General features: G+C 37.3%; 2 protein-coding genes across 2 annotated transcripts; both read right to left on the bottom strand.

The window, feature by feature from the left end:
• Window positions 1–1,871: 1,871 nt before the first annotated feature.
• LOC140243586 (melatonin receptor type 1A-like) lies at window positions 1,872–28,187 on the bottom strand. Its single transcript, XM_072323253.1, has 4 exons — window positions 27,986–28,187; window positions 14,112–14,265; window positions 2,990–3,182; window positions 1,872–2,429 (listed from the first exon to the last, which is right to left on the bottom strand). Exons 1-4 carry the CDS (start codon window positions 28,185–28,187, stop codon window positions 1,872–1,874), a joined length of 1,107 nt encoding a protein of 368 aa, XP_072179354.1.
• Window positions 28,188–42,695: 14,508 nt separating this feature from the next.
• Window positions 42,696–43,715, bottom strand: LOC140243587 (alpha-1A adrenergic receptor-like). The gene has a single exon (XM_072323254.1). The coding sequence runs from the start codon at window positions 43,713–43,715 to the stop codon at window positions 42,696–42,698; it is 1,020 nt and encodes a 339-aa protein (XP_072179355.1).
• Between the last annotated feature and the right edge of the window lie 8,154 nt (window positions 43,716–51,869).

Consider the following 51,869-nt stretch of genomic DNA (forward strand, 5'->3'; position numbering starts at 1 on the left):
AGGAAAGGACATGGAATTCAGTGACATGGTATAGTCATCACCATCATTGCATTTAATGTGTGGGTCGCATGGAAGTTAATTGTGATGCACAAATGTATAATCCTTGACATTCTTACCTTTTACATTTTTACCTGTGTATTTCTTTTAATTTAACCTCTGACATCTTTACATTAAACCAGTTAACATAATTATTTTTTGGAAAAAGCTTCCAGATCATGTAGGTCATGATCATCTATACAGGTATTAGCTGATATGTGGTGGAATATAACATTCTTTGGACGGCCAGGGAGTTACATTATCCCAAAGGGAAAACAATCACAACCAGGGAGAATATGACATTTACGATTCTCGTAAACAGTAGCCTGTGACGATCTGTTGACAAATCACATCCTAGTAATTGTAAAAGCCATCGAATATACTCTTTTGTGGCTATGAACATATTATTTCTGCTTTGATTTATGGTTGAAATTGACTGATTTTAAGTCAGACACTGAGATTATTTGACTTAAAGTATAACATCTCCTATATTGTTCACATGACAATTTTTGCATATTAGTGCCTTATCAAAATGTTATTGTGTATAAATTTCCTAGCATAGTTTCCATGCCATAGTAGCTCATAGTAAACTGAGTTAACATTTTTTTTCAGAAACAGACTTTGTTTCTAACTCAAGCTTGTAAGTTCTTAATGTGTACAGATACCCTTGCATCCACATAATTTGCACAAGTTTATAATCAGTTCAATGTAAAAAGCCTCTTATTCGCTTGGTTGCCTACAAAATAAAATGAAAATCAGAATTCACACTTTCACTATGGTAGTGTTAGTAATGATTTTCTAACCATGACCTCATAGTTGTGTACTGTTCGCGAAGGAAAAACAGTCCTTTTGTAAGCAAAATTGTTCCGATTTGCATCTGTTCATATCAGTATGCCCTACTGTTAGATTTGCATAATCATATTTAAAGAGTGTCACTATCGATTGCTATTTTTCCCACCCTGCAAAGCATTTATGCAATGAGGGAAAATTGATAGCAAAAATTATTTCAAAGATCAATATGTCTCGAAATTTCACGTCTGGTGTACTTATTTACATGATTTATGCATAAAATGCATACGTGTAAGTTAATTAAATAATATGGAAACAATTTAAGCAACTGAAAAGTGTTGTTGTGAGAATATTGACTTATTCTATTGGCTTTTTGGGTATTAAGTTCAAAGCGATTTAAGACATTGTCACATTAAGGCTTTTTGTTTGTTCTGATTATCTATAGATGCGTAGGTATTGATATGCATATTATGCAAATAACAGGTTGTTTGCATAGAGACAGATTGTCTCTTCAGATGAATCATTTACTTTTGACCCAAGGAATATCCATCCCAAGTTCAAACTTTGTACTACAAGATCCAGTGCTTAATAGTTTAGAAATTCTTTCAAAAATGCAGATTTTTGCACAATAACTTGTGTAATTATGCAAATTTTATGTTCATTTACATAGGTATGAAATCAATTTTTGCAGGAATTGTTTCCACTTACTCTGTAGAATACTTCTACCAAATTAGGTATTTCTGCTGGATGCACATATATTTTCTTTATAATTTTTATATGTATTTTTGCATAAATTATGCAAATTAAGGGTTATTTGCATAGATACAGATTGTCTCTTTAGATGAAAATTTTTCAATTGCCCCAGGGAACATCTGTGCCAAGTAGGACATTTGTACTAAAAAATGCAGCGTTTACCCCCTTAGCAAGTCTACTATATACCCTTGCAGTAAGAATACCCTTTTTCCAGAGGAATAGCAGGTTGAGATATCGTAGGACAGTGCAGAGATTGCAGTTGAGTTTCACATAACTCTGATGGTATCTACCTTTCAGTACACAACGCTTGGCACGGTCTGTTCCGCTTGCATCGGATGCACGCGGTTGTTATGCGCTAAACCCGTCGCGGTAGCCGTGGCCGTCACGGTGTCACCGAGACCGTCCAGCGCTTTCATCCGACAAAACAACAGCCGAATGAATCGCAAGTATCCGTGGCGGAACTGCTGGTTGGTCAGTCCGTAAATGACGCAGTTGATGCTGCTGTTCGTATGCGCCAATGTGAAAGCAAAGATGTAGAGCTTGCGATCGGCTACCACGCGGTGATCGATGAGCACGGTTAGGGAGTAAGGAGACCACATCGCCACGTAGATGAGTACGATGGCCAGCACAGAGCGAGCGAGGCGCAGGTCCGCCGGACGTACGCGCTTCGGAGCGCGGTTGGTACCGTTTTCGCTCTGCATGCGCTTAATGGCAGCGGCTGCTTTCCAAGCGAAGTTGAAGATTCCGACGTAACTGCAGCCGATGATGATCAAGGGACCAGCGAAAGCCGTTAGGGCAAAGAAGATAGCGTAAGAGTGCACGAAAGACATCCCGCCTGTACATGACATCACCTAAAATACAAAAAAATAAAAAATAAATAAAATAACAAACCACAATGTAAACCAGCCTTATAAACCATTTTGAGTCAACTTTCACATACAAAGCATCGCTTCGTTGAAATGTTACATTTAAGACGGGAAAAGGGACTAATTCTTTACACTTTGACGGGGAAAAATTCTTTCAGAAAACTCTGTTAAGTTGTAATAAAAGTAGTAATTTTATAAAGCGAAAACTGAGCAGAATAGAAGATACTTGAACATTCGTCACTAGAATGTATTTTAGACATTCAAGAAACGAGTTAAAAATAATGACTCGGTTGTTTTTTGTTTGTTTGTTTGTTTGTTTGTTTTGTTGTTGTTGTTGTTGTTTTTTTTTGTTTTTTTTTTTTTGGAATCGTGAGAAAAGTGGCTGTCGTAGAGAAATGCTGGTGTCCTGGATTTCCCAAGAGTTTTGTTTAGTTCGGATTCATTTCTGTGTTTTACTTTTGTCTTTTTTTTTTAAGTTAAAGAGTACGACATAATACTTATGCATGCATTGACTATATAGAGATACGACCACGACAACTGCTTACCTTCCAGTCGAACGCGTGCGTGCCCCATCCCAGAATGTTGGGTAGATCGATGAGAAATGATATACACCACAGAGCGACAATCATAAAGGGAACAGTCCGGCGGTTGTACACCTTGTGGTACTTGTGCCAGTGACAAATCCAGACATACCGGTTGAAGGCAATCGCTGCAATACTCCACAATGAACACGAGCACCTATAGAAACGATCATTTCAGAATTTCGTGTTCAAACAGATTCAAAATTAATGAAAAACTTGCGTGTTATTGAATCATTTTTTTCTCTCATTTGTGCTTTGTATTTGTGTTACAATTCATCTTATCTTTGTTAATGCTGAATCAAATGTGTTTTGTGTTTACCCATGTACACTCAGCAAAAAAAAAAGAAAGTAAACACTTTTTCCAATTAATATTTTTCATAGAAGATTTTTATGAAAATCATTGTGTTATATATCATATTAAAGATTATCTAATTGGCTATCAAGCTAGTAGGTCTATACAAAGGGAAACTTTACGCATGAGTAAACACTTTCATTTTTGTCCTCCAAGGCAGAAAAGTAAAAATTGCAAAAACTGACATATTGAAATTCATTTGCAAATGCCCTCCAAGATAGGAATAATAACAAAATACCAATTTCACGCAATGAGAGACATGAATGAAATAGCAGAAATTAGTTTCCATTCCCTCGTTTCTCTTTATATTCTAAAACGAAAGCATACTGGGGAAACTGAAGGTGGAACAAAAGAATTTTCTATCAATTCAAACTTTAAATGATATAGGGAGTAAGCCGCAAAGGTGATAAAATCGACGGAATTTCTTCTTTTCACCTCTTACTTAAGGAATCTAAGAATGCATGAAACAAATTTAGGAACCAAATATTATTTCAAATTTTCTTAATTTGGAATAACTCTTCAAATTTAACCTTTGTTGCCATTACTTTTTCTCTTATGTCTTTTGATTATGGATTTGACAGAAGATTCTTCAATTTCTTCCATCATTTTTTGTCTTTCTTTATCATTGGAGGGTTACAGAGACATTATAGAGATCATCGGTTGAGTTTTGCAAATTGATTTGCATTCTTATTGTGTTGAATTTGTCTTTTGTTTTCATTGTTATATGGAACAGCATACACGTTTGAATAACAACTTGTCCATTTTTACAATTTTTACTTTTGTGACTTGGAAGAGAAAAACGGATGTGTTCATTCATGCGTAAAGTTTCCCTTTTTATTGACCTACTGGGTTTATAGCCAATTAAATTACCTTTAATATGATGTATAAAACACCATTATTAGCCACAATCCATGAGAAAGATGAACTTGAAAAAGTGTTTACTTCTTTTTTTTTGCTGAGTGTACATATGTCTGAAATGCCGAATAAATAACAATGATAATAATAGTAATGAATAATGATGATTATAATAATAATAATAATAATAATAATAATAATAATAATAATAATAATAATTTCAAATAATAACTTCAGATTCGAGACGGGGACATGAATTAGGAAGCCAGATAGTCTCATCACAAATAGCAATAAGGAGAATCTTAGGCTTGACTGCACTAAGGATTAGATTACGTGAACAAATTTTACCATTTGTAAAATGTCATTGAATGGGCAATGACATTAGGTGTAATGTAGAATTTGAAAATCACCAGCCATTAATCCATCTGTTCGCCATTGGATTTGAAGGCTTTATAACTATAAGATAGATATGCACTGTGGATCTTGCCTCAATGGTATGGTTAGGTATTATTTGTTTTAGAGATGTTATTACTTCATAGTTGCCATCGAATGATGCGACAAATTTGAGAGATGGAACTTTCACGCTTTTACACGAGAGCCAATCTCTATGAAAATAAAATCCTTTTAATTAATTTCATCAATTGTTATGTTTCGCCTTTTCTTGGTAAATTGCAGACGCATAGATAAAATGATTTATTTAATCATTATTTTTTTTTCAGCAGGGTACAAGCTTCAGTCATGGATTTTCTTCATCATGTCCATGCGCAGATGAAAACAAAAATAAAAACAAACAAAAGCAACAAAGCTACAATTTTATCATAAATGATATAGATGAACAAACGAAATTATAAAAAAAAGAAAATAAAAGAAAAACGAGAAACACACAGAATACACCAACAACACAAAATTATGATTACACGTTAATATGTATTAGGTAAAAATTATTCTTTTAATCAATATAAGCAGTGTAATAGTTAGGTCTGCAAGTATTCGGCATGAACGCAGTTTCCATTTAAAGTCTCCCTCTACGTTCGCCAAGCGAAGAGCCATTTGGCTGATATTATGCTGTGGCTGAAGAAGGGGGTGGCTGACTGGGGGGGGGGGGAGGGGGATATCCGTTTTTCTAAATGAAATGAAATGAAATTGAATGCTCAAAGAATTAAAATGAACCGTAAGAGTAGAGTAGTGACCAAAATCGCTTGAATTTGAACGCCTTTCCATTTATTCGAATATACAAATCTGATGAAATTGGGCGGGGAAACCCTTATCAAATCACGTCTACGCTTACTGTGGTTGACAAAATGTATTTAATGTACTATCTGTATTATTGTGTATGTATGTATGTAAGTACGCGTATGTATCGTGTCATGTACTGATCACGAAATCTACTAGTATTCACTTTCTCAATCAACTGTTAGGTCTCAGCTCCAGAGATCCACGATGTTCATTTCCAGTACAGCGCGAATTTGCCCTATTTTGACGTAAAATGCAGTCGCTACAAAAATCCCACGAGGCCAGCGTCCCTAGTTTATTTGACCTCAGTTTATTTATAGGTTCTGTTCACAATGTCAACGGCACTCTCTCTGAAAGCCATGCAGGCTCTGAAATGAATTGTACTGCGATGCAACTTACGCCACGATTCAATCGGCTTTCATTCATTAGGAATCACTGTATTCACTCGTTTATTTTTAAGGGAAATAAGAGGACTCCTCAAGATGGACTTCTCTGCACGAATTGTCAGTGACGAAACCGGAGCGGAATTAGAAGCAATCTTGTCAAAACTATGGGTGTTTTTTGCTTTGTTTTGTTTCTTTTTCTTCTTTATCCATAGCACCGGATGAACCTTTGGATCGTAATAGTAAAAGCAGTCATATTGTCCTGATTCAATACGCTTCTGTTCATCAGATATCGCTTTTAATTTTCTCGTTCATTTAGGAAAATAACAGGCTACTGAAATAGACTTGTCTGCATAAAGTGTCAGTCACGAAACCAGAGTGAAATTAGAGGCAGTCTCGTCAAAACTACCTTTTTTGTTTTGTTTTGTTTTGTTTTGTTATTGCTTTTTTGGGGGGTGTTCTTCTTCTTTATAACCCATAGTATCGGATGAACCTTTGGATCTTTACAGCAAAAGCAGTCATATTGTCAAATGATTCAACAAACTTTTGTTCATTCGGAATCACTTTTATTTTTCTCATTGATATTTTGTTTAGGAATAATTATAACAGGCTACTGAAATAGATTTCTCTGCAGCAGTCTTGTGGAAACTACCGTGTTTGTGTTTGTGTGTGTGTGTGTGTGTGTGTGTGTGTGTTTTGTTTTTTTGTTTTGTTTTGTTTTGGTTTTGTTTGTTTGTTTTTTTTTTGGGGGGGGGGTTCTTCTTCTTCTTTATCCATAACATCAGATGAACCTTTAGTAAGAGCAGTCACATTGCCATGATTGACTTTGTTCATCAGGAATCACTTTTATTTTTTTCATTTGTTTAGGAAAATAACAGGCTTCTGAAATAGATTTCTCTGTACGAATATATAATATAGTCAGTTACAAAACCACAGCGAAATTAAAAGCAGTCTCGTCAAAACGATGGGTGGTGTTTTTGTTGTTGTTGCTGCTGTTTCTTCTTCTTTATCCATAACAACGGGTCTTCACAGTAAAGGCTGTCATATTGCCATATATGATTCAATAGGCTTTTGAGTCATCAGGAATCACCTTTAATTTTCTCGTCTATTTAGGAAAATAAGAGGCTACTGAAATCGACGTCTCTGCGCAAAATGTCAGTTACGAAACCAGACTGAAATTAGAAGCAGCCTTGTCAAAACTGCCTGCTTTTTTTCTTTTTTTTTTTTAGGGGGGGGGCGTCTTCTTCTTCTTTATAATCCACAGTATCGGTTGAACCTTTGGATCTTTATAGTTATATTGTCATATGATTCAATAGCTTTCGGTCATTAGGAATCACTTCAAATTTTCTCATTATTTTTGTTTAGGAAAATAACAGGCTACTGAAATAGAGTTCTCTGTACGAATATAGTCAGTTACAAAACCACCGTGAAATTAAAAGCAGTCTCGTCCAAACGACGGGTGTTTGTTTGTTTTTTGTTTTTTTGCTTGTTTTGTTTTGTTTCTTTTTCTCCTTTGTCAATAACACCAGATGACCCTTTGGATCTTCACAATAAAAACAGTCATATTGTCATGATTCAATATGCTTCTGTTCATTAGGAATCACTTTTAATTTTCTAGTTCATTTAGGAAAATAAAATGCTATTGAAATAGACGTGTCTGCACGAAGTGTCAGTCAAACAAACCAGAGTGAAATTAGAAGCAGTCTAATTGTCAAAACCTACTGGTGATGTAATGGGGTTTTTTTTTTTCTCTCTTTTTTTCTTGGGGGGTGGGGGTGGGGGTCCTCTCCTTTATCCATAACATCGGGTGAACCTTTGGATCTTTACAGTAAAAGCGTTCATTATTATATTCCTAAAAATCGGTCATGGCATCCACTCTTGTGAAATGTGTATATGACAGAAGGGGAGAAAAAGATCTTTGCGAACGATCAAATCCTGTCCTTACACCATACTCACTCATTTCTTTGTTTGCTTTTTTATGTGTGTATGTGTGTGTGTGTTTTTTTTTTTCTTGTCTGTTTCTTGTACACATAATCGAAGCTTGGTTCGATGATATTAAATCTCTTGAGAAAATTTAAAAAAAAAACATCTGCAACCATCCTCCTTGTCTGATTCTGTTTTACTGATTGAAACAAACTTGAACATCATGGTGTGGTGTATTCTTGATATGCTGACCTAGTTTTAAAGACGCAAATTGTCAGAATAATAAAGCAAAAATGCAAAGGCATCATTTTTCCATAATTCTGAGTTACGAAGTGCCGTCATTGAACTGGAACACCTGACTTCCATTGCATATTTATCTTATATTGGATATAGATTAGAGGGGAAATAGGTGAATTCATTTGTCCACTCATAATCAGACAGAAATTCACTTTCGAAGTTGTATATGAACGACACAGCTGTCAAACGAAAGATAGTCCTTCTTTTCCCTGTACCTTACAAAACATTCAGCATTAGATAGTAAAAACTACTAATAAAAAGGTCCTTATCATTATCAATATTGTTGTTATATGATTATCTTTATTATGGTCATTATTGTTGTTGATATCATTATCATAACAATCAGTGTAATTATAACAATATCATTATTGTTCGCAGCAGTTTTGCTATTTTGATCTTTGAATAAGAAAGAAAATGCGACGTCTCTTAGTCGTCTCGCATAGTGTACTTAGTCTACTCGGTATAGCAAGAAATGAATTAGGAGAATATGCATGTAAAATGTTATAATCTGTTAATAAGCTCATTGAAGTGATATTTCTGAATGTCAGGGAGTGAAAAATAAAGTGGACGTTACAGCAAAGTCAGCGAATGGTGTCGTGTTTTCTCTGCTATACATATCCCGACTATAGTATAAGATGATAGTTTGACGGCTACTTGGGAAGAAAGGTTCCTCTTGCAGGCGTCAGGTGGAGCATATAACATAATTGTGGCAGACTGAGTAAAATCATCCATCTGCTGTGAAGATCATTAGCTCGACATTATACATAACATAGAATGAAATGAAGGAGGGATGACGAAGTGCTAACGAGGTGTCAAAACCGCGAAAATATCATGATCCTTAAAATATTCTGGGCTTGCCTGTACACGTGTGAGCGAAAAACAAAAAACATTTAATGTCGCTTCGGCGACTGGTATGCCTCCGCCATAATGCATGGTTCTCCTAATAGGCCTATAGTAGAATATCTTGACAATATGTGAGGACAGTTCTACATATTAAACTTACAGGTTTGTCACAAATGTGTTGAATGTTCATTTTCCTTGTACTAGGTCTGCTTATTGACTTTTGACCTTTTATGCATTGAGCAATTTTCAAGGTATGGAGAAAAAGTACAATTTCAGTATCAGATAAAATCTTGGCATTTTAACCTAGCCTATGACCCTAAAATTCCCAAGAAAATCACTGTCAAGTAGAACATACCACTAAGCTTCATGATTATACCTTGAGTCACTTTCGAGATATGGAGGAGGAAGTGAAATTTAACACTTTCACTTGACCTTTGACCTTTTGTCAAGAAACTCCTTAGAGAATCTCTTCTGGGTCATGCATATATATATATACATATATGTATATATATATATATATATATATATATATATATATATATATATATATATATATATACATACATATACATATATATATATATATATATATATACATTATTAAGTTTATTATAAGTTAAAAAAAATCATGCAGGCATTGCATAAATATGAGGGAAATAGTGAAACTTTGAGAAGTTGACCTTGACCTTTGTCCCATGATCTTTGACCCATGACCCAAAATTCCCTAGATAATCACTGCCACTCAGTACAAGTATATGTCCTGAGTTCAATGAAGATACCTTGAGCCATTTGCGAGGTATGGAGAAAAAGTGAAATTATCATCTGTCTGCAAAGGCAGACCGGCTAATGTTAGTTAATGTGATTTGTCATTAGTGTTTTCGGTGAAAACGTACACACATCGAATCAACTATGGTTGCATCTTGTTCACCGCTGATTTTTGTAATGTGACTCTATCGTGATGTGCCAGAAAATGTTTAAACTAAAATCGAAAAACTAAAGGTCGTGGAGAAGACGTGGGTTGGGAGTGGGCCTTTATCAGCTCACTTGACCTTTAATACGTGTTTATGACTGCCACTATTTTTTTTTTTGTTTTTTTTTTTCACAACTGTAGTATGTGACGTCTAAGATCTACGATTTTTTTCTCACTGGGATTTTTATTATTCTACATCACATTCACCTACACACATAATACATCAAAATATTTCAAACAAAGCACTTTGAAAAACAGGCAATGAAATATCCTGACTCAGACCATCATATCATACATATCAAGTAAACAGGTGTCTAAACAGACACGATTTTTCTGAAACACTTGCAGCTTATTATTATTTCTTACAATAAATTTTTCCTTATTTTAATATTTTCTTGTGCCATCTCTACATAAATTAAAACGAGGTATATTCCGTTTATTTTACGATCATACATTTCATATCTCACAAGCATTGTACATCAATGCCAAATTGTACTGACATTGGATATAGAGCAGAGTAGAGCTCTGAGAGGAGAAAATACAGAAATCTACGGACGAAAAACAAAAAAGACAAACGGTAAATTTGTTTAGCTTTTGACCAGGACAACATAACATGACAAGGGGGGAAAGAGGGTCTCAGTCCTGCTCGGTGAGACTGCTTGCCACTGAAGGAAAAGTTCACCTTGATATACATGTGGATTTTATAATGTATGGCATTATTAGTAAAACACATCAGTGGAAGTTTGTGGAACCTCCCCCCCCCCCCCCCACTTCTTCTGAAAGAGGAAAGTCAAGTGCTCTTCTATTATGCGAGATAAATGAAAATATGCTGCATTTTCTTTATGTTTTCATAAAATGGTTTTACGCGTGTGACATCACAAACTTTAGTAGCCTTCTCATCCAGCGGTGACTGCACATAAACTTTGGAAAAAAAAATAATAGCTTTTGAATGGATAGTTCGATTTCCCTCGAAATTTCACTGATGTGTTCTATTAATATTCCTTGCGCATTCAATCAATGCACAGTTATATTTGAAGGTGAACTCGTCCTTCAACCTGCCTCGAGCTCGTCACTCTACCAGCTCAATGTTAATCAAGCATTTTGATGTCGCTGATATCTATTTCCCAGGACGGATCATTGCGACGATGGTCCGTAGTTATTTTGACGCACCGGGTAGGCCCTACTTCTAATGATGAACACCCCAATCAGTCACACAAGCAACATGAGCAGTGAAAAGCACGTTTTTTTAATCCTTTTCCTCTCACGCAAATTGACGCGAATAATGAAAAACGAATTGAGATTAATCGATGAGGCTTAACAGAAGTGGGAAATACTTTTAGTGTAATTAAATGTAATGTGCTCCTATTCCTCTCATTATCATGATTATGTTTTGCTGTCGAAAGAAAAAAAAATATGTATATGAATTCGCAACATGAACAAAGTGCACTTATCGTAAGTTCATTTTTTTGTTTTGTTTATTTTGTGAACGGTTTTGATAACAACTGTTCGTACAAGGTCACCTGTGTCTGCGAATGTGCGGGGTTTTTTTTTCAGACCTGTAAGAAAAATGACCACAAGGATTAGAATGCACTAGATGTGTATGGAAAGAGATGGGTTCATATTCAGTGCTGTAGAATATAATATAAAAAAAGGATTTTAAGCTAACGATATACAGTCACTGCCTATCTGCTCTAATATTGAGTTTCATAGATACAATTAATGGAAATATCACAAAGCGTGCATACGCGAACAACGTCTCAATCTCAAATTATTGTTAATAATTTCTTAAAATATTATAACGAATTAAACTTAGGGGGTCGGAAGATTTAGCACTCCAGTATTCTCAGGATCTTCTAATGTTATCAAAAATTAAGCTTCTCTTTAATCGGAAGGATATTCTTTCATAGTGAAACACATCTTGATATTTCGATATTTGCAAGGAATACGAAATGATAGAAACAGAAATAGCCGCGCTCACACCAAATTTCGCTATACAGGACGATGACTGCATCAAACTTTTAATCACCGCATCACAACTGAGGCAGAGACCGACAAGTTCTCCGATCAGTATTTCAGTCTTTGTTCAATATTAACAACACTTCGCTCTTTTCTTCCATTATTTACCTTTCTAAGGTTCTTCCTCGCATAAACTTTTGTACGAATCACGAGAATCTAATAAAAAAAAGCAGAGGCTGGCATTCGATAAGACGGGGGGTTGGGGAGGGGACAATACCAGTTATAATTAAATAATGGCCATGTTCATTGATACCACTCCACATCCGTATCTTTTAGAGAGAGTGGTACTCAGTAATGCATGACTGTTTCACCCTTGTTACATTGTTAACGTGTCACGTGTCATAATCATAGATATGTTAATCATAGATATACGATTGCACTAGAAAGGATGTTCAGACAAAGGAAAATCAATGCCAAACAGCACAAACAGCAGAACCTTCACTACCCGTTACTTTGTCCCGACAAAAGATTGGGTTTACTCTTTACTCCGGCATGTATATTTTACATTAACACTTTTTGTGAAGCATGAAGGTAGTATGACACATGATGGGGAATGTGGCCATGTTTAAGATGGTCACTGAGAAGAAGCTAGCCTTGCTTTCTAGAGAATTTCACCATTAGATTCAAGATTCAACTTTATTTTCACTTCCATCAAATAAACAAAGAAATTATATACATTGCATATGTACAGGATATTTGTAATGCTTGCAGAACATAATTTGACAAGGTACATAAATATGAAAATGAGAGGTAGATGCGATTACATCTTTGTTATTATATACATAAAGCGTATAATACAAGTCAACTAAGGATGAGGATGGAAGTGGAGGGTCCCACTAAGAAGCAGAGCTTGTACGACATGGGACGCCAATGGGACATTGGCGTATACGCATGGACGGGTGGGGTGTGTTCACGTGTACACGCGTGTAGAACGTCCATGGCCAGGTATCGAGTGACTTTCATCTTCCAAACGGAAATAATGCTGGAGACCAACATTAATGATACCAAAATGCATGCTGCATGTCAGCTGTGCCATCTCGTTTTGTGCATTGCCACTGCTAGTGAATAATATGTCCAAATTCAATAAAACATGTGCAGTACGTGTGACGATCAAGAATTATTGTTTGTTTGTTTGCTTGCTTGCCTGCTTGTTTTTGTATTTTAGCCTCCAAGACGTTTACCCTTTGCAAAAGCTTATATACGAAAGCGGTGGTAGATGTCCGGACAGGTATCCCACGTTACAAGAAGGGCGGTGAGTTGGCTCAGTCGGTAGCGCGTCTGCAATATGCCTTACGATCCTAAGGACCCGGGTTCGAACCCGAGTCTCACTGAGCAATGTTGTGTGTAAGCATACCGTCCCCTCTAGTAGGAGGCAAAACACTCTGTCCCTCGGATAGGACATAATGGAGGCCCCGTGTATGACTATGAGAGAGTCACAGCTCATGAACGTAAAAGATCCCTCTTCATTCATTCATCGCAAAGAGCAGGGTGTTTAACCCGGTGAAGTGGTCCCACCAACTGGACCCCATGGAAGACCAGCCTAGCATAGCTGAATACGGGCTATCCAGCCATCTTCTCAGATGGAAATGAACAAACAAACAAACAAACAAGCTCAGAAGGTACCGATTTAGCGACGTTCGCAGCAGCAGCAGCGCTCTAATTCAACAATCACTCTCCTTCGTCTGAGTGGGCATGACCAATCTCTACCTCCATCCATTTATCTTTCAATCAACATGTATAGGAAGGTGGTAGCTGGAACGGCAAAACGGAGCACATCTCTCAGTACCGACGGGACTACTATAGTTTACTGTTCCCAATGGGGGATGCCACGGGTAGGGTTGCTCTAACTGCCAATCACTATAGCTACATCTAGTAACTAGAAGATGTAATCGTAATGTTTACACATAAAACAAACACCCACAAACAATGTATATTATTATAATGCATGTATATAGACACAAAGAGTAAGCGCTAATTGTATGCATGAAGTGTATATAATATATCGTATATAACATAATCATAATACATAATACATAATCATATTTTATAATGCATAATATATAATATATAATATATAAAAATGTATAATATATAATAATGATATATAACATATAACATAACATATCTCTGTATGAATATAGATAAACGGACAGGAGAGAGAATGTGTACATATGCTTAGTCAGAAAATACCTCAAAGTATCAGAAATTCCTTACGTGATGATGCAGATTACGGCGATCATCTCACACAGCCACTGGTTCCTGATGAAGATGCCAGCCTCGCTCCAGATGCTGCCGGTCACGGAGGCGAGGTTGACGATGATCGAGACGCCGAGGTCGGCTACGGCCAGGTTCACGATGAACAAGTTACCTGCGGAAAGATATACAATTTCCATCATACAGTACTTTACTCAATTTTACTCTATATCCCAACATCGGCAAATAAAGTCTACAAACAAACTAACATATATAGCGCTGGACATAAATTGTGGCTACTAAACAGCACGTCATACGCGAAATTGTCTACACTGAGATTGTAAAAAATGGAAAAGTCCTTTGACTGGTATTCCTGATGTCATTCCTTATACACGAAACAGTCGAGGATCAGAAGATAACGGGTAGATTATTGCAAGACGTTTGAAATACTGAAAAAAAAATCGTTATGTCCTCTTACAGCCTAAAACGAGACAACAACGTCAAATCATTAGAACGGGTAACTTTATTTATTTCGACATGTGCATGAAGGCATAGAATTACTTTGTATGATAGGGAAAGAGAAACCCATTTACCAAAGACAAGTTTGCCAGACACACACTATCTGGGCTTTTAGATTACTGATATATGCTCTAATGGAAAAGCCCATGCAAAATTCAGGGTTCCATCACAAGGGAAAAAAAATCTATTCCGATTAAACTGAAACACAGTGAGATAGCATAGCATGTTATATCTAAACGTCAATTGGAGGTGTTCGACACCATTGATATTATGATCAACTAAAGTACTTTAAACGCGGAGATACGACAAGGAATCAAAATGTTACAACTTACATGCATGCACAGAATTGCTTATGGAGTATACCTCCTGTAAGTCTGTGTTATTTGTTTCCATTTAAACATGCAAATTTTCTTCTTTTTTTTTATAGATGTACCATGTCAACATTTGAGTTGTGCAAGTTTTCAACCAATTCTAAACGCAGGATTTTACAATGATATGGGGTAAATAAAGAGTGGAATGAAATTCAGATGACGTTTATGAGTTTTTAATAATACTGTAAGTTCCATATAAAACAGCAGTTGTAGTCTAATATCTATCATTCGATTATACTGATAAAGTTTGATATGTTATGTGATGAGGATCGATGTTGTTTTGTTTTATGGCATTGTCATGTCAGTGTCTGCGTTTTCTTCATGCTCTGAATGCTCAGATCTTTTCTCTCTTTGTGATTTTTAAATCATTTTCTACACTGAGTCTCTTGTGTTATGGCCGGCTATAATGTTTCTCGGCTATGTCGTAATCACGGACTTGCAGAATAACAGACACTGGCTGAGCAAGTTTCTTTTATTGCCGGTTCGAAATTAAATGAAAATGAAAGGAGTTGTGAATTCCAGGGAAGAGAGTGAACTCATCTAGAAAAGAAAAATCATAGATGCCACCAACCGCTACAGCAGACCAAAATCAACAACCTGTCGTATCCACGTTTCTGGGAGTAATTACTTATTCGATTTTACTTCAGATCCACCATGTCCAAGTATCGTTTTGCATCTGCCCTGTATTAATTTGTCTAATTAGTGCTCAGTTTAAGTGGAATAGCATTCTTGAAATTCAGGATATGGGTTCGATGTTTTTCCTGCTTTCGTTTCTCTTTTCTTTTGCTTGCAAGCGTCTCTTTTTGTTTTCTTTCTTCTTGAGGTATTCAGAAAAAGAACTTTGAGAAATAAGTATGGTTATGCTAAAGCCAATGTATCTCTGAAAAACATACACACACGTACGAACACGAGGACCATAACCACAGTGCAGTGCATTTCTTAATTTGGTGTCAATTTATTTGGAGGGTAACTATGGGAGAGCTGAAATTACAACACAGTGATGACTAATGTGAAACGAGTTAGGCTCTTTTTCTTTTCTTTTTTTTTTTTACTCAACATAAAACATCAACTAACTTGTTGTAAAAGAAATGCTTCTATCTTGGTAATGTCCTTTGTGAAAGCATGGTGTCTGCGTTGAAACTATTTTTAGGTAAGGGAAGATTGCAGCTCTTTATTTTTCGTGTGTTTCTGTGTTTGCCATTAACTTTCTAGTTGCTTGTCATGCTCGTTGCACCTGTTCATTGAACATCCAAAATTACATGATATTTACTATTATGGAGAATACAAAGATAGATAATTCTCAAGACGTAACGACATGTTACGTCGATGTTGATTGATGTCCACTGCCTATGAAATAATGACTGAAGCCGTTTACCCGTTTTCATCAGTTTCTAAAAACTACCTTCAAGGCGCCTCATGCGCATTTATCAAGTAAAAATAAAATACAAACACTTAAACAAACAAACAAACAAACAAAAAAACAAACAAGATATCAAAACATAAGTGATTCTATTCGGTGTATTTGTTTTCAATCGAGATTGCACAAGGGGGTATTCAAACATCACGAACATGATTCATAATCCTGTCGTGTTTGTATTAATTTTTATCTTGACCGGTAGCTTACTTTAATGTACGTTCATTACCTCTCGAGGAAGAGAAAAAAAAAAAACAAGAACAAAATCAAAGCGGAAATTCACAAAATCTCCCTAGCGCTCTGCCAACTTTTTGAGGAGAATATATTATTATGAGTTTGCAGAAGATCGAGATTCAATTAAGACTATCAATACTGATACATGTTCTTTCAAAGAACAAATTGCAAACATGCTCATGCAGATGATTATTCATGCCGATAGCATATTGACCAAAATCGCGTGCGACTGGTATCCGCGTGCTTTTTGTGTGCCAGCATGCATTCAGCTGCTAACAGTGATTTATGGCATTAGGCTACAAAGACCCAAACGTAAGTCTTGGTAGATAATTTTGGTAAAGTGCAGTTTTCTCACGTTCCAATACAAAGTTTTACATTACCTTCCCGGCCAGCAACTGTTAAACAACAGAAATTAAAGTACATCATGCCGTTTGGTATGTGACGCTCATTTTGAACTTGTTGTCAAGGTAACATCGCTACCATCAGTTTCCACGGAGTCATCTTTAGACAGAGCTGTATTAAATACAAACAGCACTTTACTGCAGTGCCCATCAAATTTACGCGCTCTTATTCTCTATACAGATCCTCCTATAACTCTCTCTTCCTGAATCTTTCCCGGTGTTATTTTCTCCGTCAATCTATCCCCAGTATACCTTTTCCAATCTCGCTCCTGCCCTTTCCTTTCTCCCGGAGTCCACCATTCATGCACCACTATTCTTCCACGAACCACTAGCCATTGCAATTTTAAATTTGTGTCAATCCATACGGATTCTCAGCTTTTGTAGTTTCCTTGTCCAAACACACTCTCTGTAATTTGTCTTTTCAAGGAGAACCTGACGTTTCCTTCCATACTTTTAATACTGCATTTACAAACCACGCTTTATACCACGAGGCTGGTATTATTATAGTCACGTTGAGGCACGCCTTTGATAATGGTGTCCTAGTTTCTAGTTTACCTTGTCAAAATTGCAAAAACATCGTCATTTCGCGCACATGCCATATTCCAGATCTTGCGGAAAGAGATATAATATTCTCCATGTAAATCAAAATATGGGTGTGTATAGTATATACCTCGAATAGAAATGAATCCATCTATAAGATTGTCGTTTTTGGTTGTTAGCGTATCAGGGTTAAACTTCGAATTTAGGGAGATTAATCAAGTCAGCTCGAAATGGCAAATACACTGCCCGAGCAGGCACTCTGTGGGGCTGATGCGTACTTTATGAGAGTCCACTATTATTATCATTATATTTCTGACTTGTGTGTCACGAACTTTTTGCATATGTTAAAAAACTCTGTATGCACCATCACTTTCAAATCAAAGGTGCTTGATGAATAGACTGTCGTATGTAGGGCCTACTCCATACATAGACCAGGAGCTGGCTGCTGGTCAATTTACCCCATCAAGCCCAAAAGGTTTGACCCCTGAAAGTTACTGGGGCCACCCCCCCTCATTACAAAACTGGGCGTCAGCCTTATACCTGAGGGCGGGGTCGTCCCCCAGGGACCCCCCAAAATGGCCCCCGGCGGGTGTAATTTACCCCATGGAGCCCATGGACCAAACCTGGTCTGAAAGAATGGCCTAGGGGTGTACATAATAGAAATATAAAAACTGACAAAATAGCTGGTCGGGAAAGGGGTTGCCAGACCGTCCCCCCCCCCCCTGGGCCCCCCCCCCCCCCCCCCCCCTGGCGGGTGTAATTTACCCCACGCAGCCCATGCACCAAACTTGGTCCAATGAAAGTACTATGGGTGTACATAATGAAAATATAAAAACTGACACGATATCTGGTTGGGAAAGGCGTTGCCAGATCCCCTCACCCCCCCCCCCCCCACCACTGCCCATTACACCCCTTCGTGGGTTTAATTTACCCAACAGCACCCATGGATCAAATTTGGCTGGGGGAAAGTAGGCCCCACTATGGGTGTGCAAAAAATAAAGATAAAAGCTGACAAAATATCTCACTTACAAAGAGTAATCAAACATATCCCCTACCTTTCCTAATTCACCCCCCCCCCATTTTTTTTAGTGTGAAGGGCCTATACGGTTTGGAGAGGTATGAATGAGCGTGTCATAAAAAGTAATAAATGGAACTTCTTGAATTAAGATGAAGTTATGACAACAGAAGCATTGTGTGTGTACATATATCCACATGCCCCATCCCACTCCCTCCTCCAAAAGAATGGAGTTATCGATATCTACACTAAACATACTCAGACAGTGCAGACCTTTGCCAAGCAGCTCATTTCCACCCATCCACACATGCTAAAAACTGCCAAATTTCCCATATAAAAGCCTTTTGCTTTTAAATGCCATCAACTTCCAGCTGTGTGGTAGTGCATTATACCTTGAGCACATGCCTTTACCTTTAGTGCCCATGTATGCAAACCTCAAATTCATGCAGCTTGAACTCCCAATTCCATTGATCTCATCTGCCATAAGATAAAAATCATCAAAATTTCATAAAGATTCCCGGATCACTACCAAAATTTTTATTTATCATCTGTTTTTAAAATGTAATTGTGTTATTATCATCTTTTCATACAAGTTTCATCCAAATGTGTTCTCAACCTTTCAAATTGTTTTGCATACAAACAATAATGCAGACAATACTATATAGGCCTATAAGTAACATAAAACCTCAAGTGGCAGAAATAATTACAACTGTATCCAACATCCTACAGTTCAACTGTGTTACCATGCATGTGGAGCAAGCTCATGTACAACAGTACAAGAAACTGTATACCTGTGATAAAAATTGTACATGCAGTGGGTGCATAGGCCATAGTGTGGTTAATTGCATGCATATATTTGTATGTTGTATACATTTTACTTGTTGCATGCAATTATATATTTCGAAGATCGGCAACACGTGTACATGTATCATCAGTCTGCAAACAATAAAAAGGCGGTGTTTTCCTGACCTTGGTAAGTGAACTGGGCTTTCCTATTGTAGGTACTATACTGGTAGGCCCCTATGACAGTAGTACATGTATTTCATCACTGGATGACAATTGGTGTCAGTAATAGAGCAAACAAAGAAAGGTCAAGAGTCTAGATCTTGGACTAGATCTAAGTCTCAAATATGCTATGATATGGCTAGATATCTAACGTTAGACCTATATTTCCTATACATGCTATAGCTTGTAGAGTACCTAGTACTATTTGGCGAAACCAAATGAACTGGAACAGGGGATGGATTATCAGCGAGATGTAGTGTATCATGAGTCATAACTGAGAAACCAATAAATAGAACATCAATGTTCTCAGCCTATTATAGGTTTAAGTGTCAAAGGTGTGCATTGAATTTGCATAGAACACTTAAACCCTGAATTTGTTAAAGTCACTGCACTTCCTATCATTCATAGCTAGAGTCAAAAAGGCAGAATTATACTACATTTCAATTTCTCTATCTAATAGACAACTTTGACTTCAGGATTAGAAATAGCCTTATTAATAGCTATATGTATCATAAGTGTTGAAGATGCAGATGTTCCAGTGAATGAATACTTGCAGAATTGGGTATGAAGATTAGGCAAATAATCTGAAACTCTCTTTAGATATTGCAAAAGAAATAACAAATTTTGGTAGTGATCCGGGAATCTTTATATGAAATTTTGATGATTTTTATCTTATGGCAGATGAGATCAATGGAATTGGGAGTTCAAGCTGCATGAATTTGAGGTTTGCATACATGCACACTAAAGGTAAAGGCATGTGCTCAAGGTATAATGCACTACCACACAGCTGGAAGTTGATGGCATTTAAAAGCAAAAGGCTTTCATATGGGAAATTTGGCAGTTTTTAGCATGTGTGGATGGGTGGAAATGAGCTGCTTGGCAAAGGTCTGCACTGTCTGAGTATGTTTCTAGTGTAGATAGCGATAACTCCATTCTTTTGGGGGAGGGAGTGGGATGGGGCATGTGGATATATGTACACACACAATGCTTCTGTTGTCATAACTTCATCTTAATTCAAGAAGTTCCATTTATTACTTTTTATGACACGCTCATTCATACCTCTCCAAACCGTACAGGCCCTTCACACTAAAAAATGGGGGGGGGGGGTTAGCAAAGGTAGGGGATATGTTTGATTACTCTTTGTAAGTGAGATATTTTGTCAGCTTTTATCTTTATTTTTTGCACAACCGTAGTGGGGCCTACTTTCCCCCAGCCAAATTTGATCCATGGGTGCTGTTGGCTAAATTAAACCCACGAAGGGGCGTAATGGGCGGTGGTGTGGGGGGGGGGGGGTGAGGGGATCTGGCAACCCCTTTCCCAACCAGATATTGTGTCAGTTTTTATATTTTCATTATGTACACCCATAGTACTTTGATTGGACCAAGTTTGGTGCATGGGCTGCGTGGGGTAAATTACACCCGCCAGGGGGGGGGGGGGGGCCCAGGGGGGGGGGGGGACGGTCTGGCAACCCCTTTCCCGACCAGATATTTTGTCAGTTTTTATATTTTTATTATGTACACCCCTAGGCCATTCTTTTAGATCAGGTTTGGTCCATGGGCTCCATGGGGTAAATTACACCCGCCGGGGGCCATTTTTTTTTTGGGGGGGGGGGTCCCTGGGGAACGACCCCGCCCTCAGGTATCAGGCTGACGCCCAGTTTTGTAATGAGGGGGGGGGGTGGCCCCAGTAACTTTGAGGGGTCAAACCTTTTGGGCTTGATGGGGTAAATTGACCAGCAGCCAGCTCCTGGTCTAACAGGGTAGCGGTGGGGGTAACCCCTACTGGAAAGAACACAGTGTCCCACAGTGGGTTCAATGTGTGGTCACATAGTCGACTATGTAAAAACGCTCGAATTTAACAATGTGGAGATGATTACATACTGTGTGTGTTGTTGTTATTGTTTTTTTTTTTTTTTTTTTTTACAGAGTGTTCACATGGTAATGATCTGGGTCACACTCTAAATTGATGATTCACTATGTGTTCACACTATTAAAACGCTCGAATTTAAACAGTGTGAAGAGAATTCACACTGTGTTTCTCACACTGTGGGACACCGTGTTCTTCCCAACAGGGACCTTACGTGTTAATACATTTTAATGGCTTCCCGTGCACGTTATGCTGAACAGCTTATACTCTATACATTCGTTATGATTCATTATTTATGCTTCTACGCAATATATCACGGAGTATGACTATCACAACAGTCTTTGCTGTTCACATAGAACCGTTTGTTTCAGTTGCACAAAATTTAATGATTTTCATAAATGGGCGATATATTTCCTGTGTTCTCACTCTTCATGTAGACTTCTTTTGATTTCTTTAGATTTTTTGGCTGATTTAATACAATTGTTCAGTTTCTTCTAACTTCTTGCAATGCATAATAATAAAATTCAGACTATACGAGATCCACGATATCCAAATGGTATTAACAGGTTCATTCATTCATTCATTCATTCATTCATTCATTCATTCACTCATTCATTCATTCATTCATTTCCACTTTAAATCATCATTGGGTTTACAAAGTTTGCATTAATAACAAACAAACACAAAATACGTGGTATCTAAATAAATATAATAGCAGCGGAATCACATTTGACCGCGGTTGAAGTTGTAAAGCGATAAAATGAGTGGTGGCAATGTATGAGGTCCTGTCGAGGTAACTTTATAACTAGAATTTTTCATGTACAATCTTTACGATCCTTATAGTACTTGAAACTTGAAAGCACTTTATGCATCATGATGTCTTGCACTAATCACTCTAATGCAAGAATTGTTGCATATTGCAGGATCTAAATGGGATATTTTTAGTGTATATTTTCCGCTAATCTAAAATGTTAAAATGTCTCTAAGCTTTAAAACATGGTCAAAACATTCTCTTCTGGCATTTCAAACGTGGATAAGCATTGAGGAACTGAATACCCCCGAATTCCGACGGAAAGAATCAAGCACGTTCGTCTTCATTTTAATTAGATATTGAAATGAAGTCAACTCCATCTGAACTTTCTCTATATATCGCCCAAATAGTGCAGTATTTGCTGAGGGCATGATACGTCCTTTGATTGATGTGGCAGTCAGTACGTAGTTTCGTTGTCAAGAGCGGCAAATAGCATACGCACGTGCCCATTACTAGAGAAGTTTATCACGAAGAATTGCTTTCGCGAACAGGTTCTTGAAATATTTTTTTCCCGCCTTAATCCGTCAGAGAACTAATCTAATTAAAGTTCCTTACTTTGTCTATAACGTGCATGCATGCCTTGCTTTTGTTGCTTCCATCTTCAATGGTATATCCTTTTGGCACAATCATATTAGTGTCTCCTCTGGCCGATAATACGTTCATCCATGAAATGTATATCAAAAATTCAAAACTTTTTTTTTTAAATTTTTGATGAAACGTCGTGTTTGCCACGTCGCTTTACAATGATTGCAAGAGGTGAGCTGTAGTACACCAAAAAACTTCTCTTATTCGATACAATGACATTGTACAGCCTTTTGCGGTTAACAGCAAAGATCAGGGCACAATGTCCAAAATGACGTCACCGAGATGTAATGGAGCAAGGATGATTTCCGCCAGATGTTCTGATATCAACAAAGAAATGCCGGAATTCCATCAAGTTTTGTTTGAGCACGAAACAGACCTCTTATTTGATAGATGTTGCAGTCAGTGTTCAATAACTCCATATATTTCTTGATACCACGTGCCACTTTTTGGTATTCTCTTTACATATAAAATACTACTCCGGAAACAAGAACTACAAAAGAAAAACAAACAAACAAAGAAGGAAACAAAAAAAAAAAATCTTGTACTTAATTTTGATACATTTTTGCTACTTTAGAATTATGACCGAAATAAAACAAATGATTTCCAAAATATACAGGAAAAGGGAAGGAAGACAATGTAATATTTTGTATATTGAGATATTGCTGTATTACTGCGGTGTGTGTGTGTGTGTGTGTGTGCAGTACATTTAACTACTAGCTATGAACAATTGCTAAACCTCTCAAACAAGGATTGCAAGCTTTGGTCGCTCAACTCTGAACAGTGCAATCATCAGTGTATTCGTCAGTTCGTATCCATAAATTGTCAGAAACTAATGGCAGATACCAATGATATTATTTGGTATACGTTTCCCGTTAACCCTCGGCTTGCCACATCATGATATCTGTCCTGTCCATAAGTTTAAAGGAACATTCCGGACGATTTTCATAATTTCACATCATGTAGTACATAAATCGACAACTCCATGTATAGATTTGTGGAATTTATTTTGGTTCTTGAGAAGAGAAACAATACTTTGAAAAACCTTAAACAAATTACACTGAACAAGGATGATGACATAAGAGGTTCACATATTTCAGAAATGTAGCAGTGTAATTTCATTACAATACCACTTGCTTGCGAGTTCACCTGTGTCTAATCTATGCATGCCTTCTTCTTTTGTTCTGCTTCCTTGAGCCCCAACTCATGCATTCTTATGGTGACTCTGCCATGTCATCATCCACGTTCATTGCAATTTGTTCTAAATTTTGAAAATATTCTTATTCTTCACCCCAATTATTACAAATTCTGAAACTCTGTCCTCAGTATAACTAACTTATAGTTGTTCAAATGTAAAAATCTGAAAATCATCCGGAGGTCTCCTTTAAGTGTGAAATTTGTGCACGTTTGACTCATTGACACAAAAAGGGTTAATGATAGCTGGCCTTGCGCTTTTTTTATCCCAACTCGCACATGTGGCATTTAAAATTCCGAATGCTTAATAATTTTGTACTTCACCGGCACCGAGATTTTACGTATTCATTTCATCAATACCCATAATTGGAATTTGCAAGGTTTCTTGTGGAACATTCTGAATATTTTAAAAGTAACCAGTTTCTGAATAAAGAGTAGACACATAAAGTTCATTAAATTGCCTTCAGTCCTGTCTCCGTAGAAACGGAACGATCATGATAATCCGTGCATAAAAATTTCTCGCAAGATACACCAGTTTTCGTGCCGTTATACTGTTTCAAGCAGAAAAATCCTATATCCCAATGATGCCTCACACACTACAGTGAGAAAGTATTGCGTTGGAAAGCTGTAGCACTGCTGAAATATATTTTGTTATTTCTCATTACAAATTCTGTTATATTACAAACTCAACCACCTCGCATGGAGCCAGTATAAGCCAGTTCGTAATTAGCTCATGTGCAGTTGGTACAAATGACCTTTCTTTTTTTTCTCAGTTGGTTAGGCACTTCACTTATATTCAAAGCAACATAATGCGTACGGGTAAGTTTGCCTGGCGTAACAATTTATGGAATTCGTGTTAAACAAAAAATGATCTTGCATAGCGAGACCAGGTGACCAGAATGGTCCGTCAAACAACCCTAGAGGGAAGTATCCATTTCTTTGTTTTGTATTGAATGCATTAAAACATGTTTATATTCGTATTGCCAAATACCAGGTTTGCTGTCAGAAGGATGTAATGACAAGTATCATTTACAAGGATTCATTAATAATTATTATATGACAGATGCTTATCTCCGTGAATTTAAAAACCATCATGCGTTTTGGTACAAACGACCTTTTTCTGCCCATGTGCAAAGTGGAACTACGAACTGGTCTATATCATCTAGTTAATTGTTATATTTGATTTGATTTGATTTGATTTGATTTGATTTGATTTGATTTGATTTCATTTCATTTCATTTCATTTCATTTCATTTCATTTCATTTCATTTCATTTCATTTGATGTGATTTGATCAATGCCAGAAGACATCAATAGTTTACAATAGGCATAAACAGCAAATAGGCTTCCACCATTGAATCATCTTTTACTTACAAAACTGAAAAATCCACACAATGTAAACTTCGCCATTCAACAAATTATCTTGAACCCCTGATCTATCGGTACTGTATCCCTGAAGTCAATCAATAGGGCACACTTAAAAACACGTATATATTATATTTTGCCCTGCCAAATCTATTGTTCTTGGACAATGTCGTCACTTTTTTAAACTGTATATTTTTAAACTCTATATATATATATATATATATATATATATATATATATATATATATACATATATCTTTTTAGGGTTAACCTTCACTTTCCTAAAAGCAGATAAACCAGAAGGTTTCAACGTTTTAACTTTTTTTTTTCTAATGCAGATTTTATTGTGTGCGTAATTAAGAGGCAATTGTGTTTCTTGTAGGAATTTTACATAATTATATTTGATAACAGTAATACTGTTGTAGTGCTATTTTGAATGTAAGCACGACACAGGCGTTTCATCAATTACGCTATATATACTCTAATCCTTCTCCCTTCCAACTTTATTCATCCTATATGGAAATATGACGTTTATACTTTCACAGTTTTCCTTGACTTTGCATAAATTGTATTTATCGGGTATTGGGATGGAAACACGAATAACATTGCTTAAAAAGAACTTTCATAACATCATTAACTTTTTGTTTGTTTGTTCGTTTGTTTTAACATATTGTGAGCGCAATGCATATTTTCATTTGTTTGTTCATCTACGAACATAAAGTTTTCTCTGCGTAACCCTAACAATAGAAACTCATATTGAGTCACCATCTCTATTGTTTCATGAATTCCCAAAACATTTTTTTTATTTCTTGTAAGAGATCGAAGATTGATAAGCGACGACTGTGGTTATGCTAATGTTGCAATTGAGTACTTTCGTAAATTATCTAGACTGCTGCATTTCTTTCTTGTAATTTTAACAGCCACGATATAAAATCAATCAAGTAAAACTACTGTTCTAGATTGGTCGAACTACATAAAGAAGTCTCTGGACTCCAAAGTGGTCCATTAGATTAAAAAGAAAGAAACAAACTAGCGCATCTTATGTACTTTTTACAAAGATATGAAACAAAATATATATAGATAGCATTTCACAACTCTTCATTATAGCAGCATCATTTGCATTTTTGTGCACGAATAAACTTGACAGAAAAACGAACACAACAAAGCTGTTTGTTGCTCTGGAGCATTCTGATGCCATCGGTGACCATGGAAAACGATTGTACTAGAAACTGTTTGTTTGGGATTCTCTCGCTCACCCCATCTCCCTCCCTTCCTCCCTCTCTCTCTTTCTTTCATTAATTTTGTGGAAATGATTGAAGCAAATATTGGTGATTCATGAAATAGCTTAAAGTTTGCCTTGAACTATATAAAGACGGTAGTAATAGCTCCGTTAATGCTGTGCGACTGCAGAGAACCGCTTCGGATGTTCGTACACACACTAAAAAGCTTCAGAACCGTTGGCATTGACAATCATACAAACATTATTCACACTTCCCAAACGTCATGTGGTCCATCTACAGGCTTCCGTGTCTCTCACGTGAGAAAACATGTTTGTAGACGCGTTCTATTCAACACAGACTTTAACGTAAAGGCGACATAAGCCTATATGCGTCAAATCACAATCAACAGCATTGACGGTATATGGTCAGTAAAGGTCGCTTACCTGAAAGAAACTTTGAAGTGACTTATGTCATAGCAGTGGCAAAAATATGATATTATATTAAAGTCAGGTATAAATGTCATTCTTTTTTATTCTTTTCACATAATGGCATTGAAAGAAGGGCGTCAGGGCGTAGGCACTCCATGAAATGGAAAAATAACACAACGTCTAGTTGAAGCTGAAAAGACCTTTTGCTTGAACTTGAAATCGGGACTGAAATGAAATTGTGAATCTAAAAGCTATTTTTCCCTACACATCCGTCGGTCCATTTCGGCCTGCATATACATATCGTGCACACATGACGTGTATAACATGCCAACACACATCCATATATAGCACACACAGATAATTGGGCTTGTCTATTTAATATAATATCGTTTATCATTGTACTATCTTATTCAATGATATTTATCATTATAAAGATAACGCCGTTCAGCTGAAAAGCGGATAATTATCCATGTCATCACAGGTTTGTGGGCAGGACAGAGACGTGCAAACTTTTTTTTTTTTTCGGGGGGGGGGTATCATCCTGACTCGTTTATTTCTTTCCTTGTTTGCTTAGGGGGTGTATGATTGAGGTGATCGTAACGACACGGAAACCCAAGAGTCATACAGTCCAGGAGTCAACTGCAGTCCACAAGTTATACAGTTCACGAGTCATACAGCCCATGAATTTGACACTATAGCAAACAAGGCCCACGAGACCGACACATTACGCCCCGTGTTGTATCTGTCGAACTCGTGGGCTGTTTTTACGTAGTGTCGAACTCATGAACTTTATTTGCCTAGCGTCGAACTCATATATGGCTCGTGAGCTGTATGATTCATGGCTCTGTTTTCAATCTCGAAATCGTGAGCTGTATGACTCGTGAGTGTCGGTCTCTAGGTGGGATGAGCCGGTATGGTTGTGGTTTCTTACCAATATTTCTGAGGCGACTGTGGAGAATCACCGCGGCGATGATCATGATGTTGCCGAACGTGCCGAGGATGGCGATGAGGATGGTCCAGACCTGGACGAAGGTATTGATGCGGACCTGGTGGGCGTAAGGGTTGACCAAACGGCTGTCGATGGTCGCCAACAGGGAAACCTCCATCGGCATCGATGCATTTTCAGGCAACATGTTTCTTGCCGAGGGAGGTAGCCAAGGTCCTGGCGAATTCCTTTTTATGTATGTGTGTGTGTGAATAGAAGATTAGGGAAGCAGCTCATTGATTAGACCTTCCATGATTATAGTTCGACCATCAGATGATCGAACTGATTAAGGAAAATTTTCCTTTTTGTCTCTCCATCTCAATTTGATACATACTTAGTGTAATTATTTAACTATTACACAAAATAATAATACATGCTTTTAATCTCACGGTAGATCTATGCGTGATTGACACAAAAAGTCTCAAGCCCTGCATACAAATCCAGTAGGCATCTTTATCCTAGTAACACAATATCTTGGAAGGAAATACTAAAACGGGTAGCAGGGAAAAAGAACATATTATTCGAACTCGTTTTTAGCTACATGGCACAGAAAACAATTTGGAAATGATTTTTACCCTCTACATTCTCGCGTTTTGGATATAATGCATCTTGAATGAGCAGCATACACCTTGTAGGCCTACCTATTATATTATGAGGGATCACCGATAACCAGGGCGTGAGGACACAGCTTGATATACTTCTTTAATCGCGTAAACTTTCTTCTTTGATTTGCAAACTATTTGAATGAAGATCAAACCTCACCTATGTTATCGCCACTTGTATATCACCATGGAATATATCCCAATTAATTTATTTTACACGAAGAGGCGGTATTACCAAATGATCTCAATTTGTAGATTCTCTTGTCCAGATTTTGGCTTGTTCGCTTCTATCGCTATTGGCGCATTTTGCTACGGCCACGCCGTCGAAGTCAAGGTGGACATACAAATGATTATTGCGCCGACGATCAATGCAAATCCTCGTATAAAAGGCTTTCAAAGCTACCGCTTGGCGTGGCGCGGTGTGATAGACAACCTTCCACTTTGCAGCAGACGTCTTATCCAGACAAATCGACAGATGAATTAAAGTATAGTCGAGCGCGTTGGAGATTTTTTTTTCCTTTTTATATATTTCGTTTTCCTGTTACAGCACGCACCAAACGAGTTCATTCAAAGACCGTGGCTTCTGTGAAGGAGCAGGAACCTCTCAGTTTAGTTATAAGGCCGAGGAATAAATAAGAAAATGCGCGCGCACGTAATGCTCGACAATGAGTGGACACGCCTGTGTTTTTATTAATCAGTATGGCTTACGTCGGGCTTTTGAAGCCGTAGCGCGCTTACGTAAATTTGTGTGTTTCTCCATCCCACCCCACCCCCCCTTATGTATGGCGGGGGGGGGGGGGGGGAGGGGAAAGGAATAGAGTTATTTTCTAACAATTTATTCTCAAACATCTAACCAACAATGTCACATCAAGCGCAGTAATGGTTCTTTGACATGGTTGTTCGATGCCTCTTTAAACTGAAATCCGTGGATGACATGTGAATGTCATCCACGGACAATAGTAATGCAAGAATTTATGCAACAACAATTAAACGACAGGAAATAGAGGAAAAAAAATAGAGAGAAAAAGAAGTTCCGTATCTTTTTTTTATGTCCCGCATCTCTTCTCCGCTACTTAAGCTGCATGCCTGTGTATAGTTATGAATTATGATACGTTATTATTTTTTGATTTACATAATATAGGCCTATACATAGAGTCATATTGGCTTATGAAAGTTATCGGATGAAACAGACCAAGGGTCATTTTTAATCATTTTAAAGTAAGTCCATCATAGAGAGCTAAATGAAATCTTTCAGTGATACCTCTCTTAAATCTAGTTACATAACTACGAATATTCTGGAATATGGCCCATATTTTTATCATTTTCTTCTTTTTTAACAGCTTTAACCGCAAATATGTCAAACTAGCAGGAATTTTTTGATGAAATTATTCTTGTACAGTTTGTCAAAGAAGGAAAGGGAACAATTTATTGTTGATTCCATAAGCATAAGGTTCAACGCCCTCAACTGCATTTCCAGAAACACACTCCGCAAAAACGAGTGCGTCAAGGCATCGTCGCTGTGGTCAAATTCAAAATTATGACGTCACTTGGCAAGAAATGGACAATAATGGCCTGAATCAGATCCAGGCTAACTGTCCACTTCGTAGGTATGCACCAAATCTCACGATTTTATCAATAAACAGGTTGTCTGAGAGTAAAATGCAAACAGGACTCCTACGCGATAGATATGCATTTTACCTACTTTGCTGTCTTTTTCCCCTTGCCGCACCCGGAGGCGTGAGAAAATGGATGCTGGGGGATGGCTACTAACTGATCAGTGGGAATCAGTGGGAATGCTGGGCATGATTGTTCCAATTCTTGTAGGTTTTATTTAAGAGTACATTATATATCTATTGTGTGAAAATTATTTGCTTCAGAACGGTCTAATATTCAAGTAATGTGCAGTTTAATGCCCCGTCACTGTACAGGCATGCTAGCCGGGAAACATTAAACTGCACGTTACTTGAATATGAGATCATTCTGAAGCAAATAATTTTCACACAACAATAGGGTCTAGATATATAAATCATCTCCCAGCATTCCCACTGATTCCCACTGATCAGTTACTAGCCATCCCCTTTAAGTGGTGGGTGTCTCTCTTTCCATGCTATATGTCATTCTCTGATTCCAGACCTTTACTAGTTCAATAGGGGTATACAATGAAAATTAATCGTCACTGGCGGAGAAATCAGGATACACGCGTGCATTATGGTTTCGTCAATTCATTAGTTCTTTACTTTCGATAAAACTTTGTACTAGCATATGACTTCAAATGACGTACTTTACCTTTACTACATTGCAATGTTGTGGAGTGTGGAAATCAATCAGATCATGTGGGGGGGGGGAGGGTAATCATAGATACCCGTAGCGAAAGATAGGCCGATCTTCTTGGTGTGAGGTGGCTGAGCAAAACATTGACGTTGTGCATCACTTGAATGAATACATCTTGTGCAAACTGATTTTGTCGTAAACGGTAACCAAAGGCAACCGTTCACTCGGTTCGATATCTTTCCATCTTTTTTTTTTCTTTTCCATTATGTAATTAGTTTAGATTATTGTTTTTATTGTTATTGTCTGCCCTTTAATATCAACGAGAACTCCGATTAGAAGAGAATGTCTCATGTACATCTGTATTATGTGACTGTGTTACCTAGGCCTACTTTAATGATTCCAATGACTTTCTAGCTTACTTCGACAGCGAAATTCTATTTAGTGCCGAAGAGAATGTTATGAATACGACTTAAGCCAAAGAGAACAGCTAAAGTTCCACGTAAATTTGACCAGAGAAAAGAAGGCCTTTGAGGAGATCACACATCACGTGTTCTGATTTGCATATTTATTTGTGACCGATTGACTGAAAAGTGATTTCGCGTCATTTTCAAATTGACTCAGACGAGCAGAAAAGACAGACGTTTCATAAAAGTAAACTGAAAGTGGAAACTTCACAGAATTGTGTTAGTTTCACATGGTTTTCCCCCTAATCTGATTGTACAATTACAATGTACAATTGATGTTATTGTTTCATACAATCTGCCCAATTTCTCGTACATTCAATTCTTATTCCTAGGATTTTTTGCTTTGGCTTTAAACAGCTACAACTCCCCCCTCCCCATGTTGTTGCTGCTTCAGTTATAGCAAGACAACAATATTATCATGTTGCGAAAGATTTGATTATGCATACGTTTACGCGTCAATCGGAAAATTTGACGGTGATGGCAATTGTCTTTGCTAGGTTTAAAGCTGGTTTGTGGAGGAACCAATCTGTGCAAAAAATGCTACAGAAAACATCAGAATTCCATGATTTTCTTACTTTCCGCATGTACTATTTTCTTCCTTCTGTTTCTTTGATGTGGAGCAAAGGATTTAATGGTAAAGAACTATCCATGAATTCAATATGTCGTTAATCATGCATCCAAAGCATTGTTACATCTTCGAATTACCCTTATATCTCTGTATTGCGTAAGTGACTCTTTTGGTCTTCAGTCCCACACTGCAAAAAAAAAAAAAAAAAAAAAAAAAAATCCGGTGTTGAATATAAAACACCGAGCTGTTGTTGCATTTCTGGTGCTCATTATTTTGTGGTATTAAATTAAAACCTCCGGGTGTCACTTCAAAATATAAAACTAATTTCTAGATAGGTAATTAGTTACTGTTTTTCTTGTTGATTTTGAACTGCAATAAGACGAACAAGAACTTTCCTATAAAGTATTTGATTTTTGAAAAAAAAGGTGTAAATGTGCACATTTACACCACAGTAACACCAGTTGGTGTGGTCTCCTATTAAAGTTGGGCTAGTGTTATACCATTGGCATCAACACCATCAAGATCAAATCGACACCAAGTAGTGTCATTGTTGAATTAACACCAGCGCAGTGTCAAAATATCATCAGGTATAGTGTCAAATTAACACCAGGGAGGGCCAGTTGAACACTTTTCAACACCATCACAACATACTTTCTACACCTGCGGGTGTGGTCCTCTATTGACGCTTGATCGTTGTTAGATTTAACACCCATGGTGTTAGATCTAACACCGTTCTTTTTACAGTGCAGATCAAACACAGTTATGAAACACTCTCGCTCAATGTTTGCATCATAGAAGTGTAGTTCTGGATTGTTTTGTCTTTTCTCTCTCTTTTTTTTTTTTTCATTTCACCCGCCCGTTTACTGCTACATCCTGACAAGACTGATGTATGCCACATTCTTTTCTTCCCATGATTTGTATTTCTGATATGTTTGTTATCTCTCATGCTTCTTTTTTCTTTTCCTTACGTCTCTTCCCCTTGCGCATAGAAACCTGCATTACGAATATCATGCATACGTGTTATATTAATTAATGACTATTGACTGGTGGATAATTCAGTAATGTATAGTGTCCATTGGGTGTTATCAATCTGTTTCAGCCCATTTCACACACTACAGAACTTTTCACTTTCACGGCTGTGGTTGATTTTCTTTATGAAGGCACTTCACAATACATTCTACTTATTGTGTACAAAGTCAATGTGGCAATTAAGCAACCGCGCTTTCCCTTTTCATACAGTTTAAGACAGTGTTTCATAATGTACGGAGTAAAGCAATAGTTCCTTAATCCTAGCTAGTATAGCATATCGAGATGTGACCGTGCATCACAAAGCCGACAAAAAGTCACACCCCTTGATTTTACGTGCTTACTCAAAAAGGTGAAATGGGTTAACCAAGTCAATTTTGAATTATTCATTTTTTCTGAAAGACCTATTCTTCTTCTACGTTATTCTTGAGTTTGGGATCATACAGGGAATGGGATATTGAGTTTTCAGCACTTTCTCTACAACCCTTTTTTGTAGAGTAGTGTGATCACGTATTTCTTACGGGACCCTTTTCATTTCTTGAAAATCCTTTGCACATTCTTCACTTTCAACTCTAATAACTTTTGAAAGGATAATGCTACTGCTTTGAAAGTTTATATCAATCATGGACAGAATGTGTTAGATAAGCATTCTAAATTTCAGTTTAATCTGATAATCTCTTCATTGTGGTTGCTTCGAAGGTTTACATCCTGTTTTTCGTCCCATTCATCGCACAGGTAGCATTGTTTAGCAAAGATTAAGCACTTAAATAGACCCTGTACTTCATGAGCCTCTTTTCTCAGTTCACATTTTTTTCAAGAGTGTGTGCTTTCTTTCCAATATTTAGATAGGTTTGGAGAGTCCATTTGACGTCAGCTACACATGATTTTAAAGCTTAGAGTCTGCTCTTTCAGAATCTGCCCTTAACTTAAAATCCATGTCTGGCAACTTTTTGTTGGTTTTGTGGTGCAGGGTCACATATGAAACGTTAAGCCACTCATCCTTATCAAAAGCTCATTTACTGTTAGGGGGTGCGTAGTAAGAGTAATTAAAGTAGCCACAAAAGAGACCATGCATGTAAACGCAGGTGCAAGGTAATAATAAGCTATACCTAGGAGTTTTACCATCACGGCTAGCGTGCGTTTTTTAAATTAATTGGTTGTTTGTGGGGTAAAAATGTTGCGACGTAAAAAAACCAGACCTCAGTACTCATTTATGTAATGCAATGACGTCTATGGTTATCCGTGATCATAAAACATATACTTGTATAATATTTGTACGTTAAATATCTGCACCCCATGAAAATAAAACGCAACATGCTAAAATATGCTGCCTGAACCAACGAGTCTTAACACTCTGCAAAATTACACTTTGTCTATTTTTCTCCTATAGACGCTTCTGCATTTTTTTTTCTTCTTCTTTATTTTCCTTTATTTGAGAGGACACCAGTCATGTCACTCGTCACGTCATAAAAATATCTTGGAAACTATTTGACTTGAATTAAATTTAATTGAATTGAAAGACAGTGACTACATCAGTCCATGCACTTTGGATACAACGAAGAGACATCCCAACTGAAAAAAAACCCACAGTGTCTCACATTGTGTTCACAGTGTGTTCACATAGTTGACTATGTAAAAACGCTCGAATTAAACAGTGTAACGATGATTTCACACTGTGGTGTGGTTTTCACAGAGTGTTCACATGGTGTATATAGTTTGTTTCATACTGTGAATTTATGACTCACATTGTGTTCACACTGTTAAAATGCTCGAATTTAACAGTGTGAAGAGATTTCACACTGTGTTCACATTGTGTTCACACTGTGTGACACTGTGTTCTTTCCAGCAGGGATGCACATTTCATGCAGCTATATCGGAAAAACAAATGTGACCCTTCGCACTTTTCTGCCTATTGCGGTGCAGCCGTACAAAGGAAAACAACAAAAATACAAAATTAAGAAATATACATAATGTTATAACATACATCATATACATATTGCTGCACTTATTCCATGAAATGTTCCCTTCTGGAAACATTTCATGAAGAAAAGGCTGGAAAATGACGTGGGCATTTGCAGCGACAGACAAGAAAACATCGAGAACTAGGGATTTGAGAAAATACCTAAGTTAAACCTCTTCAAGTATTGTTTGCCACAAAGAAAAAAAAAATCCCAAAGACAGATCCTTAAGATTGAGCTACTCGTAATAAAAAAAAAGCAATAAAATGATATTGACGTAGTTGAACACTGATTGAGACGCATCATTATTGATTATAAGGTCTGGAAATCTGCAATGACTTTCAGTAGAACACGTGAATATTTTTGGCGTCTACCCATAGAGCCATATTACCATGCAATCAAAGCGTGTGTGTATCGCTCTTATTGTCTACTACATTAAAAAGAATATACATTATGCAAATCCGAGAACATTATTGTCTCTTTTTGATGTTGTAATGACGGGTATATTCAGTATTTGGGTGGACTCGCCACTCCTGTGTGTGTGTGTGTGTGTGTGTGTGTGTGTGTGTGTGTGTGTGTGTGTGCGTGTGTGTGTGTGTATGTGTTGTTGTTGTTGTTGTTGTTGTTGTTTTGTTACTTTGTTCATAGCTTCATTTTACACCCTATACAGTTATAGTTCAGTCCTCTTAACTCAGCTTGTTTAGCACTGACTCTTTACAGTGTCAACTCACAAATGGAAGGGATATTTGTTAGGTTTCTGTAACTTTGTATTTCCCAAACATTCTTTCTGGGGTTTTTTCTATCTTGATAGGACAATGAACTTGTTTGTTCGAGATCTCATTGTTTCTTGCTACAAGGATACATATGAAGAGCTTTATCGCAAAACGCGCTAACTTCATTCTTGTTAAGTTGAGATATTTGTGATTAAAGGGATCATATAGTTTTGGTTGAGACCTAATTTCAGGTTTCTAACATTTTTTTTTGTGTGTGTGTGTGTGGGATAATGAGAAACCTCTTATGAAATAATTATGAAAGAGCATGTAATTCCATGAGGAATTTAACGTTTATTTGATGAAAATTGGTTTTGAAATGGCTGAGATATACAAAACAGAGCGATTCTAATAAGTGTGGGACCCACACTTTATTATAATCGCTTTGTTTTGCTTTGTTTTTGGATGTTTCAGTCATTCCAAACCCGATTTTTATCAAATAAACTTTGAATTCCTCTTAAAATGGTATGCTCTGTACTTTCATAAGTGTTTTTCAAGTTCAAGTTCAAGTTCAAGTTCAATCATAGTTTATTTCCAATCAAAGAAAATCAAAACGTAATACAAAGTATACATATCATAAAATGATATTGTCTACACTTTTACAAAAGGTTTTCTTGGTATCTCGCAAAAAGTTAAAAGCCCAATTCTCATCTCCACCAATATTGTATCATCCCTTTAAAGCTGCTAAAAAAACATAGAAAATGATAAGAAAATATGGGATATTCTATGTTACAAATGAGGTATCACCGGAAAGGTTTTATTTTACTCTGTCTGACGATAGACATACTTTAAAATGTTTAAAAATGGCGCTTAGCCCATTGTCCTCTTCTTGTCCTTTCAAAAAAGTTGAGATCAAACATTCGTCAAATCAAACATAAGTCTCTAAATACCCAGTTCTGATTGGCCAATACCAGGACTTATGTTTGACTGCATCTTTTCATGCAACAGGGTCCAGGAGCCATAATTTCATTACTGTTAGATCAGATCCTTGACAAATGAATTGAAAAAAAAAAAATGAATTTGAAAAAAAGAATGGACGGACGCGTACGCGCGCGCGCATATACGCACGCACAGCTCATATGCAATAGAAATTTTCCGTTTTTTCACTTTGATCGGATGTCTGAAATGTCAAGAAATATTTCTACCAAGTTTCAAGTCAATCCGACTCAATATGACGTCATACGGGCCCGTCAAAGTTGAAATTCCGCGCGCGCGTCAATCGAGATGGCGATATATAGTGCAAGTATGCCAAAAAAACCACCAATTTTAAAAATTGCATTTCACATTTAATACTGAAGTCAGCCTGTGAATGTATGCCAACGTAGACCTGATTACATCATTTCATGATGAAATATACAGAAACTCACTACATCTATAAAAGATAAAAGAAATATCAAAATGTAAGAAAAATCAATAAGCAAAATACTCACTTTTATAACACCTCCGCTTTTTTAAATGTAACGGAGAAGACACAATCCAGCAAATAAGAATTATGTTGAGGTCAGCCTTCAAATGGCTGACTCACGGCGTCTATATATCATCACAAAGTGGGTCCGCGAACCGTAGACATACACACAGTTCTCTTTCAGCCAATTCATCCTTTCTCAATGCGCAATTTAAAAAATCAACGTGTGATAGCGCAAAGTCCATGCAGTTTTCTATAATTGGCCGTCACCGATGTATATTGTATCCATGGAACAGGCTCGGAGGCTGACATGTCATTATAATGAATTTATTATGATCAAACTCAACACTCAGTGGCAATAAAAACACTACTTGCTTGTGTATTTTGCAACGTCATGTTCATCCCTCGTACCACAGGGACTTGTGACAAAGGATCATGACATTAATTTATGTGCGTTTGTGTTCGCTCCTTTGAATTAAAAAAAAAAATGCTCAAAGTGATAACGTCTGGTCATAATGGCCACTCTAGTACAAGCGCAGTGATGCGTCGTCGTAATATTGCATAACTCTTAAGGATACCATTGGAAATATATAGATTTACTTCCTTTCACCATACTCATCGAGAAGGCAGGGCGTTCAACCTTCTATACAGCTTTGTGTTTAATTAACTCGCGATACTTAACAAATGTCTGAAGCTGTGGCGAATACAATTAGCGTCCTTGAGTTTGGAAACGAGCGAGAAACGATCAGTATCACTAGATGGCGCTCTAACGATACAATAGCTATCGGCCAATTACTATAACGTTATAGTATTACCAATATCGCGCAAGAAAAAAAAAATGATGACCACAATATTTCTACAACTCTTTTGTCAGACCTTGTGGCTTAATTTGATATTCAACTACACTCAGGTTATTCCAAAATAGTTTGTTTCAGTGGAGAAGGCCAGTCAACATTGCTAAATGTGAACGAACAGCCAAGTAATGTGTCAGCAGCCACGAGGCAATATGGAGCTTTAGATTTGCGGCGCGGACGTTTGAGACGACAATTGCATTGGGCGTTCTCCTCTCTCCCTGCGTCGTGCTGAAATGTACCTTTAGATTACGCTAGAGGGCGCACACCTGTAAATAAAATGTAATGTCCCAGACCCCTTCACAAATTCGTACCAAAGATACCAAAATAAATGAAGAAAACAATTAATTAAAAAGCATTAATGCAGTTTGGCATAAAACTGAATAGCTGCAGATATTGAGTATGAATTCCTCTACAAACTGCATTTTAGTTTGAAGATGAAAGCTTTTCTCATGGAATTTGAAGGGACTATATTTCATTGGGTGCGTGAACGGAAAATATGTGATATTTTGAGTGAAAAGAACTCGTAGTCTGGCTTTGCGGACCCTTGGACAAAGTTTGAGCCGAAGAATCTGCCTTGGAAATTTGATGGATGACAGGGTATAACTCACTTATGCAGTTTAGTGAAGATGAAACACGCCATTTCTCCCAGCTATTTCACAGATTTTTTTTTTTTTAATTTGAATTTTAACACACGTCTCTAAGGGGAATTATTTACCCGTGTGAGCCTAGAACGCAACCTATAAAAAGTAAAATGGCGCCTCATTTATGATCAGTGCATCAAGTAGCTCTCTGCGTCATGAATTGAACGGACGTAAAACTAGCCAAGAGCGCGGAGTGAAAACTCTGACGACGCGAGATATTAACAGATAGATCAATTTTGGTATTAAAGCAGAAAGGAATGAACAATGCCTTGGGGAAAATTGTATTATGTGGTTACACAAAAATTGTCTTTGCAAATCCGTTCTCTTTTCAAGCGATCAAAAGATGTGTGTGTGTGTGTGTGTGTGTGTGTGTGTGTGTGTATTTGCGTGTGTGCTTAGTAATCACACTCGCACAAACACACACACACACACACAAAGTCATACTGTGCTGTACGTATTTGTTTGTTTTTTTAACTTCCCTTGTTCTACATAGCGATCTTAATTCCTCTCTTTGTAGGCCTACCTAACTTAATGCATTTCTCCATGATATTCATCAAGACACACATCCACATACATGCATACTATAATTTTACATTATATATGAGATTAAATATATATATATATATATATATATATATATATATATATATATATATATGTATGTATATATATGTATATATATAATATATATATATATATACATATATATATATATATATACATTGATAGATAGATATATTCAAAGCAGATTCAAAGTATTGTTTCACAACCACGAGTATACTTTTACCCTGTACCCTGACACTTCCCGCACAACGAATACACTATACGCATCAAATTTGAAAACTAAACAAAAGAATATGCATTTGTTTCACACATTGACATAAATTATGTTACATGCACACAACGAAATTTTAATGAATCCTGACAAAAATCGTGAAATGAAATATTCCTATCACATTGAAAATACACGAACTGATTAGGTCATATTCATGATTATAATCCTCGTCAAGTCTATCATGCATCGCGACGGTTCAGGTCAGAGCGCCACCTATCGGACAGCGAGCGCTATTGATATTTGTCTTGGCGTTTGAATGCAGCTGAGAAAATGCAATACAAGTCATGTAAATGTAGTCAAATTGGAATTTACCCAGAGCCTATCGACACAAAAATTCATCTAAAGTTTTGCATTGGTTTATTGCACATAAAAGATTCGATGTTTGTCGAAAACAGCGTTGAACAACGTACAGGAAGCAAAAAAAAAAAAAAATAATAAATGTTACAGTGCATTCAAGCAGCTCTTGCATCTAATTATATTTCCACAAAATTATTGATCATGTCGTAGTACATGTAAAGTTGAAGAGAGCGAAGAAGTAGTGATAAGGATACTACAACAACAACAACAAAAACTACTACTGCTACATAACTACTATTGTTACTACTTCTACTACTTCTACTACTACTACTACTACTACTACTACTACTACTGCCTCTAACTCTACTGCTGCTGCTACTACTACTACCACCACCACCACTACCAGTACTACTAAAACTACTATTACAACTACTACTACTGATACTACTGATGCATCTCCTGTTACTAACTCTACAACTACTACTATTGCTACTGTTACAAACAGACTGGTGGGCCTAGTAGAACAGCCTGCTACTATTTTCCACGAGTATAATGATAATGAAAATATCATGACAATACTCAAGATATAACAGACTTAAAAACATGAAAGACAACGTAAAGTTTCGGAGTCCCTGGCAAAAGAAATCGGACTGCCCATTTCAAATGTTGTTTGGTTTCCATAGGGTGATGCATTATCGCACTTCATGACATTAGAGAAATAGTGTGGAGAGGGTGTGTGTGGGGGGGGGGGACGGGCAGAAAGAGATAGATAGGGGAGGATACAGATGAGGACCAAAGAAGTTCATAGAGTAGCTGAAAACGAAAAATGTGAGCATCTTTAATGGCCAATGCGCAATAAATTAAGAGAAATCAGCCCACTACCTCACTTTGCGCAAACAGTATAGGTCGGATCCTAGAGTTGTGTTTGCATTATGTTAGTTACCATCGACAAAACTCGCAACGAGCGTCTGATATTTCACGTATCATTTTCCTGTTTCTTTGGCAATAATAAGTGTTCTAGGCTATCAAAGGGATCGTATAGTTTTGCTTGAGACCTAACTTCAGGTTTCTATCATTTTTTTTTGTGTGAGAAAATGAAAAACCTCTTAAGAAAATGATATAAAAAAGCATGTAATTCCAGAAGGAATCCAACGTTTATTTGATGAAAAATGGTTTTGAAATGGCTGAGATATCCAAGGCAGAACGATCCGAATAAAAGGTGGGACCCACCTTTTATTACGATCGCTTTGTTTTACTTTGTTTTTGGATGTCTCAGCCATTCTAGAACCGCTTTTCATCAAATAAACTTTGAATTCCTCTTAGAATGGTGTGTTCTACACTATTTCATAAGTTGTTTCTTAAACAGAATTTCCTTTGGTATAATTTCGTTTCAGGGCGTAAAATGGTTCCAAAGTGTGAGTTAAGGTTTAAAATCACCAATATGAAAATCTTAATCAGTATGGGTAGCGTTAAGTAATTTAAAATACGTAAAATGTAGACATACTATTTACTGAATTCAGGAGTTTTCTAAAGGTCAAGACATACAAGTCATTTTGAAGCATATTGAAGAGCGCTACCGTAGGGGTAATCACTTACAGCTACAGCTCCACTCGCTCTGCATCCGCACAATCCGCCGTGGAAGTACGTAACCCAACGGCACACCAGGTCCTACGTGTCCGAATCCCAACTTTTCGTACTCCCGGCCCGTGCTCCTCATACAAGCTGCACACACGCATACACACACACACACACACACACACACACACACACACACACACACACACACAAAGCTCACAAACACACACGAGCGCGGGCAAAAAGTTAAAAGCCTCAATCTCATCTCCACCAATACTGTACCATCCCTCTAAGACACACAGTGTAGCATTGAGGATAAGGATAAATCCTCTTACGTTTAAGATGAAGAGAGAAGTGCTGACATAATTATATTAAACACATTTACTGTTAAGTGTTCTCCTTTGCTTTTCTGTAGATCAGTTACGAAAAAAAGGAAACCATAATGTACAAGCTCATGTTGAATATCTCTTTGCCTTATCTGCAGGTCAATGATTGTTAGTTGTTCTAGAAAGTAGCACAATATAAAATAGATACTGCAGTTTGCTATCGACTCTCCTTTTTGCTACCTCATTTAGATTCCACTCTCTCATGAAAAAACAGACCTATATCAAACAATCTACCAGATTTACCTTACTAAGGATTAACAAAGAGAAGTTTCAGTTGTACCAGGGAGGTCTCTTCCCACCTCCCTGGGTGTACAGTTATAGGTTGGTCTAATCAGAAAGAGTAAAATCTTACGAAAATAACAGTGAAAATCTGCTCAAAATCGGATATATAAAATCAAGGAAGTTATGAAACGGTGAGCTTTCGATAGGTTCAGCAGAACAGTTCTCGTACAGTTGATGAAAAATAATCATGTAAATGAGTTAACTGATGAGGCCAACCCCTCACTCTAATTTTTCACTGATTGTGTAAGATGTTCCGGCTATCAAAATGTTAAGCCAGATATTATTCCTGGTTGAATAACAGACTAATGATGAGGAAGACATATTGGGATTTGAGACTGAGGCGTAATTGTATTTGAGTGAAAAACTGAAAATGTACAAATTTTATGTAAAATGCATAATGCAAGTTGTTAGGGACGATATCATCGCTTGACTTTTTGCATATTCGTATTGACTGTTCAAAAACTGTTTCCTGAAAAGTTAGCGAAACTCAAAAATGTCATAACTTCCTTATTTTTCATCGGATTTTTAGGACATTTTCACCGTTTTGCTGAAAAAAAAATCACTCATTCTAGTTAGACTAACTGTAACTGCACTGGAATTCCCCTTTAAGGCGAAAGGCACCATCGAAGAGAGCATTTATTTCTTAGCTTTAGACAATCTTTGACGAAAAAATGACACTATCGAACACCAAGGAAAAATAGCTTTCCCGTCTCTTGCTTAAGTCAAACTGCATTTGTAAGTCGCTCTCGGAGCCATCTTGAAGGTTCTTCGATCTTCCGCAAGCGACAAGTGACCAGGCAGCGGAACACCTGTCGAAAGTCAGGGTGCTTCCACGCGTATATCACTGGATTAATGCAGCAGTTCAGGGTGAGAACCACGAAGCAATAAACCACAACCGTTGGATCCACTCCCGGATGGAACAGCGTTACAGTAATTGGTAGCATGCAAATGAAGAAACAGATAATGACGAAGAACAGATTCTTCGAGATTTTGTTCTCTGTGGACGCTTTGTGGTCTCGCTTTTGCCTGTGGCCTTCTTGTTGGCCGACGCCGTTACCCATCGTCACGGATGTCGTTGAGGGCATGATATCGTTTTTGGTCTCGTTACTCGCTATTTTTCGCACATGCTCGCGGACATGCAGGTAGATTCTCACGTACAAGAATATGATTGCAGCCATAAGCGTAATCATGGATATTCCCGAAAGAATGTTAAATCCTAATCCCTCCACTAGCGAACAAACATCGTTCTTCAAACCGAAGGTTGCCCATCCAGTGACGATGAAAGTTATGACGGGGACAATCGGGTAGGACAGTACGATCACGATAATGATAGCTATGTTCCGTTTGCAGAACACCATCCGATATCTTTGAAGCGGTTGGGTTATGAGAAAGTATCGATTGAAAGCGATCACGATAAGAGTGATTATGCTCCATCCGCTGAAAACGTATGACAGTGCGCCGATGACTTGGCAGAAGACAGATGTCGGACCCTGGGGCTTTACCCCTCCAAGAAGGGCGACAACTTGATAAGGCAGTATGAGCGCGCTCAGGAAATCAACGCAGCTCAGGGTCACCACAAAGACATTGGTAGTCGTCTGCAGCCGGCGAGACATCGTCACTGCTGTGATAACGAGCGTGTTGCCTATGATACCAACGACGCTGAAGCTTGTAATGATGACGGCGGCGGGAATGTTGGAAAGGACGACAGCGCCATCGCCCGACGAATTCGCTGGGGTGGACATGTTGCGTAGTTGCAGCTACGTTTATCAGATGTTTTGGGTATTCTGAGATTAATTTGTTTCACTCGTACCAACTGATGGTAATATGTCCTCAGTCGCCGAAGAATTGAGGCGAAATATGACGAATGTAATGCAGCTTCCAAACACAGAAACATAGTCATCCGATGTCACTTTGTGATCCTTCGCTCTTTCACTCTGCACCCGTCAATGTATTCTACGAAGAAAAAAAAATATACAAAAACAAAAATGTAATTATAATTAATTCCGCTAACTACTTAGTACCACTTTCATTTACGATAAAGATAAAATGCATTATTGTTGAACAGATTAGTTACGTTAAGACGGTGATCCTGATGAACCTCGAGGGTTAGCTAACTTCGAGGATAAGCTCTATGGGGCGCCAAGTGTCGCACGGTTCGCGCGGTCGATTTCATAATGAAATCGGTTTTGCGACACTTGGCGCCCCATCGAGTCTATCCTCGAGGTTAAAGATCACCGTCTGAACGTAACTAATGACAAATGAATACCGCCCGCTCGATCAACTGTGGACATTTTAAAATGCAGATTGAATTACAAGTGCACCACTGGTAACTTCAGAAAGAAAAGAGAACCAGTGACATCTGTCGTGTTCCAAAGACTGAAAATTCGAAAATACTTTCCTCCGAGGACGAGTGACAAGCCATTACTAGTACTTAAACCGGTAGAATCTCAACGAATTACATTATCCTAAATAATTCGGTGTATAATGTCTTAACAACTGTTATGTCGAGCAAGCTTTGTGGTGGAAAGAAACATCATTTTATAATATTAAAAAACTGCGGTGGTGTCATAAAATGTTTAATTTTGAGCGATATATGTCGGATTTTATTTCAAATAGTTATTGTGCAGTCATTTTGTTCGCTTGTTGTTTGTGCATGTTAAGGCCACTGCACACTAAAGGTCTATACGACTTTCTGTCGCACGACAGGCCGACTTTGGATCCTAAATAAATCACAACAGCCTCAGAATAATCACGCTTGTTTATTTCAGATCCAAGGTCGGTCAGTCGCAAGACCAAAAGTAGTATAGTGTGCGGTGGCCTTCAGGCGCCATATCTGGCTAAAAAAAAAAAAAAAAAAAAAAAAAAAAAAACTATTGAGATTTTACACGGCACGAAAAAGAGCCGCAGAGCTTGCACGGCTGTTAAAATGCACTTCTGAACGGTTTTCTAGTTTGAATGTTATATTACCTTAAAACAGCAGCCATCTTGAGAGAGAGAGAAAAAAAAAGATTGATACGCAACAACGTATCTCTGGTTATTTCCACCACCATGCTTGCTTGCTCTCACTCCACATCCTCTTGGTGGCAATCATATATTATTCAAGTGACCACCAGGGCAAATCACTTTTTCGTGATGGCATCATTCAAGGGTGAAATTTGTTTGCCATAAATGGAGTACCTTGAGTGCATAGTTCATGCGATAGAAAACCTGCCGCTCAACCGAAGTGAATCCAACCACTTTGGATGCTATAGCAACGACCTCGTAGCATGTACGAAGTGGGCAGTATATAGTTTCACTGATTGAAGGCAATTACAGGTTATTACATTCTCCAGAGTTGCTTTCAATTACAAGTTTTGCCTTCATGTCAACACACCACGTTGATACACTCTCGTTTATGATCAAAACTTTACTTTGTTTTAGCTATTCCAACGTGTTTATATGTATATATAACCAAAACACCGGAAGACTTGAAGACGCAAATTGATAAAGCCATTAGAAGGTACCGGTAAACTGACATGTAGAGTCGTTTGCGTACCCAGCAAGAAAAATCACAGCAACAAATCTTTGCGACGTTGAGATTTTGGGTTTTGATAGGGATTGCAACAAACATCTATGGGGAGAAGATTTTTAGTAAAATGATTTGTAGAAACAAAGCTATACAAAGGGTATAACTCTTCACTTCTGAAGTACAATGTACATGTCATACTTACATAATAAATATGTGTTTGTTTTTGAAGGTTTTTTTTTCTTGTTCTTCAGACTATTCATGACTTATACAAGGCAAACGTAGACTAGGCACCCATAACTCTCCATTGTGTGTTTTGATTTGGAATAATGTGATATTGATATTTTTGACTGAAAACCGAATAAAAAATGATAATAATGATAATACATACATACATACATACATACCGATCATCATGGTCCGGCATGTAGTGACCACAGTAGTCAAGATTATGTTGACCCTCATTTTATTCCTTTAGTTAGTTCGTTTCTTTTCGTTGTTTTTGTTTTGTTTTAATTGATGGCTTGTCAGGTCAGGTACCCTCAACATCACTTTTGCGGTGAAACGAATATCTAGAAACATTCCATATATTTTTAACGATTTTTTCTTCTATTTTTCCTCAGATTACTTGGGAACGCCCACAAAAAATCCTTCCAAACCAATCAATATTAATATTCTTGAGATGACCTCATCTGTCAATCATTGCTAAAGTACTGAAATGTTTAACAAAAGACATTGGAATGCACCTTCCCCTCGACTCAGCGTAACTTGCATGTTCCTTCGCCATGTCTTTTGTTAGTCACATTAATATGACAGAAACATGCAAGTTATGCTGTGTCAAGGGAAAGGTGCATTCCAATATCTTTTGTTAAACATTTCAGTACTTCAGCAATGATTGACAGATGAGGTCATCTGAGGAATATTAGTTTGGAAGGATTTTTTTTTTTTTTGTGTGTGTGGGCGTTCCCAAGTAATCTGAAGAAAAATAGAAGAAAAAAAAAACCGTTAAAAACATATGGAATGTTTCTAGATATTTGTTTCATCGGAAAATTGACGTTGAGGGTATCATAAGTCAGCACCACAAATCAACATGCATTTGGATTTCAGGGCCCCTTTAACATTACACTGCGTTGATAAGATCGCTTGCCACTTTACGAAAGTAATAACAACATGATAACGCGATTAAGAAATTGAACATTCAAAACTCCTTCAGATGGGAGGTCTTCTTCTTTAAGGTAGAAAGCATTAACGTCTGTCCCTGTTATTGCAAAATCTCATCCCACGATCCAAACCCTTCACATGGATTAATTAGTGACCAGACCAGTTCAGATTGAGTTAATCTTTGTTAGGATGATTAGGGTAAATGGTTGTTAGTGGTTATACCATGTATACGCTGCACTGATTGATTGTGCTATTAGGTGTTAATGGGTGCCACTCGCGTTGTTTTGACTTTAACATTATGATCGTTAAGATAAGGCTGAAACTTCATATTTCAAGATATTAAATTGGACAGTACATGTTAACAAATTATACTAGGTAGCAGAAGCAGGACAGATGCAGCAGGAATTTACATTAAAGGGTAGTCGTAGAAGCAGTAGAAGTAGTAGTATAGGACTCATTACAGTATTGTATTACATGGATATAGTAACAATGCAGTATTATTGCACAAATTCTTTGCTTTTCTTGAACAGTAAGTCAATACATAAATTGAATGTGGGCATGAAAACTCCAGTTCAAAGACAAAGATTAGAATTGAGAGAGTGATGGATTATCAGCTATTTCTTCCATTCACTTGAAAAACCAATTCTAATTTTAAGATATCAACTCTAATAAAGAACCAACGTTTGATGACACAGCCATTCGTCGCCATGGAAACTGGTTCCAAACAATCTCACCTGATTTTTGCTAACCATACTCTCACCTGGTTTCAACCCAAGCTTAAACAAAAGACTGTGACATCATCACTTCGCGAATCGGCAATTTATTGCTAATTGCTGAAATGGAAAGCAGGAGGTGCAAGATGTGGCGGCAATGATAAAAAATTAATACTGATGATGATGGTTGAGATAAATAGAGCGATTATGGGATCTGAATAATGATGAAAATACTATCAGGAGTGTTTCATGATTATGACAACTGCGTTAACAACACTGACAGCTGCAAAAAACAAACAAACAAACACAACAACAACACACAATTATTATCATCATTGTCATTCTGCTTTGCCTGATCATTATCCGTACGCATTTCATGTACAGGATAGATAGAGGAATGATGGAATCTATCACGTGTCTATAGCGCTAGTGATCACATAGACAGTGAGACGGACAGACACAGGCAAACACACACACACACGCACACATGCACACACACATGAATGATGTAGAAACCACATCATGCAGAAGATTCAGTCTGACCGTTAAACCGTTAAACCACGAGGTGAATCATTCTTCCTTACATCGTCACGATATTCATAGATCAAATCTTTTACTATACGTTTTCCATTAATCATTAGTCAAAAAAAAAAAAGTGTATAATGGAATGAACCGTGGACACGGGCAGCTGCATAACGCCTAATGTATACTTACCCATATCTCGTCTGGTGGGTGGAAATATAGAAATTGCACGCCGAAAATCCCATCCCAATTAATTACACTTGATCTAACGTGCGAGCTGTAAATGAGCAATGGTCTCATTAAAGTAGCCTTTTAATTAAGATGAGTTACTATTATGTTTTGTTTCTGTTTGACACGATGTTACCATTGTTCGCCAGTATCATTAGGCATTGCTAAGGTAGAACTATAGCGTCGGGGAATGGTTGAATATTTTGTCATGCATTCAAATGAGCCAGCGTATTTCAAACTAATATAAACTCCCACTTGTCAATGTCGATGTGTTATGCATTCCACTACAAGCACAAAACTGGGCATATGAAAGGCATGCTAAAGTGGAGAGTGCTTTCAGCATAAAAATACGACATAACTTCTAAACCATGGTCTCATCAACCATAGCCTCCAAATGTATTAATCGCCAAGGGATGCTGCTCTATAATTTGATGGAGTTCTGCAGGAATATCGAATCCACCAAATAATTGTTGTGCGGTCTTTCAACACAATGGGCATAATCTGACTGCATAAAATATAGGTTTTCCAGGCCAATTTCGCACTTTTGTCAGTCCATTTGATAGAAGGTTCATTCAATTTAGAAAAACCCCTCATTATCACAAAGTCTGTCTTTCAAAATTGCAACTTGTGCGTTCATCTTAGCACTTCGATCAATGAAATTTGCACATGTGGCTTTCGAATTCGTAAAAAAGGCATTCAAATTGGCTGGTACTCTACGTTCATTCAAATTCGCCACCACTCGCCGAAAAGGGTATTTGAGTCATTCAATTTCGCGAATGGGCAGTCAAATTCCAAACATTTTCATTCAAATTAACGTCATGTTATTTCTTTTTTGAAAAGGTGAGAAAATTTAAACGTGTATTTCTGTGTGACTTTTTGTTTCATCCACATACTGTTACGCAGTAAAAATGTCATATTTTTTGCCCCTGCATAAATCGAGTCTGTTGTTCTGTAACGCCCCTTTTCATTCATACATGTCATTATAGGCCTACATGTACCAATGCTACAGATTAACTTCATCTTCTTACAGTCATGACAGCACAGGTTAGATACAGACGTATATCTCAAGAAGACAGAGAAAGAATTATAGGAACATTTGATGATCATAACCTTGACTTCCTAGAACTGGCCGACACACTCGGAATAAAGCGCTCAACGGCCAGATAGGTTGTGGCCACAATAATGCACTATCTTCGGACTGGGAGACTCAATAAACTAATTGAAAAAAAAAACTGTTGTCAAAATCTCTACAATGAATACGAAAATATGAAATGTAATGATGCTTACAAAACAATAACTATGTTGAAAAAAAAATAAAGAAAGAACCAAAGCATAAACATGTGTGCTAAATTGACTGCAAAAGATGTTAAATTGGATGCCCAGAAATGAATTCGAATGAACGAGCGCAGCCTATACATGATCACGTGATTATATCATTCTAAATAATGAACGAATAACGAAATGGTGCTTGTTTTACGAATTTCAATTGAAAAAGTGTTAATATGAATGACGTTAAAGGTAATTTGAATGCCCCAAAATGAATTTGAATGAAGAGATCATAAAATTGAAATACCGAACATGTCATCTACGTTAAATGTTGCTAAATTGAATGCAGCAATAAGGAATTGGACTGACAAAAGTGCGAAATTGGCCGGGAACTACCTCGCATAGTAAGCACGATAAGTTGTAACAACAGCTTCGTTGCTGAATGTAATTGTTGCTTGGTGTCTAGCCAAAGTGGGGTAAAAAAAGAATACAGGAAATACGTTTACAACCACTACAATCATGATCCTCATTTTTCATGAAAATACACAGTTCCCTTTCCCTCTTGGAAAAAAAAACCCACAACAACAAACATGTTTTTCTTTTTTTTCTTTTTGCATTATAATGTCTTTGTCTAGCTGGTATAGCCCGTGTCTTATCATTTTGTACAATGCCTGTTTCCACACACTTTTTTCAAAATTTAACTGAGACGGACATTACGTTACCCCAAGATCCTTATAAAACAGAGTCAAATAGTTTCCTCCACGTCATGGATGTGCGAAAATACAGAAATCAAGAAAAAGGAGGTTTTTTTTTTTTTTTTTGGATAAATCCTTATTAATTTCCGACGGGCAAGCACAATCTGAAATACAATGAGAAAGACATTTGATGATTCCCAACATTTTTTTTTTCAATTAAGAAGTTATACGTTCAACGTTTTACTTTAAATGGGTGTAAGCGAAATTCCATCTCTTTCTGACAATAAAAAGCTAAAGAAATTCAGAGTCAGCCACATGCCTCCACAGTGTATTTTTTTCCACTTTCACTGCAAAGATGAAATCAGAAATCTCTTCCATCTATTAAAGGGTTCTTTTTTTCCAAACATTCATTGGCTTTTACCGGTGAAAAACAAATATCGTACGAACTGTCTATCAGTCATGTTTCTTTTGCAAAGTCTTTCACACCTTTACAGCCAAACTCTCCATACAAGAAAGAGAAACATTTTTCGTAATCTAAACGATTCTGAAGGTTGAATCATGACAAGTGTAACAAGGTAACAAGAGAAATTCCATCACCCACGTATATCATTTCGCGTTATCATCAGTCTGGTCTGTCTGTCTGTCTGTCTGTTTGTCTATCTGTCTGTCTCTCTCTCTCTCTCTCTCTTTTCAATTTTATGCGTATGGTGCAATTTATCCTGTTTCTATAATATAGCATCGCAAAGTATTGCAACCATTGGTTTGGTTTGGTTTATGTCTGCATTGTCTCTCTCCAAGTGCAATGACAAACCGATACAAGTTGATACAAAGTATGCAAAAAAAAAGTAAAACATGCAAATTAATACAAAAATTGTAGATTTCATAACAACAGTGTCCTAATGTATATAAATGAAGAGTTTCTAAAACATTTTGAAGAGTTCCTATCGTCAGATAGAGAGAAATAAAACCGTTCCAATGAGACCTCACTTGTAACATAACAAGGGATATTCTATAAGTAATGATTAAAGACATCCCATATTTTCTAATTATTCTTTTTTTTTTGGGGGGGGGGGGGTAGCAGCTTTAATCACAAATATCACAACTTAACCAGAATGGAGGTAGCTCGTTTTGCGATAAAACTCTTCATATGTTAAGCAAGCTTACATAGTGCATACTGTACTTGCATGCATTAAAAAGAGAAATCAATATAGGGGACCGTCATCATATTATGCACAACTTGACGTGGATGAGGCTCTTTCCCACTTTATCGTGGTTTGACGAAAATCACCTGCATAAGCTGATAAGAAAGCTTCTGTACATGATTAATCAGTATTGCTAACCTTGAGCACTTTCAAAGGCTGGTTGTCGAGCAGGTACAATTTAGTGTATGAATATAGGTATACAGCCATACACATGCAAAACAAATTGCAGAGGCGCACGTAGAGATTTACAAATTCATTACACTGAGTGACTGTGTGGTGGTGTACTTAATACCCATACATCCCCCCATTCCAAAACAAGAACACAAAAACATAAAAAAATACATATCACACGATCACTATTAAAAAACCCGTCCCCCCCCCCCCCCCATCTCCAGGCGAGGATTATGATATGGACGCACCTATATTGTAATAAATCTTAAATGATACAAAAAAAAAAAATTATGTCCATAACTGACTCTGTTGCTGTCTATGTGTGGCATTCTCTTTCTTTCCAGTTTGTTTTCATGTTGCATTTATTTGTTTGGTTTTTTTTTTTGATGCCTCCGCCACGAAGTGTAGCCGGAGGCATTATATTTTTTGGTTC

Source organism: Diadema setosum, chromosome 20 (genome assembly GCF_964275005.1).
Source record: "Diadema setosum chromosome 20, eeDiaSeto1, whole genome shotgun sequence".
Classification (NCBI taxonomy): domain Eukaryota; kingdom Metazoa; phylum Echinodermata; class Echinoidea; order Diadematoida; family Diadematidae; genus Diadema; species Diadema setosum.

What these genes read in the sequence shown, in the direction of transcription:
- LOC140243586 (XM_072323253.1), bottom strand. Translation starts at nt 28,187, where the DNA reads ATGTTGCCTGAAAATGCATCGATGCCGATGGAGGTTTCCCTGTTGGCG. An exon ending in GCCGTAATCTGCATCATCAC is followed by an intron (nt 3,183 to 14,111) that starts GTAAGGAATTTC and finishes TCGTTTCTATAG; the next exon opens with GTGCTCGTGTTCATTGTGGA. An exon ending in CGCACGCGTTCGACTGGAAG is followed by an intron (nt 2,430 to 2,989) that starts GTAAGCAGTTGT and finishes TTTGTATTTTAG; the next exon opens with GTGATGTCATGTACAGGCGG.
- LOC140243587 (XM_072323254.1), bottom strand. Translation starts at nt 43,715, where the DNA reads ATGTCCACCCCAGCGAATTCGTCGGGCGATGGCGCTGTCGTCCTTTCC.